The following is a 72,089-nucleotide window of genomic DNA, read 5'->3' as shown; positions in this document are numbered from 1 at the left end:
TATTCTGCCAGGCCCCGGGGACTTATCAGTCCTAATGTATTTTAACAACTCCAACACCTCCCCTCCCTTAATAGCAACATGCTCCAGTACATCAACCTCACTCATATTGTCCTCACCATCATCATGTTCCCTCTCACTGGTGAATACCGAAGAGAAGTGTTCATTGAGGACCTCACTCACTTCCACAGCCTCCAGGCACATCTTCCCACCTTTATCTCTAATCGATCCTACCTTCACTCCTGTCATCCTTTTTTTCTTCACATAATTGAAGAATGCCTTGGGGTTTTCCTTAACCCTACTCGCCAAGGCCTTCTCATGCCCCCTTCTTGCTCTTCTCAGCCCCTTCTTAAGCTCCTTTCTTGCTTCCCTATATTCCTCAATAGTCCCATCTGATCCTTGCTTCCTAAACCTCATGTATGCTGCCATCTTCCACCTGACTAGATTTTCCACCTCACTTGTCATCCATGGTTCCTTCACCCTACCATTCTTTATCTTCCTCACCGGGACAAATTTATCCCTAACATCCTGCAAGAGATCTCTAAACATCGACCACATGTCCATAGTACATTTCCCTGCAAAAACGACATCCCAATTCACACCCGCAAGTTCTAGCCTTATAGCCTCATAATTTGCCCTTCCCTGATGAAAAATTTTCCTGTCCTCTCTGATTCTATCCTTTTCCATGATAATGCTAAAGGCTAGGGAGCGGTGGTCACTGTCCCCCAGATACTCACTCACTGAGAGATCTGTGACCTGACCCGGTTCATTACCTAGTACTAGATCTAGTATGGCATTCCCCCTAGTCGGCCGGTCCACATACTGTGACAGGAATCTGTCCTGAACATACTTAACAAACTCTGCCCCATCTAAACCCTTGGAACTAATCAGGTGCCAATCAATATTAGGGAAGTTAAAGTCACCCATGATAACAACCCTGTTATTTTGTACCTTTCCAAAATCTGCCTCCCAATCTGCTCCTCAGTATCTCTGCTGCTACCAAGGGGCCTATAGAATACCCCCAATAGAGTAACTGCTTCCTTCCTGTTCCTGACTTCCACCCATACTGACTCAAAAGAGAATCCTGCTACATTACCCACCCTTTCTGTAGCTGTAATAGTATCCCTGACCAGTAATACCACCCCTCCTCCCCTTTTTCCGCCCTCTCTATCCCTTTTAAAGCACTGAAATCCAGGAGTATTGAGAATCCATTCCTGCCCTGGTGCCAGCCAAGTCTCTGTAATGGCCACTACATCATAATTCAATGTATGTATCCAAGCTCTCAGTTCACCACCTTTGTTCCTGGTGCTTCTTGCATTGAGGTACACAAATTTCAGCCCTTCTACCTTACTGTCTTTACACCGTTTATTCTGCTTCTCTTTCCTCAAAGCCTCTCTGTATGTTAGATTTGGCTTTACTCCATGCACTTCTTTCACTGCTCTATCGCTCTGGGTCCCATCCCCAGTGCAAATTAGTTTAAACCCTACCGAACCATGCTAGCAAACCTACCTGCAAGGATATTGCTCCCCCTTGAGTTCAGGTGCAACCCATCCAATCTGAACAGGTCCCACCTTCCCCAGAAGAGATCCCAATGATCCAAAAATCTAAAACCCTGCCCTCTGCACGAACTTCTCAGCCATGCATTCAACTGCCATCACTTTCAATTCTTACCGTCACTGTAATGTAGCATTGGCAATGGTTTTACCTCCTCCCCAAGATCCACAAGCCTGTCTGTCCTGGTAGACCCATAGATTCTGCCTGCTCCTGTCCCACCGAACATGTATCTGCCTACCTGGACTCCATTTTGTCATCCATAGTTCAGTCCCTCCTCACCTACATCTGGGATACATCCCATGCCCTCCACCTCTTCAATAACTTCCAGTTCCCCAGTCTCAACCGCTTCATTTTCACTATGGATGTCCAATCCCTATACACCTCCATTCCCCATCAGGAAGGCCTCAAAGCCCTCCGCTACTTTCTGGACAATAGACCTCACCAGTTCCTCACCACCACTACCCTCCTCCGGTTGGCGGAACTGGTTCCCACACTCAATAACTTCTCTTTTGGCTCTTCCCACTTTCTTCAGACTAAGGGTGTAGCTTTGGGTACTCACATGGGACCCAGCTACGCCTGCCTCTTCCTTGGTTATGTGGAACAGTCTGTGCTACAAACCTATTCTGGTACTGCTCCCCAACTTTTCCTTCAGTACATTGACGACTACATTGGTGCTGCTTCCTGCACCCATGCTGAGCTCGTCAATTTCATCAACTTTACTTCTAACTTCCACCCAGCCCTCAAATTCACTTGGTCTATCTCGGACACTTCCCTCCCCTTTCTCGATCTCCCGGTCTCCATCTCTGGAGACAGACTGTCCACTGACATCTTCTACAAGCCCACTGACTCTCATAACTACCTCGACTATACCTCTTCCCACCCCGCCACATGCAAAAATGCCATTCCCTATTCCCAGTTCCTCCGTCTCTGCCGCATCTGCTCCAAGGATGAGGTTTTCCATTCCAGGACATCTCAAATGTCCTCTTTCTTTAAGGATTGTGGTTTCCCTTCTGCTGTCATCAATGATGTCCTCACCCGCATCTCCTCCATTTCCCACACTTCGGCTCTCACCCCATCCTCCTGCCACCACAACAGGGACAGAGTTCCCCTTGTCCTCACCTACCACCCCACCAGCCTCCGGATCCAGCACATTATCCTCCGCAACTTCCGCCACCTTCAACAGGACCCCACGACTAAGCACATCGTTCCCTCTCCACCCCTCTCCGCCTTCCGCAGGGATCGGTCCCTCCGTGACTCCCTGGTCTACACGCCACTCCCCACGGATCTCCCACCTGGCACTTATCCCTGTAAGCACAAGTGCTACACCTGTCCCTATGCCTCCTCTCTTGCCACCATTCAGGGCCCCAAACAGTACTTCCAAATGAGGCAACACTTCACTTGAGAGTCTGTTGGGGTCATCTATTGCATCCGGTGCTCCCGGTGCAGCCTCCTCTACATCGGTGAAACCCGATGCAGATTGGGGGACAGCTTCATCGAGCACCTCCGCTCCGTCCGCCAAAACAGACAGGATCTCCCTTTCCCTCCCCACCTTTCTGCTTTCCGCAGGGATCGCTCCCTACGTGACTCCCTTGTCCATTCGTCCCCCCCATCCCTCCCCACTGATCTCCCTCCTGGCACTTATCCTTGTAAGCGGAACAAGTGCTACACATGCCCTTACACTTCCTCCCTTACCACCATTCAGGGCCCCAAACAGTCCTTCCAGGTGAGGCAACACTTCACCTGTGAGTCGGCTGGGGTGATATACTGCGTCCGGTGCTCCCGATGTGGCCTTCTATATATTGGCGAGACCCGACGCAGACTAGGAGACCGCTTTACTGAACACCTACACTCTGTCCGCTAGAGAAAGCAGGATCTCCCAGTGGCCACACATTTTAATTCCACATCCCATTCCCATTCTGATATGTCTATCCATGGCCTCCTCTACTGTAAAGATGAAGCCACACTCAGGTTGGAGGAACAACACCTTATATTCCGTCTGGGTAGCCTCCAACCTGATGGCATGAACATCGACTTCTCTAACTTCCACTAATGCCCCACCTCCCCCTCGTACCCCATCCGTTATTTATTTTTATACACATATTCTTTCTCTCACTCTCCTTTTTCTCCCTCTGTCCCTCTGACTATACCCCTTGCCCATCCTCTGGGTTCCCCCCCCGCCTTGTCTTTCTCCCCGGACCTCCTGTCCCATGATCCTCTCATATCCCCTTTGCCAATCACCTGTCCAGCTCTTGGCTCCATCCCTCCCCCTCCAGTCTTCTCCTATCATTTTGTAAGTCCCCCTCCCCCTCCCACTTTCCAATCTCTTACTAACTCTTCCTTCAGTTAGTCCTGACGAAGGGTCTCGGCCTGAAACGTCGACTGTACCTCTTCCTAGAGATGCTGCCTGGCCTGCTGCGTTCACCAGCAACTTTGATGGGTGTTGCTAGGATCTCCCAGTAGCCACCCACTTCAACTCTGCTTCCCACTCCCATTCAGATATGTCCATACATGGCCTCCTCTACTGCCATGATGAGGCTAAACTCAGGTTGGAGGAGCAACACCTCATATACCGTCTAGGTAGTCTCCAGCCCCTTGGTATGAACATAGAATTCTCCAACTTCCGGTAATTCCCTCCCCCTCCCTTCCCCTATCCCTAAGTCACTCTGCCCCCTCCTCCAGCTGCCTATCACCTTTCTCATGGTTCCGCCTCCTTCTACTACCCATTGTGTTTTCCCCTATTCTTTCTTCACCTTTCCTGCCTATTACCTACCTGCCTCCCTTCCACCACCCCTTTATCTTTCCTCTTATTGGTTTTTCACCTGGAACATACCAGCCTTCTCCTTCCCACCCTCCCCCCACCTTCTTTATAGGGCCTCTGCCCCTTCTCTCTACAGTCCTGATGAAGGGTTCCGGCCCGAAATGTCGACTGATCTTTTCCACGGATGCTGCCTGACCTGCTGAGTTCCTCCAGCGTGTTGTGAATCCTGAGAACGCCACCCTTGAGGTCCTGTTCTTCAGCCTTCTCCCTCGTTCCCGAAACTCACACTTCAGGACTTCATCCCTCTTCCTGCCTATCATTGGTACCAACATGTCTCACGACTTCTGGTTGCTTTCTCTCTCGTACCAGGATGTCGTGCACCTGGTCAGAGACATCCCGGACCCTGGCACCTGGGAGGCAACAAACCATGTGGGTATGGTGTATGATGAGGTGTATGGTGGGCTATGGTCCAGATGAAAATCAATGTGAACCATAGAACCATAGAACCATAGAAACTACAGCGCAGAAATAGGCCCTTTGGCCCTTCTTGGCTGTGCCAACCATTTTCTGCCTAGTCCCACTGACCTGCACACGGACCATATCCCTCCATACACCTCTCATCCATGTATCTGTCCAATTTATTCTTAAATGTTAAAAAAGAACCCACATTTACCACCTCATCTGCCAGCTCATTCCATACTCCCACCACTCTCTGTGTGAAGAAGACCCCCTAATGTTCTCTTTAAGCTTTTCCCCCCTCACCCTTAACCCATGTCCTCTGGTTTTTTTCTCCCCTTGCCTCAGTGGAAAAAGCCTGCTTGCATTCACTCTATCTATACCCATCATAATTTTATATACCTCTATCAAATCTCCCCTCATTCTTCTACGCTCCAGGGAATAAAGTCCTAACCTATTCAACCTTTCTCTGTAACTGAGTTTCTCAAGTCCTGGCAACATCCTTGTAAACCTTCTCTGCACTCTTTCAACCTTACTTATATCCTTCCTGTAATTTGGTGACCAAAACTGAACACAATACTCCTGATTCGGCCTCACCAATGCCTTATACAACCTCATCATAACATTCCAGCTCTTATACTCAATACTTTGATTAATAAAGGCCAATGTACCAAAAGCTCTCTTTACGACCCTATCTACCGGTGACGCCATTTTTAGGGAATTTTGTATCTGTATTCCCAGATCCCTCTGTTCCACTGCACTCCTCAGTGCCTTACCATTAACCCTGTATGTTCTACCTTGGTTTGTCCTTCCAACGTGCAATACCTCACACTTGTCAGTATTAAACTCCATCTGCCATTTTTCAGCCCATTTTTCCAACTGGTCCAAGTCCCTCTGCAGGCTCTGAAAACCTTCCTCACTGTCTACTACACCTCCAATCTTTGTATCATCAGCAAATTTGCTGATCCAATTTACCACATTATCATCCAGATCATTGATATAGATGACTAATAACAATGGACCCAGCACTGATCCCTGTGGCACACCACTAGTCACAGGCCTCCACTCGGAGAAGCAATTCTCTACTACCACTCTTTGGCTTCTTCCATTGAGCCAATGTCTAATCCAATTTACCACCTCTCCATGTATACTTAGCGACTGAATTTTCCTAACTAACCTCCCACGCGGGACCTTGTCAAAGGCCTTACTGAAGTCCATGTAGACAATATCCACTGCCTTCCCTTCATCCACTTTCCTGGTAACCTCCTCGAAAAACTCCAATAGATTGGTCAAACATGACCTACCACGCACAAAGCCATGTTGACTTTCCCTAATAAGTCCCTGTCTATCCAAATGCTTGTAGATTCTGTCTCTTAGTACTCCCTCCAATAACTTACCTACTACCGACGTTAAACTCACCAGCCTATAATTTCCCGGATTACTTTTCGATCCTTTTTTAAACAACGGAACAACATGAGCCACTCTCCAATCCTCCGGCACCTCACCTGTAGACAGCAACATTTTAAATATTTCTGCCAGGGCCCCCGCAATTTCAACACTAGTCTCCTTCAACGTCCGAGGGAACACTCTGTCAGGTCCCGGGGATTTATCCACTTTAATTTTCCTCAAGACAGCAAGCACCTCCTCCTTTTCAATCTGTACAGTTTCCATGGTCTCACTGCTTGATTCCCTCAATTCCATAGATTTCATGCCAGCTTCCTTAGTAAATACAGACACAAAAAACCTATTTAAGATCTCCCCCATTTCCTTTGGTTCCGCACAAAGCCGACCACTCTGATCTTCAAGAGGACCAATTTTATCTCTTACAATCCTTTTGCTCTTAATATACTTGTAAAAGCTCTTTGGATTATCCTTCACTTTGACTGCCAAGGCAACCTCATGTCTTCTTTTAGCCCTCCTGATTACTTTCTTAAGTATTTTCTTGCACTTCTTATACTCCTCAAGCACCTGATTTACTCCCTGTTTCCTATACATTTCATACAACTCCCTCTTCTTCTTTATCAGAGTTGCAATATCCCTTGAGAACCAAGGTTCCTTATTCCTTTTCAATTTGCCTTTAATCCTGACAGGAACATACAAACTCTGCACTCTCAAAATTTCCCCTTTGAAGGCTTCCCACCTACCAATCACATCTTTGCCAGAGAACAACCTGTCCCAATCCACGCTTTCTAGATCCTTTCTCATTTCTTCAAATTTGCCTTCTTCCAGTTCAGAACCTCAACCCTAGGACCAGATCTATCCTTGTCCATGATCAAATTGAAACTAATGGTGCTATGATCACTGGAACCAAAGTGCTCCCCTACACAGACTTCTGTCACTTGCCCTAATTCGTTTCCTAACAGGAGATCCAATATTGCATCCCCTCTAGTTGGTCCCTCTATATATTGATTTAGAAAACTTTCCTGAACACATTTTACAAACTCTAAACCATCTAGACCCCTAACAGTATGGGAGTCCCAATCAATGTATGGAAAATTAAAATCCCCTACCACCACAACTTTATGTTTCCTGCAGTTGCCTGCTATCTCTCTGCAGATTTGTTCTTCCAAATCTCGTTGACTATTGGGTGGTCTGTAATACAATCCCACTAATGTGGCCATACCTTTCCTGTTTCTCAGCTCCACCCATAAGGACTCAGTAGACAAGCCCTCTAATCTGTCCTGCCTGAGCACTGCTGTAATATTTTCCCTAACAAGCAATGCTACTCCCCCACCTTTCATTCCTCTGCCTCGATCACATCTGAAACATCGGAACCCCGAAATATTAAGCTGCCAGTCCTGCCCCTCCCGTAGCCAAGTTTCACTAATTGCCACAACATCATAATTCCACGTGTCAATCCACGCCCTCAACTCATCCGCCTTCCCCGCAATACTCCTAGCATTGAAATATATACACCTCAGAAGATTTTTACCACCACTCACAACATTTCCATCAGCGGATTTACTTAAACTTTCAAGATCATTTATCTTCAGCCCAGCCACACTGTCAGCTCTGGCACTCTGGTTCCCATCCCCCTGCAAATCTAGTTTAAAGCCTCCTCAATAGAAGAGGCAGATTAATAGTTTGGTACGGAGTAGATGGGCTGAAAAGCCTGTTTCTGTGCTGTTGTGTTCTCTGACCATATAAGTTATGGAAAACAGTGGCATGAACTTTCCTTGGATTAAATTAACTCCAACAGTTGAAGGTAAAATGTGAGAGATTCTGCAAATATTGGAAATCTTGAATAATATGCACAAAATGCTTAACGAACTCAGAAAGCCAAGCTACCTTGCAACTCAAGAAGCTTGACTTGCCGAGTTCCTCCAGCAGTTGAGGGTTAAACTTTTCAAGATGGAAATGTGATCATTTTAAGGTAAAGTGCTGCTATCAGATAACAACCCAGACTATAGCTCATTGACAAAAGCTAAATGAATAATAGATATCTGGACTACAATCAATTGTTCAAATTTCATTCAGGCAGAGGCATCGGGAAAACAAGATTTCCTTCTCTGACAGATCTCTATGTAACTAAAGCAAGAGGTGAAATGTTTAAAAGGGACCCAAAAGGCAAATTCATCACACAGAGTGGTGGATACGCAGAATGTGCTGCCAGAGCAGGTACTAGGACAACTTTTAAAGGATATTTGGATAAGTACATTAAAAGGAGGAGTTAAGGGTGTTATGGGCCTGACACAGGCAACTGAGTTTACCTTGGTGACACTTACAAACGGCATGGACAACTGAGCTTTCTTGGCTGTGGAATCTATGTAGTTGGACCAGGACAGGCTATTGATGATAGCACAGTCTCCAGTGCAACACCATCTTTAGTTTACTTATTTGATACTGATCTGTTGAACTGATTCAATGCCATAATGGAAGATGAAGCTTCTCCACACAAAACATCAACTGTTTATTCATTTCCAGGGTGCTGCCTGATCAGCTGAGTTCCTCCAGCATTTTGAGTGTGTTACTTTGTGTTTCTTCTCACTGCTTGCTTCATGTTCCCAAAGCTTTCCATAGTCAGTGACACAATTTATGGTCTGGCAATTTTAGAAGTGTATATTAGCCTTAGGCGCCAAGATTAAATCTCAGGAATTGTACTGCAGTAGATTTTACATCAATCAGATAAGGCTCCTGTCATTTGAAAGATAAAAACCACCAAACCCTACAACATTTTCTAATCCAATCATCTGTTACTCAAATAAACACAGATCTCACAACAGATTAGATGGGTGTTAGTGGAGGGGGGGGTATGAAGCAGTAGAGTGCAGATTTTCACAAACAAGAGAAAATCTGCAGATGCTGGAAATCCAAGTAACACAAACAAAACAAAATGCTGGAGGAACTTAGCAGGCCAAGCAACATCTATGGAAAAGAGTACAGTTGACGTTTTGGGCTGAGACCCTTCATCAGGACAGAAGAAAAAAAAGATGAGGAATATGGGTTTACACACAAAATGCTGGAAAATTCAGCAGGCCAGGTAGCGTCTATGGAAAAGAGTCAGTCGACATTTCGGGATGAGACCCTTCAGCAGGACTGGAGAAAAAAAGATGAGGTCTGTGAGGGGATCCTGGAGCACCCCTATTAACTGTGCTTTTGAAGAGAGAGAGAGAGAGAGAGAGTTATTTAACACCAACAACTTGTTTTTAAAAGAGAGAGAGAGGGAGACAAAGATTAACGGTTGGACTGTCACTTTAAGGCACTGGAAGTAACTTTGAATTTCTACTGAGTTTGAAGTTGGAGACAACACGGAGCATCTCGTAAGTTGCTATGGTGACCGAAGGCAGTGTTATTTAATGGACACTCGATGTTAAGATTTTCGGCAAGTTGTTGACATTTTCTTCAAGGTTTTGCCTGCTTGCATTTCTTACACAGACAAAGGAAGGAGGGATTATTTGAATGACAGGTGATGCTCAGTACGGTGAGATAAATAGGAGGTCAGATGATACAGACCTCAGACACGTGATCTGGACACTGAATGAGCATTGTTGTGCCCGCAGAGAAAGTGGGTTTTGGAGGATCGATCAGGCAGATCGATCCAATTGCTCTTGCAGTGGAAGGAGGAGAAGGGGTTGACTGGTGAGGAGTTGTCCATGTGTCCACCCTCGCCTGGGTGATAGCTCCACCACAGAAAATCGGTCCCCTTTGTTAAAGTCACAGTCGGTGACTTGTAAAGGATTTTGGAGGATGAGAAGATCGACAGCATCAGCTCATCTGAAGACTCAAATCTCTCCCTCTCCCTCTCTCTCTCTCTCTCTCCATCACTACTCAACTAAATACCACGAACTGAACTGAACTGAACCTTACTCATCATCGTAAGACTGTATCTTTTTACCCCTAGACTTAAAAAAGCTTGGTTTTTCATACATATATTTCCACACTTACTGATTTACTTACTTCATTGCTAACCTGTTTGATTTATCTACATTTATATTACCGTACTGCGTAGTTACTGATAAATATTATTAGTTTACAGCAATACTGGACTCCAAAGTGTTTTCCATCTCTGCTGGTGCTTTATTCCCATCACGGGGTCATGACAGGTCAGAGTAAGACAGTGGGGGGAAGGGAGGGAGAAACGCAAGGTGATAGGTGAAACCAGGAAGGGGGGGTGAAGTAAAGAGTGGGGAAGTTGATTGGTGAAAGACGTATAGGGCTGGAGAAGGGGGAATCGAATAGGAGAGGACAGAAGGCCAAGGAAGAAAGAAAAGGGAGGAGGAGCATCAGATGGAGGCAATGGACAGGCAAGGAGATAAGGTGAGAGATGGGAAAGGGGATGGGGAATAGTGACGGAGAGGGGATTGCATTACCAGAAGTTCGAGAAATCGATGTTCATGCCATCGGAATGCAACCTTCTAAGTCTAATGCCTTAGTCTTGTGGAACCTGTTGAGTTCTGTAGATCTGCTGTCCTAGACTTCCCTTAACTACTTTGCCTCCTGATTTCAAGCTCTTCAATCCCTTTCTGCGTGACAGCACTTTGACATCACCACACGGCAGCTCTGACTTTGCCACATCTGGAATCTTGCAAACCTTCTGGAATGAATAATGAATTTTCCAACATCACATAAACTGCTCTCTCATTATCATTATCACCCTGTTTCAGAATCATATTTATTATCATTGATTGATATGATGCGCAATTTGTTTCTTTAAAATACCTCGATAACAGGAAGCCCTCGTGCTCCTTTTGTTCTCATTTCCCTTCATCATTCTCTCTATAGCATTTTGTCTTACTCCTCTTTCCTCTTCTTTTTTCTCTCTGAATACTGCCTTCCATCTCTCTTTTCCTTGGTTCTGAGGGAAGGTGCCTGACCAGAGATGTTAAACCGTTCCTTCTCAAACATTGAAAGGGTGTATCACCTGGGGGTGGGGGGGGGGGGGAACGTTCACAAGAGAGGTAATGGTCCTCTGGTTTAAAGAGAAAACACTAACACTACAGATTGTGTTGACCATAGGATACAGAAATTTATAGAGCAAAATTACACAGTCACAGGCAGTCCAGTCCACGCCAACCCAAATGTGTGTGTTTGGCCCACATCCCTCTAAGCCACTCTGCTCCATGTACCTATTCAAGTGTTCCTTAAATCATACCATGTACCTGCCTCAACCGTTTCCTCTGGCAGTTTGTTCCATATACTCAACACCATCTGCATGGAAAAATAAGTTTTCATGCCCTCAGGTCAGTTTTAAATCTTTCCCCTCGTAATCTAATCCAGTGCCCCACACACAAAATGCTGGAGGAATTCAGCAAGCCAGGCAGCATCTATGGAAAAGAGTACAGTCCACATTTTGGGTTAAGACCCTCCAGCATGACTATGCCCCCTAGTTTTGATCTCCCCTATCCTGGGGAAAAGTCTGTAAACACCCACCTTATTTATGCCTCATAACTTCTATAAGTCACCCCTCATTCTCCTGCATTTCAAAGAAATAAGATCTAGTCCGGATAACCTCTCCCTATTATACAGGCCCTCTAGTGCTGCCAACACTCTTGTAAATTTTTTGTGCATTCTTTCACGTTTAACCATGTCTTTCTAATAATAGGATGATTCAAAGTTGGTCGTAGCACTCCAAGTGCAGCCTCACCAACAACTTAATAAATCTAAACCAAACACAGGGAGGGAGACAAATGCTGGAATTTGGGGCAACACACAAAAAGCACTGGAGGAACTCAATGGGTCAGGCTGCATCTATGGGAGGAAATGGACAGTTGCCATTTTGGGTCAAGATGCTTCATCAGGACTGGAAAGAATTGGGAGAAATTCAGTATAAAGAAGTGGGAGGATGGGATGGAACAAGAGCTAGGAGGTTATATTAAATCCAGGTGAGGCATTGATAGGGAGGTGAGGAAGAGGGAGAGTGTGATTGATGCAAGAAGCTGGGAGGTGATAGGCAGAAGTGACAAAGTGCTAAAGAAGAGAGAGGCTGAGAGGAGGGGACAATTGAGCATGGAATCAAGGGAGGGAGGTGTGGTGAGGAATTGGAGATAGTAATGGATGGGTGAGGGAGGGGGAAGAGATAGCGTGATGGAGCCAGTTAAACCTGAATGAGAGGAAGAAAAGAAAAATAGGGGAAAAGTAGACAGAGGGAAACAGTTACTGTAAGTTTGAGAAACTGATGTTCATATTGCCAGGTTTGAGGCTGTCCAGGCAGATTATAAGGTGCTGTTCCATTAATTTGTGTGCAAGTTCAAGTCTAATTTTCATTGAGCCATACATGAATACCCATGAATACAGCCGAATGAAACAGCAATACACTGGGACCAAGGTGCAAAACACAGTACCAACAGTTACATACAGCACAAGACACACATGATAGAGCAAGCACATATAAGGTAACAGTAAATAACAGTCACAGACCCTGAGTCCCTGAAGGTTGTGGCAGTCTGCATACAAACACAATAAAGCCTCTCTTCTGCCGAGTGAACTCTGGGGAGCAGCACCGACTCTGACGCCTCTCTCTAGGATGGCTGTAAACAGGTGACATAGCAGCTCAAGGCATAGTCCTTGCTGTGACCGAGGCAACGCAACTCCTCTGCCATCCGACTCTGCCGTCTTCCAATAAATCAGTGAATTGGACTTGCAGCAAACCAATGTTTGGCTGTGACCATGCAGTGGAAAAGGCTGTGGATAGGTATGTACCATGTGGGCTGAAAGGAACTGTACTGTGCACTACAGTTTGCAATAAATCATTTCCTCCAGCAGATGCTGTTCGACTCACTGATTTCCTCCAGCACATTGCTTGTTGCTTTAGATTCCAGAATCTGCAGTCTCCTGTGTTTCTGTGCAATTCTGGCCAGCAGCGTATCGAGCAAAGATGACTGTTTGGTGATGCGGTCATGCTATATGCCTTCAGTCTCACTGATGTAGAGGAGGCTACAAAGAGAGCCCTGTATGCAATAAATAACACAGGATGATTCATTTGTGAAAGGTTGTCTCACTGGGACTATTTCTTGCTCTGTACTTGTTTTTTTTTAAACTTCCTTCTTCCTCCTTGCTTCGACCTGTGCAGCACGTCTTCCAGCTTTGCATTTCACATCCACTGTATGTTCCATGTTCTCACTCTCTGACTGCACCCATTCACTCATTGACAGTCCATCAACAAATTGAGCAGTATTTTGAAGCCAGTGAAATAGCTGATGAAAAATAAGTGGCAATGTTGCTGAATGTAATAGGTGGAAGAGCATACTTTTTGCATAGAGGTTTAACTGCTCCAACTAAAGTAGCTGGAATGGAACTTTGCTGCTATCATGAGCATAATACAGGAACATTTAGAACTGAAACCATTATTGATTACAGAACACTTTAGGTTTCATATGTGGGAAAAAAAAGGATGGGAAGTAAATATCAGCTTATGTGGCTGAATTGAAGAAATTGTTGGTGCATTATCAGTTTAGTGATGGGTTCAATGATGCATTGAGAGATTGTTTAGCTTGTTGGATCTTACAAGAAAACATTCAAGGTACATAAGGTCATAAAGAAGGCACTTAGCATATTGGCCTTCATAAATCAAAGCACTGAATTCAGGAGACGGGGTGTTATTTTGAAATTGCGTAGGATGTTGGTGAGGCCTAATTTGGAATATTGTGTGCAGTTTTGGTCACTTACATACAGGAAAGATGTAAATAAGGTTGAGAGAGTACAGAGAAAGTTTACAAGGATGTTGCCAGGACTGGAGGATCAGAATCATAAGAAAAGATTGAATAGGTTAGGACTTTATTCCTTGGAATGTAGAAAAATGAGGGGAGGTTTGTGAGAGGTATACAAATTTATAAGGGGTAGAAATAGGGTAAATGCAAGCAGACTTTTTCCACAGAAGCTGGATGGGACTACAACAAGAGGTCAAGGGTTATGGGTGAAAGATGAAAAGTTTAAGGGGAATGTGAGGGGAAACTTCTTCATTCAGAGGATCATGAGAGGGGAGAACAAGATGCCAGCACAAGTTGTGCATGTGAGCTCGATTTCAATATTGAAATTTGTTTAGGTTTGTAGGGTTATGGAGGGCTACGGCCGTGGTGCAGGTTGAAGGGAGTAGACAGTTTAAATAGTTTGGTACAGACTGAATGAGCTGAAGGGCTTGTTTCTGTACTGTACTTTTCTATAACTCTATGAATTGCAAAACAGTTCCTAACTGAAGCAGACCTCATATTTAAAAGAGCAGTTGAAAGTGCTGTATCAATGGAAACAGCAGCCAGAGATGCAAATGAGTTGCGGTCAGGAATGAATGAGAGCAGGAACAAAATGGCACCATCTAAACACAAACCTGCCTAGCCAAACAAATTGTGTTGCTGTTGTGGCAGGAACACACATAGACCAGACCAATGCAGGTTTAAAGTCAAAACTTCCAGAAAATGCCAAAAAGTAGGATTTAATTGGTTTAGGGGGAAATATGATGCTATTAGGCGGAAACTTAGGAGCATAAATTGGGACCAAATGTTCTTGGGGGAAAAGCACAGCAGAAATATGGCAAATATTCAGTGAACATTTCCATGGCATTCTGCATAGGTATGTTCCATTGAGGCAGGGAAAGGATGGTAGGGTAAAAGAACCACAGTGTACAAATAATGTAGAAAATCTAGTTACGAAGAAAAGAAAAGCTTACGAAAGGTTAAAGAAACTAGGTACTGTTAAAGCTCTAGAAAATTACAATGTTGCCAGGAAGGAGCTTAAGAATGAAATTAGGAGAGCTAGAAGGGGCCACGAGAAGGCCTTGGTGAGCAGGATTAAGGAAATCCCCAAGGCATTCTACAAGAATGTGAAGAGCAAGAGGATGAGCTGTGTGAGAATAGGACCAATCAGGTGCAATAGTGGAAACGTATGCATGGAGTCAGAGGAGGTAGCTGAAGTACTTAATGAATACTATGCTTCAGTATTCACCAGGGAAAAGGATCTTGGTAATTGTGGGGATGACTTCCAGTGGACTGAAATGCTTGAGCATATAGACATTAAGAAAGAGGATGCGCTGGAGCTTTTGAAAAGAATTAAATTAGTTAAGTTGCTGGGTCCAGATGAGATATACCCCAGGCTACTGTGGTACGCAAGGGAAGAGATTGCTGAGGCCCTGGCAATGATCTTTGCTTCACGAATAGCGATGGGAAAGGTACCGAGGATTGGAGGTTTGCAAACTTTGTTCCCTTGTTCAAGGAAGGGAGTAGAGATAACTCAAGAAATTATAGACCAGTGAATCTTACTTCAGTGGTGGGCAGGTTGTGGGAGATGATCCTGAGAGGCAGGATTTATGAGCATTTGGAGAGGCGTAATCTGATGAGGGATAGTCAACATGACTTTGTCAAGGGCAGGTTGTGCCTTACAAACCTGATTGAATTCTTCGATGATGTTAAAAAAAAACACATTGATGAAGATAGAACAGTGGATGTAGTGCATCTGGATTTCAGTAAGGCATTTGATAAGGTTCCCCATGCAAGGCTCATTCAGATAGTAAGGAAACCTTGCATTGTGGATCCGGAATTGCCCACAGAAGGCAAAGGGTGGTTGTAGATGTTTCGTATTCTGCATGGAGGTCTGTGACCAGGGGTGTTTCACAGGGATCTGTTCTGGGACCCCTCCTCTTTGTGATTTTTATAAATGACCTGGGTGAGAAAGAAGGGTGGGTTAGTAAGTTTGCTGATGACACAAAGGTTGGGGATGTTGTGGATAGTCTGGAGGATTGTCATAGGTTATGACAACCCTCTAGACTATAGGACATTGATAGGATGCAGAACTGGGTTGAGAAGTGGCAGATGGAGCTCAACCTAGAAAAGCGTGAAGTGGTTCATTTTGGTAGGTCAAATTTGAAGACAGAATATGATATTAATGGTAAGATTCTTGGCAGTGTGGAGGGTCAGTGAGATCTTGGGGTCCGTGTCTACAGGACACTCAAAGCTGCTGCGCAGGTTGACGCTGTTGTTAAGAAGGTGTATGGTGTGTTGGCCTTCATCAACCATGGGATTCAGTTCAAGAGCCATGAGGTAATGTTACAGCTATATAAGACCTTGGTTGGACCTCACTTGGAGTACTGTGTTTAGTTCTGGTCACCTCACTACAGAAAGATGTGGATACTATGGAGAAGGTGCAGAACAGATTTAAAAGGATGTTGCCTGAATTGGAGAGTGTGCCTTATGAGAATAGGTTGAGTGAACTTGGCCTTTTCTCCTTGGAGTGAAGGAGGATGAAGGGTGACCTGATAGAAGTGTATAAGATGATGAGAATTGTTGATCGTGTGGATAGCAAGAGGCTTTTTTCCAGGGCTGAAATGGTTAACATAAGGGGGTATAGTTTTAAGTAGGTACAAGGATGATGTCAGAGGTAAGTTTTTCACACAGAGAGTGGTGGGTGTGTGGAATGACTGCTAGTAATGGTGGTAGAGGCAGGTACAATAGGGTCTTTTAAGAGACTCCTAGATAGGTCCACGGAGCTTAGAAAAATAGAGGGTCACATGCCAGGGAAATTCCAGGCAGTTTCTAGAGTAGGTTACATGGTCAACACAAAATTGTGGGCTGAAGGGTTTGTAATGTGCTGCAGATTTCTATGGTCTATGTTCTAATACCAAGTTTACTGAATTTAATTGACAATACTCCAAGTGTGGCCTGACTAGTGTCTTATTAAGCCTCAGTATTACCTTCTTGCTTTTATATTCTATTCCCCTTGAAATGAATGCCAACATTGCATTTGCCTTTTTTTTAACCACAGAGTCAACCAATAAATTAACTGACGTTTTCCCTGCCCTCTCTTGACAGTTACCCATTTATCTGTCTTCTGTAGCCTTGGGGTGACTACCTCCCTGTAACTCATGTCTTTCACCTCCTCATTTTCCCTAACAAGCCAAAGCTCATTGAGCTGCAGCTCCAGTTCCCTAACACAGTCTCTAAGGAGATGCATCTCGATGCACCTGGTGCAGTTGTGGCCACTGGGGAGACTTGAAGTCTCCTGGAAATCCCACATCTGACATCCTGAACAGACACTGGCTCTGTAGACATACCGCCTACTCTTTCAACAGTTAAATAAGAAATGAACTTAACTACTTACCTTGCCTCTGCCTGTTCTCACTGAAGCCTTACCACTCTGACTCAGACCACCCCCACAATGACTGATCTGCTGGGGCGGAGGGAGGGGGGTTCCTCTTTTTTATGGAGACTGGGTTTTCCAAGCTCTGCTCCGGACCTGCGCGGGAATACTTCTACTGCATCTGCACCGCTGTCCAATCAAAGGCTCCTGCTGAAAACTGGCTGCTGTATCAAGCTCCGTTCCAGACCTATGCAGGAACACTTCTACTGAGTCTGCTCCACTGTCCAATCAAAGGTGTCTCCCAGAATTCCCACCTCTCACACAAAGAACACAACACAACCCCTGGAGCCATTCTCGCTGCACTAACACATGAAAAGTGAGGAAGAAATTAAGAAATTATCTTGCCCAAGATTGTTGAGCCAATGCTTCCCCACTTCAACATCGGCCCACTCCAACAATGGCTGCTCCGTCTGTCCCTACCTTATTTTTATCTGCCCTCCCAATGAATCACGATATAATTAGGCCTCTGGAAAAAGCCAAACGCCCATGGTCACCACTTTTTAAATCGATTGCCCCTAACTCTTTGGAGCCTCCACTGTTGATTCTATTGGGCCGCTGGAAAAAGCCAAAAGCCCGCCAACGTTATTTTAGAAATCACTTGCCCCTAGCTATGTGGAGCCTCCTCTGTTGATTCACTTGGGCCACTGGATCTAAAGAACACACTGTGAGCAATGTCAGCAGAACACTTGCCAATTTCCTCTTTGCATATTGCAATGCAGCACACTCCATAACCAACATCTCTCCAGCTATGCTCTTCCTAGGTTGTCTCTTGCGCTCACGCTTGGATCTCCTGAAACCCAATCTCAGAATGAGTATGCAGTACAAACAGCTGAGACAAATAGACGGCTCCTCAAACAAGGGGCTTCAATATTTCTCTTCTGGACATGCAGCGGTGATAAAATGTGGGTACTTGGTTAAGATTAAGGACAAAGCTGGACCACTCTTCTACATAATGGTGATTGCGTCTGATATCACCTGGAGACAACACTTCAATCAGTTGAGGAGAGCAGAGTCAATTGTCAGAGAAGAAGGTGTCTAGAGATGTCAGAACTGCTTCCTGCAGGCTCAGCATCAATTCTTACAACTGCCACAGTGGAGATTCTTCCAGAGCCACAAGTCTCACCTGTCAAGCAGAGTGATGCCCTTCCCTCGCCCTTGTCAGCAAAGACCCTATTCCACAAGGGTAAGAAATCCTCCAAAGCCATTAAATCTTTAGTCCAGGATGGGGGCATATGCCATTAAACCACCACATTATATGTGAGCACTCACTAATTAATATAAAAACTGCAAATATTCCGGCTCCTGTGTTTTTCTTTTAATTAGTTTCTGGAGTTACCAACCATAACACCTGTGCTCCTTAAAGTTGATGAATCTTGTGGTCAGAGGTCCGAGGTCAGTTAGTCCTTGGATTGGAGGACTGAAGTCAGTTAGCAGATCCTAAGCTTGGAAGTCTGTGATTGGCAAGTGTTACGAGATGCTCACATACACGTCAGCTTCCGAGATTTAAACACTTTCATTCTCCGGAGTACGGATAGCTGGCACAGCCTCTTTAAGGGCTTAGGACATTCCCATTAATTGATAGCAATATTTTTGGCACTGATAATTGAGAATTTAAGGAACATCTGAATATAGGTTCAGTGCTCAATCATAAGCCTACCAGTGATTTCATCTAGTGTTTGTTTTGCGCTCAGTTTCTGGATCCTGTTTGAGACAATGTCTCGATCACAGCCTCAGGTACTCCAGCATTTGGGTCAAAGCCATCCTTGTTAAGTCCTGGGGTCAAATCCCAGAGGCCAGTGAGCCTGAAGATCAAAGCTCAGATGTCAAAGTCCAAAGGCTGAAGCCCGTAGGTTGAAGTCTCCTGGATGCCCGATGTCTGCAAGTCTGGGGCCACAGGTTAGAGTTTGCAGAAATGGAGGTGGCCTATCTGAGGATTAGAGGTCTGTCTCTGTGTGGGTGGTGGTGTGGGAGAGGGGTTTCTTGTTGCTTGTTTGTATCTTGGCTGTGTGTTGTTCTACTGAATATCATGGGCATGCTATGTTGGCACCAGAATGTGAGGTGGAATTCAAGTCGCAGCACTTCAATGTCAGGGGCCAATGATCACCGAAAGATGAAATCCGAAGTCTGAGGTCTGCAGGCCTCAAGAACAAGAACTGGTGATCCCTGAGGTCGATAAGTCTCCTCACCAACGGGCTGCCCCTCACACATCCTCAATTTGTATTGATTGTTAACACAAACACATTTCACTGTATGCTTTAATGTACATGTGATTAATAAATTAATCTAAATCTAAACCTAAATCCTGTAAGAAACATTCCTTCTTCCCCTCTCCTCCCCTTCAGTTTAACGAGCTTCTCCTATACAGTGGAGTGTTCTGACTGGTTCTGTCACTGACTGGTATGGAGGCTCCTGTACCCAGGACTGTAAGAGGCTGCAGAGGGCTGTAGGCTCAGTCAGGTCCATCGTGGGCACAACCCTCCTCATCATCAAGGACTTCGAGGCAGTGCCTCAATAAGGTGGCAATCATCACGAAAGACCTACACCTCCCGAGACACGCCCTCCTCCCTTTCCTACTGTTGGAGAGGAGATACAAGGGCCCGAAGACCCTCACTCAACAATATCAGCCTCTTTCAATCCACCATCAAAGTCTGGAATGGTCCATGGATCCACGAACATTGCGCTGTTAATGCTTTTGAACTATTTATTTATTAGTAGTCGTAGTCATAGTCATACTTTATTGATCCCGAGGAAAATTGGTTTTCATTACAGTTGCACCAACCAAGAATAGAGTATAAATATAGCAATATAAAACCATAAATAATTAAATAGTAATATGTAAATTATGCCAGGAAATAAGTCCAGGACCAGCCTATTGGCTCAGGGTGTCTGACCCTCCAAGGGAGGAGTTGTAAAGTTTGATGGCCACAGGCAGGAATGACTTCCTATGACGCTCCGTGTTGCATCTCGGTGGAATGAGTCTCTGGCTGAATGTACTCCTGTACCCAACCAATACATTATGTAGTGGATGGGAGACATTGTCCAAGATGGCATGCAACTTGGACAGCATCTTCTTTTCAGACATCACCGTCAGAGAGTCCAGTTCCATCCCCACAACATCACTGGCCTTACGAATGAGTTTGTTGATTCTGTTGGTGTCTGCCACCCTCAGCCTGCTGCCCCAGCTCACAACAGCAAACATGATAGCACTGGCCACCATAGACTCGTAGAACATCCTCAGCATCATCCGGCAGACGTTAAAGGACCTCAGTCTCCTCAGGAAATAGAGACGGCTCTGACCCTTCTTGTAGACAGCCTCAGTGTTCTTTGACCAGTCCAGTTTATTGTCAAATCATATCCCCAGGTATTTGTAATCCTCCACCATGTCCACACTGACTCCCTGGATGGAAACAGGGGTCACCAGTGCCTTAGCCCTCCTCAGGTCCACCACCAGCTCCTTAGTCTTTTTCACATTAAGCTGCAGATAATTCTGCTCACACCATGTGGCCCTACCGTAGCCCTGTACTCAGCCTCATCTCCCTCGCTGATGCATCCAAATATGCCATCTTCAGAAAACTGTGCAGTAGTTGAAGTCCGATGTGTAAATGGTGAAGAGAAAGGGAGAGAAGACAGTCCCCTGTGGAGCCCCAGTGCTGCCGATCACTCTGTCGGACACACAGTGTTGCAAGCACATATACTCTGGTCTGCCAGTCAGGTAATCAATAATCCATGACACCAGGAAAGCAACCACCTGCGTCGCTGTCAGCTTCTCCCCCAGCAGAGCAGGGCGGATGGTGTTGAACGCATTGGAGAAGTCAAAAAGCATGACCTTACAGTGCTTGCTGGCTTGTCCAGGTGGGCGTAGACACGGTTCAGCAGGTAGACAATGGTATCCTCAACTCCTAGTCGGGGCTGGTAGGCGAACTGGATGGGATCTAAGTGAGGCCTAACCATAGGCTGGAGCAGCTCCAGAATAAGTCTCTCCAGGGTCTTCATGATGTGGGAGGTTAATGCCACCGGTCTGTAGTCATTGAGTCATTGTAAGTTTTAGTGATTTTATGGCCTTGCACACTACTGCTGCCATAAAACAACAAATTTCATATAAGCAACGCACACAAAATGCTGGTGGAACGCAGCAGGCCGGACAGCACCCATAGGAAGAAGCACGGTCGATGTTTTGGGCCGAGACCCTTCGTCAGGACTAACTGAAAGAAGAGATAGGAAGAGATTTGAAAGTGGGATGGGGAGGGGAGATCCAAAATGATAGGAGAAGACAGGAGGTGGAGGGATGGAGCCAAGAGCTGTAAAGTTGATTGGCAAAAGGGATATAAAGCTGGAGAAGGGAGAGGATCATGGAACAGGAAGCCTGGGGAGAAAGAAAGAGGGAGGGGAGTGCCAGAGGAAGATGGAGAGCAGGCAAGGAGTTATTGTGAGAGGGACAGAGAGAGAAAAAAGAGAGAGAGGGGAAAAAAGGGAAAAGTAAATAAATAAATAAGGGATGGGGTAAGAACGGGAGGAGGGGCATTAACAGAAGTTAAATAAGTCAATTTTCATGCCATCCCGTTGGAGGCTACCCAGACGGAATATAAGGTGTTGTTCCTCCAACCTGAGTGTCTCTTCATCTTGACAGTAGAGGAGGCCGTGGATAGACATATCAGAATGGGAATGGGACATGGAATTAAAATGTATGGCCACTGGGAGATCCTGCTTTCTCTGGTGGACAGAGCGTAGGTGTTCAGCAAAACGGTCTCCCAGTCTGCGTCGGGCTTCACCAATATATAAAAGGCCGCACCGGGAGCACTGGACGCAGTATATCACCCCAGCCGACTCACAGGTGAAGTGTCGCCTCACTTGGAAGGGCTGCCTGGGGCCCTGAATGGTGGTAAGGGAGGAAGTGTAAGGGCATGTGTAGCACTTGTTCCGCTTACAAGGATAAGTGCAGGGAGGGAGATTGGTGGGAAGGGACGGATGGACAAGGGAGTCATATAGGGCGCGATCCCTGCGGAAAGCAGAGAGAGGAGGGGAGGGAAAGATGTGCTTGGCGGTGGGATCCTGTTGGAGGAGGTGGAACTTACGGAGAATTATATGTTGGACCCAGAGAATGGTGGGGTGGTAGGTGAGGACCAGGGGAACTCTACTCCTAGTGGGGTGGCGGGAGGATGGGGTGAGAGCAGATGCGTGTGAAATGGGGGAGATGCATTTGAGAGCAGAATTAGTGGTGGAGGAAGGGAAGCCCCTTTCTTTAAAAAAGGAAGACATCTCCTTTGTCCTTGAATGAAAGGCCTCATCCTTTCATGTAAATTAAATTCAATTTCATGTAAGTCAGTAACAATAAATATGACTCCATATCCTATTCCTTCTTATTTCTGAGGAAGCATCTCTGAAATGTTGACCCTGTTTCTCTCCCCCCCCACCCATGTTGCCTGACCTGCTGAGCGTTTGCCAATTTTGTCCTTGTTGTAAATAGATAAGATTAGCTCAAATATCATCGTATCCCCTCTCTTGGTTTCATTCAGACACTTCCTGAAACGTATAAGCCGGGTTTTACGTCATTGAGTTGAGTTTTTAGCACCGGACCAATCTACCTTCCATACTGATACCATGGAGATGTTTCGTTTCAACATTGCAGAGCTCCACCTAGCAGCTGACAAAGGCCTAGAGGCACCAGCAGGGTTTTGCTTACTATGCAGTTGAATGACGGTGAAGATTCAGGGTGTGGTGTCTACCCAAGTAAATGTTAGAGGGGTGGTTTGAAGGCCAGAGAGAGAGTTCAGGGTGTGGTATGAAGACGAGGTGAGTATGTCGGGTTGGGCTGGGCGGAGCATCCTCTACAATTCAAAGACTTCTGGTGGGAGCGATTAGTGCAGCAGCAGCGGGAAACCGGCTCCTTAAAGAGCAGCTGGTAGCGTGAGCAGGGCAGGTAGGACGCACTCTGAGACACACGTACAACGTACTTAGGATCTCTTTTCAACTTTTCCACGCAAAGCTTTGGCGTATTTATAGACAACAAGTGACTTTTGGGACCCGCAAGCTTCTTTTTCCCGCTTCACACAGAAACCACACACCGAGAAATTTTAAACCGAGCTTCTCCCCCACGATCGAGGGGGTTACGTTTCATAAATTCTTCCCAGACAGGCCTGAGAAAGATACGAAGTCGTTCGGCGTCTACGGGATAAAGAAACCATGCGTGGCTGTGACTATCAGGCTACTGCACTTTTTGCCTCGGTACTTCTGGTAAGACCGGAGACTAAATTATTACAATTTGATAGTGTCCTCGGAATTGAAGAGGTTGTTCCCTCTCCCGAGAGGAACCTTTAACACTCAAGACTGCCTGAGCACTTAATAATTGTATTAAATTCTAAACATTTTTAAAGCGATTATCTTCTGTTGCTGCGTTAAAGCATTGAACGTTCAATTATTATGATTATTGATTTAAGTTTTTCTATTTGTATAAACAAGGCAGTTTCGTCGGATGTGTTTGCATGAACGTTGGTCAATACGCTTAAAACGTAGGTTTACAGTTAACACCTGCATAGTTTCGAACCTTGCTGTAGGTTTACAGTTAACACCTGCATAGTTTCGAACATCGCTACATTTTTTTTGTATTTGTGTTCGGTAGGGTTTGTTCTGGAAATACCACGTAACATCCATATTTTGTTAGTGTGGCTCCAAGAAAGAGAAACTAAATTAGTTTACTTTTATTTCTTAATTCTGGTTTCAATTCTCACATATAGAATTTTTATGTTTTTTTTTAGTTGTGCTCACGTTCCCTGTGGTTTAGAATGATATGCGATAGCCGCCCCCCCCCCGTGATTGGTACTTGATTTACACCGTGTGTAAAATTTTAAATTTAATTCTACAACATTACTTGTAAAACAGTCAAAATTTATAACTTTTGCTCTTCAAGTAATTCTGCATTTCAAATGTGACCTGATCCAGGATATAAAAATGCGTTAAACTCTCAATAGTCTATTGCCTTTACGGAAATTGAGGAAAATTGAAATAGAAAATTTGATATAGATTGGAGAACTTCATTTCACTGTAGATTGTGGAATTAAGATATTTTACGATTCAAATACACGATTTTGATTAAGTTCCGGTTATCCTATTATTAGTAAGTGTTTGATATTTCGTAATCTGTGTCCATTTTAATTCACGTTTGTCTTTGCTATTCATATTATTTAATATTTTAATTAAAAGTATTTTTGTTCAACTACTAAATACACTCTTTGGGTAGCTATTTCTTTTTAAAAACTGATTTGAAGTTTGAAGGTGGGTACATTTAGTTTCCAAACAATAATTAAAGTTGTTAAATGGAGACACAAATCGATGCTAAAATCTGGAGTAAAGATAAACAAACGTCAGGGGAACTACTGCCCTGATGAAGAGTCTCCCAAAATGCTTTGAGTTCTTCTAGCTGTTTTCCGCTGTTTTAAAGTCATTAATATTTAATGGGTAAAGCACTTGGTTAATAATATGGAGTCATTAACTTAATCCTGGGTGTGTACAGAACCATGTACAGTACAGAGCTTGGTTCATAACAGCCCCATATTTCTGTTGCCTGGATTCAGTTAGCCAGTGAGGAGGTGACTCAAGTCAGACGCTTTCATAATTGAACTTGTCCTGGATTTCAGAAGTGTTACAATGGTCACCTGCCAAGGAGACTTACCAGAATGTTGCTGTGACTCCAGAGGAAGGGCAGGAAAGGAATTTATAGGGCACTTTATGGAGACATGTATAGTCATGGGGGGGGGCGGTAGATAGCATGAATGCACTCAGTCTTGTTTACAGAAAAAGGGAATAAGAAAAATGAAGGGAATAGGTTTAAGATGAGAGCAGAAAGATTTAAAAGAAACCCAGGAGGCAACATCTTCACCCGAAAAGTGGCAGGTATATGGAGTGATCTGTCAGAGGAAGTGGTTGAGGCAGGTACAATAATGGCAATTAAAAGATAGTTGGGCAGGTGTATAGATAGGAAAGTTTTGGAGGGATATGGGCCAAATGTGTGCAAATAGGACTAGCTTAGATAGGTATCATGGATGTGTTGGGCTGAAGGGACTGTTTCTGTGCTGTATTACACCATGGCCCACTAAGATTCCAATGCTTGGCTCCAGTGTTACAAGCAGCACTGCACCTCTGAGGCATTTGATTACCTGTAAGGTGAATCTTGATTCCAGTGGCAGGAAAAGCTTATGCACAATCTCTTAATGTGTGCAAGTTCATAATTTTGTAGGGGTCATGAATGTTTATTTCTTCCAGGACTCACGATTTAGCTTGGGGATAGATGTGTAGGTAGGTTTCATTTAGAGGTACAGAAATAGTGGCTGCTGCCTCAGAGACCTGGGTTCAACCCTAACCTCAAACATTGACTATGTAGTTGGTGTGTTCTCACTGTGGTTCTGTGGGGTTCCCTGGGGTGATCTTTCCCTCTCACATCTCAAAGAAATACGAGTCAGTAAGTAAATCGGCTGCTGTGGCTTGGCCCTAGTGTGTAGATGAGTGTTAAAATTGGTCGGGGTGGGGTATGGGAGAATTACATGGGATTGGTGCATATGGGTAGTTCTTGCAGACTTGGGGTGCTGAATAGCCTCTTTCCTGGCTGTGTGACTCTCTGATTCACACCTTTATGGGTTTCTGCTGGAATAAATTTTGCTTCTTGGCAAAATTACACTTATGAAATTTTCATATTAACATAACAGATTTTGTTATATCAATGAAGTCTGATTTGAATGATTTAATGTAATATTACTATATACCCACCCTTGAGATTAGAAAGAAAAATAAATTGAATTGACTTCTTTACGTCTTTTGTACCTGACCAAAGATTTAATGCCCTGTTTTTCTGCTGCACAATAAATACTGGTGAAAATAAATGTCCTCTGCTATTGATCTGGCCATACTTGGTACTGAAAGCCCATGACGCAATCTCACTGGAGTCCATGATGTTAACACAAACCACAAACCTTTAAGTACATCATCCACATTATTGTTTCACAAGGTTTACTAGGGGAGGAGGCCATCTGGCTTGTTGAGTCAGGCAGCTTTCTACAAGAGGAATCCTGTCCGTTTCATATTCCTACATTTATCCACCTGTCAAACTCCCTTTTTGATGACTGCTCTTGAGTCTTTCTCACTACCCCATAAGATCCATCATGCTTCAAGGGATTTGAGTAGAAACAGACCAGGGGAAAGATGTAATTTGGGGAATGTGGCACCCACTGACACACAGCAAGCCCGTAAAAACAACACTCGATTATGCCCAGGTAATTTCAAATTTCAAAGTGAATGTATTAAAGTACATGTATGTCATCAAATAAAACCCAGAGGTTCATTTTCTTGCAGGCATACTCAATAAATCCAATAGCCATAATAGGATCTTTGGAAGACCACATCAACTGGGTGTGCATTCAGTGTGCAGAAGACGATCTCTGCAAATACAAAAATAAATATTTAATAATAAAGCAATATAAGATAGAGTCCTTGAAAGTGAGTGCTTAGGTTGTGGGAGTATTTCAGTGATGGAGTGAGTGAAGTTATCCACTTTGGATCAAGAGCCTGATGTTTGAGGGGTAATAAGTGTTCCTGAACCTGATGGGTTCCTGTACCATCTTCCTGATCTCAGTAGTGAGAAGGGACCATGTCCTGGGTGGTGAAGGTCCCTGATGATGGATGCTGGTTTCCTGCAACAATGTTTCATGTAGATATGCTCAGTGGTGGGGAGTAATTTATCTGTGATGGACTGGGCTGTATCTACTACTCTTCATAGGATTTTCCATGCAAGGGCATTGGTGTCTCCATGCTAAGCTGTGATGCAGCCAGTCAATATACTCTCTGCTGCACATCTATAGAAGTTTGTCAAACTTGTATATCTCATACCAAAGTTTTGCAAACTCCAAAGGAAGTAGAAGCCCTGCCGTTCTTCCTTCGTAATTGCACTTATGTGCTGGGCCCAGGACAGGTCCTCCAAAATAATAGCACAGAGGAATTTAAGGTTGCTGACCTTCTCCACCTCTGGTTTCCAACACCCCTCTCTCTCTTTCTCTCCCCCCCCCATGGGGGCTGGCTCTTGGACCTCTAATTTCCTGCTCCTGACATCAATAATCAAATCCTTGGTCTTGTTGACATTTGAGAAGAGGTTGTTGTTGTTATGGCACTAGTCAGCCAGATTTTCAGAATTCTTTGGAAAGAGAGCCACTCCTTCTGTGTGCCATAGACCAAGATTCAATCCTGAGCTCAGGTGCTGTCTGTGTGGGGTTTGCATAATAGCTGTGTGAGTTGCCTGCTGGTGCTCTAGTTTCCTCCTACGTTTCAAAGAAGGGCAATTTGGTTGGTTAATTGACCAATAAATTGCCCCTAATGTGTAGGTGCAGTGTATAATCTGGGGGAAGTTGTGGGAATATGGGGAAGGTAAAATTTGGGCTAATGTAGAATTACTGTAAATGGTTGGTTGATTGTCAGTACATATCTCTGACTATCCAGCCTCTCCTTTGACCCTCCTTTGTTTATACCACTCTAAAAAATGAACAAGATAATAAACTTTTGAAAATATGATTGCAAGTGTATACTGCAGAAGAGTATGCCAGATTTCTACATTGTTTATATACTCTGCACCATAAATGAGTTTGTTTACGGTACTAAAATTGTATGTTAACATTTTAGGTGGTTGCTCGACTTGAAGAGGCATGTGTCAAAGATTCTATGGTTGTGGTTGTACGACAGAGTACAATTAAAGCAGGAGATCTAATTTCAAAAGGTAATTTGTGCTAGTATTCAACAATAGGTTTGTTTATCTTTCACATCTATGTCTTGGAATTGCTTCATTATTGACCGCGGAATCCTAAACTCTAGAAAACTAACTGATCTGGATTAAAAAGAAGTACTGTAGCTCATGCAATCTCAGATCTAATTTTCTGTGAGTTTGAGCACATCAGGTTTTGATATGGAAAAGGAAAGCAGATTAGGTTGGAATTTTTTTTGTGAGGTTGGCTAGCCTGGGTGTGGAGGTCTGTTAAATGAGTGGGAGGGTGAGTGGCTTATTTTGCTGTTGTGTTGTTCCACTGAACATTGTGAGCAGGCTACGTAGGTACCAGAATATATGATGGCATTTGTGGGCTGCGCCCAGCACATCCTTGGGTTGTGTTGGTTGTTCATGGAAATGACACATTTCTTTGTGTTTCCATGTGCGTATGATAAATAAATCAATCTCAATCTAAGCATTTTTGAAAGTAAACTTGAGCCAAAATGAAAAATCTGGCTTAATTCCATCCTCTGGGCACATTCTAAGGAAGACTGGGTATGCCTGTTTCAGTTAATAAAGAATATCTGATCAGAGGTGATCTCAAAGGCACTCAAAAGTGTTTGGGATGAGTATGGCTATCTTAATTCATCCCTCCAGATCAGACATTGGTTCCTGTTCATTCTTTTTGTCTGTACTGCCAACTTTTTAAATCACTAGAGAACTTAGAGAATTATTTTTATTTTTAGTTAATCATACCCCTGTCCTTCTGAAACTGTTAAACAAAGTTCTGATTGTTTGTTTGTACGAGTGTGATTTTTGGCAGTGGCTGAAGACAGGAAACCCACCTGCATGTACTGTATGTAGGTACTGGTATCCATTTTTCTCCCTGAGTGGTGGGATCTGGGCAAGCTAATGGGAATGTGAGGAGAATGAAATAAGATTGATTTAGGTGTGGTGTGTGTGGTTAATGATCAGCAAGACTTGGTGGATGGGTGGGCCTGTTTTTTTTAAATCAGTGTGACTCTGGATCACACTGAGTAAGAGGGAACCTAAAGAAACCACTGGACACTTTTGTTTCTTAAGGCCAATATTTATACAATAATTAATACCACAAAAGTAGATAACCAGATCATTATCTTTGTGGGAATTTGCTTATTCATAATATTTACACACTTAATAGCATAATTCCCCAAATACCTCATTGACTTACAAAGTTCTTTGGGTGTCATGAAAGGGATTGTAAGGGCACTTTAACAATATAAGCTTTTTGTACTAACCCCAGCATTTTTGTATCAAATTAATTGAGAAAAATGTTTTATGAATACATAGTTTAATGTTGGACAGGTATCCTTTTTCTTGGAAGTCCCAACCTCTAATTTCAAGATCAGGTTCAAGTTTGTATTGTCATAGGCGTACATGCACAGAGTATAAATGCCATGATGGTTATTTTTTTTTTTTTTTTTGCAGCAACAGCACAGAGGGCAAATCAGTAAACATGAAGTTAACATTTGAAGACTTTTTTTATTCAGTACTAAATAAATAAAACATATTTAAAATTAAGCCTATTTAATGGTTTCCTAGCATTTGATTAAGATACCACACCAGCACAGATGTTGTAAATCCTGATCAAGATATGGAAGTTCAAATCTTGCTATGGCATTTTGGGGAAGTTAAATTCAAGAAATTAAGTAAATCTGGAATAAGAAAAAACACATCTTGTTTGGCATGGTCAACGTAGAATGTAAAGAATATTAATTATTTAATTAACTATTTAAATTAAACTAAATCCTTCTGCGAACATAATTTCAATTTCCATATCTGCACATTTATCTTAAACCCCTCTGTCATATCGTTCTCCACCATCATCCTTTGCAGCACATTCCAGACACTTTGTGTGTGTGTGTGTGTGTGTGTCTGTGTGTGTGTGTGTGTGTGTGTGTATATATACAGTGGATTCTGGTTAATTGAGCCATTGGTTAATCGAGTCAGCCACTTATTTGGGATAACTTAAAAGAACAAAAGCAAATTGAGAAAATCACTGGGATTCCCTTTGTTTATTTGGGAGACTATGCCACTTAATTGGGGCAGGAGACTGTTGCCAAAATTTCTAATTAATGTCTGTTGCATGCATTTGTGTAGCTGTTAAACACTACACAGTGCTTGGAGCGAAACATTTTTAAATAATGTCAGTGCGTGTTTGTGTTCAAAAAGCATTGATTTTTGTCACTCTTAGCTGGCAAGAAGTGAGCAGCAAGACAAATTGGAACTGTTTTGCTCACTGCAGTTTCCAGCTTTCAGGCTTGGAGATGCCCAAATGGCCAGGAGTCAAAATGAAACAATTTCACTACTTTAACAAATTAGGAACTATGAAAAATTTGAAGGTATCGGTAACCTTCAAACAACCATCTTAAATGCTACAATGAAAATGAAGGTTTAGAGGATGAAGTTGTGGGAAGGTAGTCCATTATATGCATGAGGTGTCTGTGCTCATTTTGTTCCTTTCCAGTCAATGAAAAGAACATGGCAATGTACACTGATTTCCTCTGATAACTATGACTAACTACAGTTTTATACTACTGTAGTAGTATTGTTAGTGTTCTAATTTGTTCTGTTTCATTTAAATACTTAATTTGTTACTCATGTAAACAGTAGTTTGTCTTTATGTATTTCCATGAAACTTCAGGTAATTGCGGCAGCTGCTTAATTGGGCCAATATATACTGGTCCAATGTGTCCCAATTAGCCAAAATCCATTGTATAAAAATATTTGTCTTGCATATCTTCTTTGAACTCATCACCTCTCACCTTAAATTCATTCTCCTCTAATATTAACATTTCAGTCCGAGGAAGTGGATACTGGCTGTCAAATGTAACTACACCTATCATAATCTTATAAGCTTATCAACTCATCCTCTGCCATTCTAGAGAAAATAGCCCAAGTTTGTCCATCCTCTCCTTGTAACACAGTTTGGCACAGTATCAGTATTTTTGTAAGTGTTCAGTTTTACTGACCAGCTCATTTATCTATGTGTCTAGTGGATCTGGATAATTGCCAACATGAAACTTTGCTGATCGGCACCAATGATCCTGATGTCAGTGTGGAGTTTGATGGCTCTTTGTATGCTGTTCGTGACTTCAATGTTACTTCTGGTCAAAAGACCTTTAACATTGAGCTGCAAGATTCAGTGACTCGGATCACTTGGCCTGTACAAGTCCAGCTACATCTTTGGCATTTACAGGTGAGTGGCAACTCTTAATCCTGGCCCAGTGTTAGATCACAGCTAGACAGTGGAGACAAAGGCTTTTGCGATGTTGGCTTTAATCACTTTGTATTTCAGTGATTTGGATGATGGAATTGATGGCTTTATTGAAAAGTTTGCGGATGAAGTGAAGGTAGGTGGAGGGGCAGGTAGTTTTGAGGAAGCAGAGAGGCTGCAGAAGGACTTGGATTAGGAGAATGGGTAAAGAAGTGGCAGATGGAATACAGTGTTGGGAAGTGTATGGTCATGCACCTTGGTAGAAGAAATGAAAGGGTTGACCTTTTTTGTAAATGGAGAGAAAATACAAAAATCTGAGGTGCAAAGGGACTTCGAATCCTTGTGCGGGACTCTCTAAAGGTTAGTTTGCAGGTTGAGTCTATGGTGGGGTAGGCAAATGTGATGTTGGCATTTATTTCAAGAGGACTAGAATATAAAAGCAAGGATGTAATGTTGAGACTTTATAAAGCACTGGTGAGGCCTCACTTGGAGTACCTGTGAGCAGTTTTTAGCCTCTTAGAAAGGCTGTGCTGAAGCTGGAGAGGTTGCAAAGGAGATTCACAAAAATGATTCCAGGATTGAATGGCTTGTCATATGAAGAGCATTTGATGGCTCTGGGCCTGTGTTCACCAGAACTCAAGAGGATGAGGGGTGACCTCACTGAAGCCTGTCGAATGGTGAAAGGCCTTGATAGAGAGAATGTTTCCTATGGTGGGAGTGTCTAAGACCAAAGGACACAAAGGGTGTGCTTTTCGAATGGAGATGAGGAATTTATTTAGCCAGAGAGTGGTGAATCTGTGGAATTTGTTGCCACAGGCAGCTGTGGAAGCCAAGTCTTTATGTATATTTAAGGCAGAGGTTGATAGATTCTTGACTGGTCAGGGCATGAAGGGATACGGGGGTGGGGGGGGTGGCAGGAGATTGGAGCTGAGAGGAAAAACCCTGAGATTTGTTTTCTTGCGGACATACACAATAAATCTAAGAAACACAATAGGATCAATGAAGATTGCACACAACAGGATGAACAAGCAAAAGACGAAGTGTACACTTACAAAAGAGAAACTAATAATATAAACAATAAATATTAAGATCATGAGATGAAGAGTCCTTGAAAGTGAGTCCGTAGGTTGTGGGAACAGTTCAGCGATGGTGTCAGAGAAGAGATCTGCTCTAGCTTCAGCCTGATGGTTGAGGGGTAATAATTACTTGTGAACCTGCTGGTGTGGGTCCTGAGGCACCTCTACAACCTTCCTAATGGTAGCAGTGAGAATGAGCATGGCCTGAGTGGTGAGGATGCTACCTTCCTGCAACTGTTCTGTGTGGAGATGGGCTCAATAGTGAGGAGGGCGTTACCCCTGATGGATTGGCCTGTGTTCATTACATTTTGTAGATGTTTCTGTTCAAGGGAAATGGTGTTTCCAGTGGTGCAGCCAGTCTGTATACTCTCTAACTCTCCATCACACATCTGTAAAAGTTTTAGATGTCATGCTGAATCTTTGCAAATTTCTAAGGAAACTTTAGAGGTGCTGCTGTGGTTTCTTTGTTATTGCACTTGCATGCTGGACCCAGAACAGGACCTCTGAAATGATAACACATAGCATTTTAAAGTTGCTGACCCTCTCCACCTCTGATCCTCTCATGAGCATTGCCTCATGGATCTCTGGTTTCTTCCTCCTCAAGTCGCTAATCAACACCTTGGTCTTGCTGACATTGATTGAGAGGTAGTTGTTGTGGTACCATTCAGCCAGATTTTCAGTCTCCCTCCTGTATGCTGATTCATCACCAGCTTTGGTTTGACCAGTGACAGTGGTGTTATCTTCAAACTTGTATATGACATTGGAGCCTCACAGTCATCAGTGTAAGGTGAACAGAGCAGGGGATAAGCACACAATTCTGTGGTGTACCTGTGCTGATTGAGATTTTAGAGGAGATGTCTACATCCTGCTATTTCCCCACTTGTCCACGTGCAATGACTTCTGGCATTGCCTTAGCCTCTGGCGGACTGTACTGTAATAGTTCATCCTGTGCATGTGAAGAAGCCAGTAATCTGATGGCTGCATTCTAGCAGGGTTATCCAGGTATGTATAGCATAGCAACAGACACTTCAGCTCTGGATGTCTGTGCCAAACATAATGCCAAATTAAAAAACACTTGCCTGTTTCATTCCTCCTTCCCCCCCCCCCCACCTGAAAGCTATTCCCTCTGATATTTAATATCTCTTCTCTCTCTTCCCCCACCCAGAGAAAACAACCTAAGTTTGTCCAGCCTCTCCTTATAGTTGATGTCCTCTAATCCAGGCAATATTCTGCTGAACCTCTTCTGCACCTTTCCAAAGGCTCCGCATTCTTATTATGGAGAAAGCAGACCTGGAGATATAGCTGCAAGTGTGACTAGATCAATGTTTTCTACATCACCATTCCTGATCTGTGCTCCATACCTTTTCTATTTGGCTCCATGCTCCACCTTGCTCTTCTATCAGGTCCCACCATCTGCAGTCTTCTGTCACCCCCACCTCTCACCACCCAGCCTCTTGTTACTATTCCCACTAAGTTCCTCATCTCCATCTACCTACTACCTCTCCTCACCTGGATCCACCTATTACCTACCAGTTCCTGCCTCGCTCATTGCCCTTTCCTCTTTATACTAGCCATCTCCCTTCTGTTTCAGTCCGGATGAAGAGTTTCAACTCATTTCCCTTCATAAACCCGCTGAGTTCTTCTGTTTATCACTGGGTACTAGCATCTACTGTTTCTTTTGTCGCCAGAAGTTTACTAGTAATCCGTTCTGTTTCAGTCTGTTCTTCAAAGGCAGAAGCGGCAGGCTGTTCCACTGCGCCGTCAGAAAAGACGTTGGAGACCTCGTCCCTTCACCATCACTGAGAACGACATTGGTCCTTTCCCCAAGCATGTTCAGTTTGTAAGTTGCAATGTTTATTTTTGTGTGAATAAATCTATATGTAAATGAGAGGAAATTGGACTTGAAAGTTTAGTGTTGAGTTGAATATACAAAAATGTTCAAGTATGCCATAACACATTGGAACAGCATTTGGTCATTCAGCCCATCGACTCCCTTCATCATTCGATCATGGTGGTTTACTTTCCCTCTTAAACCCCATTCTCCTGCCTTCTCCCCATAATGTTTGACCCCCTTACTAATCAAGAACCTATCAACTTCCGCTTTAAATATATCCAACTGTCATCTACAGCAATAAATTCCACAGATTCAGCAACTGCTGGCTAAAGAAGTTCCTCCTCAGCTCTGTCCTAAAGGGACATCCTTGTATTCTGAAGCTGTGCCCTCTGGTCCTAGATGCTCTCACACCTGAAAACATCTTCACCACTTCCACTTCATCCTGCTGTTCTAAAATTCTTGGGCGGACCCGTCAGGCACCAGAGATGAACTCTTTATCTCTCAGTTTACCTTGTTGTGGCCTTTGCTCTTTATTTGCCCATCAATTATGCCCTTGGGTCTCCTGCCACCCACTTGCACCCTAGAAACAATTTACAGCAGCATTTAACCACCAACCAGCCTAGTCATAGTACACAGGAGAAAACAAGCCTGGGGGTGGTGTTGTAGGGGAAATGGGATCCACGTAGTTACAGGAAGAATATGCAAACTCTACAGTCGTGTCTGCAGAAGTTGAAGTACTACCAATTGGGTGAGACTTGAAGCTGCATTTAATGATCGTAACCCAACATTTTGGGTAAAGCAATAGTTCAGTGCCCAGATGAGTGATTGGAGACCAGGCATGAGCAAATGTAGACAGGATGGTATGAATAGCCTCCTGTAATGTGACAATTTTCTTAGTGCAACATGCCTGTAGTTTCTAAAGGTCACCTTCCCTGGGGCCTTGTTAACACTTGAGATTTTTGTGAATATGTTCTGAAGTCATAGGCCACAACTCAGTATATCATGGAAGCCACCTAACTGTTCGTGGACACTTGTCTACACCTCTCACTGCCTAAGTAAAGCAGCCAGCAGAATTAAAGATCCTGCCCACCCCAATCATTCGCTCTCCTCCCCACTCCCATCAGACAGAAGATGCCAAGGCCTGAGAGCACTTACCACCAGACTCGAGGACAGCTTCTACCCTAGTGTTATGAATACTAAATTGATGTTTTGTGTGCTGAAGATGACCTCTTGATGTTCCAGTATATGTTGTCATTGCCCTTGCACCTTATTTGTCTACCTGCACTGTCCTTTCTCTGAAACTAATACTATATTCTGTATTTTGCTTTCTTTATACTACCTCAATAGAATTATGTATGAAATGATCTGTCTGGATGGGACACAAAGAAAAAATTTTTCACAGTATCTCAAAAATGAACCTATACGAATACCTTGCAAACCTGATGGAGATGTTCTGTGCTGAACCTTCCTACTTCTATACTGCACACTCTTTTGCAAGTTGTTTTTTTTTGTATACTGCAGTCTTTGTTAATGATGTGGTCTGCTTTGCATCAGAAAAGTGATTGGGTGACCATTTTGCAGAACAGCCACAAGGGCTCTCAGTAGCCCTGTTTAATTCTCAATCCCTGTCCTATTCTGACTGCTTCCTTTGATTTGTTATGCTGTTTCAATGCAGCATGTCATAGACTCAAAGAACCTTCATGCATCTCTGAGTGGTGCATTATGTGCCTCTATCCTTAGCTTTGAGTTTATCAACTTCAGATAATCAGTAATTTCAGTCATGTATTTCAAATTACCAACATTCATTTTCTCTCCTCTGGTGACTTCTGATTTCATTCATCCCTCCCTAGTCACACTTAGTCCCAGTGTGGTTTTTCACCACCACACTTAATTGTATCATTCAGTTTGCTTCTGGTCTCGTCTCTTGGAGACGTTCCTTTCCATTCCCTCCTAGTCTGTAACCCCATGTATGCTTCCCTCTGCAACATAAAATGAAAATGTTAACTACTCTATGCCCCACAGTTGCTGCCTGACCTGAACATTTCCATTATTCTTATTTCCAACTTCCAGCATGTATTATAGTTTTTAACAAGTGCTTCATAGCAAACTATCTTGAAAACTCTTTACATTTTTTCAGATAAGATCGGAATTTGAGAAAGACTATCCCAATATCATCTATGGATTATCAGGTCAAGGAGTTGAACATCCTCCAATTGGCCTGTTATCTATAGACCCCAAAACTGGTGAAATTAAGACATTGAGGAGTGTGGATCGAGAGCAATATCCAGTTTTGAAAGTAAGTATCCTTAGAAGACTTTTTATCTTGTTCTGGAAAAGAACTAGTTAGCCAGGGAGTGACACATTTTAATGACTCCATAGAGAAATGTAAAGTTTCCAATATGACCTTGTACCTTATTGTGAACCTGCACTGTATTTTCTTTGTTTCTTTGTACATCAGTGCTCTGAAGGATCCTGCCATTTACGGTATACTTAGTCTTGCATTTGACCTGCTTAAATGCTGCACCTCTAGGATTAAAATTCATCTGCCCTTTTCTTCGCCCAAAGTTCTAACTTGTGTGCCTCCTGCTGTATCCTTTGACATCCTTCCACAGCTCCACCAATTCTCATATCATCTGCAAACTTGTTAATCAGAACCTCTACATCAGCAGCGTGGATCTGTTTACAAAACCAGCCAACTGGTTCAGCACTCGTAGTATGTTGTTACATTCAATCATGCACAGATGTGAAAGTTCAGAATGTGCTACTAAGTTCAAAGTAAATGAATTGTCAAAGCACATATGTTACCATATACTACCTTAAGATTCAGTTTCTTGTAGACATGTACAGGAAAAAATAAATACAATAGACTTATGAATAATTATTCATAAACAGACAAAAACACTGGAAATCCAGAACAGCACCTGCAGAGCACTGGAGGAACTTGGCAGACCAGGCAGCCTGTATATGGGGGAATAAACAGACTATTCCCCTTCATAGATGCTGCCTGACCTGCTGAGTTCCACAGGTGTTTTGTGCACATAAAAGGACTTGTGCACAAAGTCTGACAAAACTGACAAACAACCAATATGCAGAAGAAGACTCACTGTGTAAAATAAAAGTAATACTGAAAACGTAAGTTGTAAGGAGTCCTTGAAAGTGAGGTCGTATGAGGTAACATATTTCACTATATGATAAGGTTTTTTTTCCCTTTTTCTTTCTTTACCAAACAGCTTTGATCTTGGTAGTGGGTTTAGGTTTTTTAGTATAATAAATTATCATATTTCAATATTGTGACTTAATTTACTTTACATGAATATAGGGTATTGAGATCGCAAGTGTGATTCAAATATAATGTATTTGGTATTTTTTCTTTTTTTGACTTGTATATCCTGTACTCTGTATTCTTCTATGTAGAAATTAATTAAAAAACAATCATAAAGGGGGGGAAAAAAGGAAAGTGAGGTCATAGAATCAGTTCAGAGCAATGGTGATTTGGGTGCCTGATGGCTGTAATTGTCCCTGAATTGTTCCTTGGGTGGTGTGGGACCTAAGGCTTGTCAATCTCCAACCTGATGGTAATAGTGAAAAGAGGCATGGCCTGGGTAGTGGGGGTCTTTGATGGATGCTGCTTTCTTGTGGCAGTGTTCAATGTAAATATACCCGATGCAGTATCATCTAGCTTCTCTTTTCAATTACTCAGCTGAATGGATATGCAAGGAATTCCCCTGAGCTCTTCCTTGATCTAACTATCAAAATTCTTGATGTGAATGATAATGTGCCTAAATTTACTCAAGAGGTGTTCCAAGCAGAAGTACCTGAGTGTTCAGCAAATGGTAAGGATACATTGACTTAGAGCTTCTATAGTTCATTGCAAAAAAAAAAAAAAATCGATTTTGTAATTACCTGCTTAATTCTGTGCCGTGTCTACATTCTCACTCTGTCCCTTTATCCCTCCATAATGCGTCAGTCTCAGGAAAAATCAATTGACTTTGTGGGGGGGGTGGGGGGGAGTGCAGAGAAAATTTACAAGGATGCTGTTGGGATTTGAGGACCAGAGTTATAGGGGTGTATTGAATAGGTGATGAATTGGAGTACAGGGTTATGAGGGTTGATTTTACAGAGATGTACAGAATTAAGGGGTATAGATAGGGTAAATGCATGCAGGCTTCTTGCCCTCAAGTTGGGTGAAGTCATATGTTTAAGATGAAATATTAAGGAACACCTAAGGAGAAACTTCTACACTCTGAGGATGATGTGAGTATGGAATAAGCTGCCAACAGAGTGGTACCTCTTCCTGAAGCCCACAATGAGCTCTTTGATCTTACTGACATTGAGTGTAAGATGGCTATTGTGACACCACTCAACCAGCTGATCTGTCTCATTCCTGTATTCCTTCTTGTCACCAGCTGAAATTGTGCCAACAATAGTTGTATCCTTGCTCAGGCAGGAGCAGATTCTGGCCATGGTTAACTTCTCAAGGTATTTCATCCCAGTAGATGAGTGCAAATAGGTGACAGTCATTGAGGCAGCTCACCCTGCTCTTGGGCACTGGTATGATCGTTGCCCTCTTGAAGCGGATGGGGAAACTTCGATTGCATCAGTGAGAGAGAGGAATTGAAGATGTCCTTGAACATTCCCACCAGTTGGTTGGCACAGGGTTTTAGTGCCCTACCAGGTACACCATCAGGGCCTGAAGCCTTGTCAGGGTTCACTCCTTGAAAGATGTAAAGGTTTTCTGACGTCAGCCTCCAATTCAAAGTTCACAGATTCACCAGATGCTGCATGAATCCTCATAGCTGTAGTTTTATTCTCCCTTTCAAACATGAATAAGAGGCATTGAGCTCATCTTGGAATGGGGCATCACAGCCATTCATGATAGATTTCGCATTATAGCTGTTCTGGGACTTCTTCAAGATGGCCTAGTTGAGATCCGCCGCAATGATCAGGAAGGCATCAGAGTGCACTCTTTTATGAACTGCTAATCATGGTGCTAAACTCCTTCAGTGCCTGCCTGACATTGACAAGAGGTGGAATGTACACCACTACTCCGATGGCAGCAAAAAAACTCCCTGGGCAGATAAGATGGAGACAATTGACCACTAGATGTTCCAGGTCGGGTGAACAGGATTGAGACAGAACTGCCACATCTGTGCATCATGATGAGTTGATCATAAAGCATACCCTACCACTTCTACCTTTTTTTTAAAAAAAAGTGTTCTGTCTTTGCAGTGAATGGTGAAACTCTTCGGCTGCAGCCAATGCTGCATCCAAAATGGCAGAGGTGATTCAAATTTCCATTGAGTAAAGTACACAGCAATCCTTGATGTCCCTTTGTTAGAACAATCTTACTCTGAAGTCTTCCATTTTCTTTTCTGGAGACTATATGTTCGCCAGCAGGATAGTTGGGAGTGGGGGTGGGGTCCAAGTCCTTTACATTTCAATTGTTCCTATAGCCCAACGGGCCTCCCATGCTTCCTTTTTCTTATAGGGGATCTGAATTCGTGACCAAGTATGCAGTCTGGGGTCCTCAGATTTTATGGATTGATAGATTTTTTTTTAAAACAACCCTGCTTACCCTTGGCTTTGACTGTGGATTTCAGCTGTGGTGTCCTAAACGGGAATATTGGATGATTCCCATTGGACTGTATGGATTGGACTGTCACCACTTAATGGCTCCCTCCTGTCTGAGCAAGATGTTATTAAGCTGGTAAGAGTGTAGGAAAGATTTGCATGGATACTGTCAGGACTTGAGGGACTGTGTTATAGGGAGAGATTGACAGGTTAAGACTTTATTCCTTGGAGCATAGGAATCAGAATCAGATTTATTATCACTGATTTAAATGACATGAAATTTGTTTTGTGGCAGCAGTACAATGCAAAGACATAAGGTTACTATAAATTATAACCAGTTTTGAATGAGAGGAGTAATAACACAGTTCAAGGGTTTATGGACTGTTCAGAAATCTGACAGTGGGAGGGACAGAGAGATGATTTTGTAGAATTGTATAACATCTTGAAGGGTGTAGATAGGGTAAATGTGCATAGTCTTTTCCCTAGAGTTGAGGAATCAAAATCAAGGGAATGTAGGTTTAAGGTGAATGGGGGGGGGAGGGGCAGAGAAAGGTTTCATAGGAGTTTGAGGAAAATCTTTTTTTTCCTTACACAAATAGTATGTATATTAAATAAGCTTCCTGATGAGATGAGTGCTGGTAACATTTAAAAGACAATGTGCTGCAAGGCTCTATGAAAACTGTGCTCTTGAAATTTTAGGTACTTCAGTGCTGAACCTTACTGCCACAGACTTGGATGAACCCCAAACTCTAAATACAATGCTAAAGTATAAGATTCTGAGCCAGTTACCCCTCTCCAGATTTGGTCAAATCTTCTCTGTCAACGAAAAGACAGGTGAAATCAAAACCTACAGTGATAAGTTAAATCGAGAGGTAAGTTTTCTTCCATCCTACCTTGTATTTTGTGATTGTGGAGCAAGAGTGTATGAATTACAGGCTGAACAGCCTGGGAAAGGAAAACTTGGCTTACTCCACCAAGCTGTTGAAAGTTTAGTCTCTGTTATTACTGTTACTCAGGATGGCTTTCTCTATCAATTGTTTTGTCAATCAAAGCAGCACTGTAGCATGGTGGTTATGTAGCTAGGGTTAACACACAAAACACTGGAAGAATTCAGCAGGTCAGGGAGCACCTGGAAGAATATGAACAGTCAACATTTCTGGCTGAGATCCTTCCTCAGAAATGGGGGGGGGGGTGGAGGGAAAGGAAAGGAGATAGCTGGCATAAATTGGTTGGGAAAGGGGTGGATCAAAAGCTGCAAGGTAATGGGTGGATCCAGGTGAGGAGGGAAGAGTGTTTAGATGGGAGAGGGGGATTGAGAATGATATGCAAAGCTGATTTTGAACCATTCTATTTTTTTGTACTCATCGTTTTTTTTTTATTAACGTTCCGTGTACTTCATGAGCTCTCACGTGCACTGAACTTCATTAAACCCTGGTGTAGATGACAAGAAATGGGTCTGATGAGCTGGGATTTCTCTGCTTGGACCCTGCATAGAATTGATGTGGCCAGATGTTTGGTAATAAGAATGTGGACTATACACTAATGAGCACTTTTTAAATACGTAATGTTTAATCCATTCAGGAACATGAAACGTACAAGCTCACAGTTGAAGTCAGAGATTCGGATGGGGCACCTTATGGATTACACTCAACTGGGACCGTAGTTATCACAGTCACCGATATGAATGATCATGCACCAACATTCAAAAAGTCCGAAGTAAGTCTATCTCTGGAGTGTCATCAAAGCTTAGTTAAATAGGAAATGGTTGTCTGTATTTGGCACAGATCATGGATCAGTTCATTGGAGGAGGGTACAATTCTGCCCATTGTAGCTTCACGCTTTCTCTGTGAGAGCTCTTCTGTACGTAAACCTTGGCTTCTTTCCCCACCACCAATTGTCCCTTTTCATTTCCGATCCAATTCTGTCCTGAAACTTTTTGCTGTTTACCTCCGCAACTCCTTCAGGAAGTGAACCTCACGTCAAACAAAATTCATTTGTGCTTAAAGATAAAGTTCTCTGCCTCCTTTCTTTAACTACATAGCTTCAATCTATCTGGAGTCATACACTAATGCAGCATTGAGCCAGGCTGTTTGGCACAACTTGTCCATGCTGACCGTAGTGTGGACCAACTAATCCCATTGCCCACTAAATCCTCTTACCCAAGTACATGGTGAAATGTGATTTAATGTGGCTTTTTTGTATTATACACAGAGCAGTACATCACAGTATGAGCCCTAAATTCCATAATTTGCCAATCTGTATGAATATACCCCACGATCAATTTATTCCTTCCTTCCTTCCTACACTCCATTTTTCTTATATCCATGTAACTATCTAAGAGTCTCGTAAATGCCCCTGCTATATCAGCCTCTACCAACACTGACAGTGCATTCCAGGCACCTCCCACTCGTGTGTTTATATTTGGGGGAAAAAAATAATAACTCCAACATATGTCCTAAACTTTCCTCTACTCACCTTAAGATAAGGTATTCTAGTATTGGCCATTGCTGCCCTGGGAAAAATTCAGTGGCTGTCCACTTGATCTATGTCTCATCACATACACCTCTATCAAGTCACCTCTCATCTTCCTTCACTCAAAAGAGAGAAGCCCTAGCTCATTCAAACTTCCCTCAAGGTACATCTATAGAAGTACAAACGTTTGTAGATTACTGAAAAATATCAAATAGCAGCAGAAACATAATTTTGAGACAAACTACAGCAAATAATCCCAGTTAAAAGTTTATTCTATCCTAAAATTGCCACTGTGCAACTGACTTCCATTATCTACACTCATTACATTTACATCTTTGTTGGATTAAGGAAACATGAATTTCTATTGCATCTTTCTCAATACTCTCCCATCTGCTCCCCCCACCTCCTTATTTGGTTCCATGCTCCATCTTCCTCTCCTATCAGATTTCACTATCTGTGGCCCTTTGCTCCCTTGGCCAATGATCTCCAGTCCTCTCGTATTTCTTCCCTCCTCTATCTGCCTATCATCCCTCTTCACCTGGACCCAACTATCACTGCCAGCTCAAGCTCCACCCTTTCCCGGCACCGTTTTATAATTGCTATCTTCCTTCTATCTTTCAGTCCAGATGGAGGGCCTTGAACAAAAATATTGACTGTTTATTTTCCTCCACAGATACTATCTGACCTGTTGTCTCTCAAACATTTTGTTGCTCTAGCTTCCAAAGATGTGTGTGTGTGTGTGTGTGTGTGTGTCTCACACACACACACACACACACACACACACACACACACACACACACACACACACACACACATATATATATATCGAGGGCCAAAGGGCTATTTTTGTTCTGTTCTAAGTTCTATGAATGTTTCCCTCTGAGCATGAACACTTCCTTTGCTGCTTTCAGTATACCATTGAAGTAAAAGAGGGTGAAAGTAATATGATGGTCCTCCGAATGCCCATTGAAGACGAAGATGTACAAAACACAAGTGCAAGTAGAGCTGTGTTCACAATCGTCAAGGGGAATGAAAATAAGAATTTTAATGTATCAACTGATCACAAAACCAATGATGGCCTTTTGTACGTCGCCAAGGTAAGCTAAGCAAAGTATTTTATTTGATTTGTTTTATTTTGCTGCAGATTATCCTTGTGTAATAACATGCACTCTTGATCTCTTGCTTTTGGCTTCTGACCCCTTCCTTTACAGTCAGATGAGGGACCGTGGCCCGAAGCATCTGTTGTTTATTCCTTCCTTGAAATCTGCCTGACGCATGTTGAGATCCTTCGGCACTTTGTATGTGTTGCTCAAAATTACCAGCATCTGCAGAATCTGTTGTGTTCTTGATCTTGTATGCTACCTCATCATGGCCATTCTCAGCTCATTCCCCAACTCTTCCTGTCACCTCTCTGTCTCTCTCTTGTATTGTCTGCCTCCCCTCTCTCTCCATCCACATGAAGGGTCTTGACTTGAAATGTTAACTTAACATTATAATCTACTACTTCAGGTTGCTTGGACTTTATTGTGCACCTTCACTGTAGCTGTAACACTGTATACAGTTATTGCTTTTTGTACTACCTCAATGGTGAAATGATCTGTATAGACAGTATGCAGAACATAGTTCAGCACAGTAGGTCATGTCTCCATATCACAATGTGATGTACAGGAAGGCTGCAACAAGAACTACATAGGCCAGCCAGGACGTAGACTCTCAACTCATTTATGGGAACACAAACTGGCAGTACGGAGATATGGTCCATTGTCACTGATCTCAGTATGTGAACACCTAGGAAGACATTACGTTAACTGGGACGCCATGGATGTTCTGGCGCAGGCAAACACGAGGCAGGCATGAGAATTTTTAGAAGTGTGGTTCTCTTATAACTCTGTAAGCAAACATATTGAAATAGACGCCATCTACGAACCACTAAGAGCCAAAGAGATACGAGCCAATAGAATTCAAAGGCCAACTGAAGGGGTAGCTGATCAAGACTGAGGCATGCGAATGGTGAGGGGTGGGGCTATATAAGTACAGAGAAACACCAACAACCGTGCACTGAGGATGTCACCTTGACTGGTAATGAAATAACTGCTAGCTATTTGCCAGGTTTGGCGAACACTGCACCATCAAACGCCTCAACCCAACCTACCAATATTCACCACCGTCCTAAAGTTAGAATGCTCTGTATGGTACATCTGTAGAAACTTATGAGAGTCTTTTGTGACATACCAAGTCTCTTTAAAACCCTAATGAAATATAACTGCTGTTGTGCTACCTTGGTAATTGCAACAATATATTAGGCTTAGGGTAGCTCTTCCGAGATGTTGACACCCAGGAACTTGAAACTGCTCGTCCTTTCCATTGCTGATATAAAGGAGGCAAGATGGCAGCAGCATCCATACAACAGAACATAGCTTTGGAGATGCCGACCAAGTTGCCCACCTGAGCTAGTCCCATTTGCCCGTGTTTCGCCCATATCACTCTAAATCTTTCCTATCCATGTGCTGTCCAGATAATAGTATTTGTACCCACCTCTACCAATTCGTCTGGCAGCTCGCTCAATGTCCCCTCCACCTTCCATGTGAAAATATTGTTCCTTGTGTCCCTTTTTTAAATTTTTCATCTCTCATCTTGCTCATTGCAAATCTTACCTCAGAACCATGAGGCAGTGCTGCAGCTCTATAAGTCTCTAATTAGACCACACATAGAATATTGTGTTCAGTTCTGCTTGCCTCATTACAGGAAGGATGTAGAAGCTTTAGAGACAATGCAGAGGAGATTTGCTGGGATGCTGCCTGGATTAGAGAGCCTACTTTATGAAGATGCTGTATGCTGAACAAGCTATGGCTTTTCTCTTTGAAGCAAAGGAAGGTGATAAGAGGAGTAGGTTGAATGGAAATGGCTAATACTGGGGGTGTAATTGTAAGATGATCAAAGGGAAGTACAGGGAGGACATTGGAGGTAAGATTTTTAGACAGAATAATGAGTGCATGGATCACTCTGCCGGGGTGGTGATGCAAGCCGATACATTTGGGGCATTTAAGAAACTCTTGGGCACATAGGATGATGGAAAATTGGAGAGCTATGCAGTGGAGAAGGGTTAGTTTAATGTTAGAGTGAGTTAAGAGGTTAGTGGGCTGAAAGGCCTATAATGTGCTATAGTGTTCTATGTTCTATATTAAACCTGTGGTCTCTAATTTTAGAGTCCCCTACACCAGGGTAAAAAGTCTGTGACCATACACTTTATGGCTCTCATAAATTTAGAAACCTTGAAGGTCAACCCTCCTTTGCTCTGGGGAAAACAGTCCCAGTCTATCCATTTTCTCCTTTTAACTCAATTCCTCCAGTCCTGGCAACATCCATGTGAATCTTTTCTGCACCCTTTGCAGCTTAATCAACCTTTCTACAACATGGTAACCTAATCAAGCCTTCTCGTCCTAGTAACAGCTTTTCTGCCAACATTCTATGAGCTTTCAATATTCTGCTGTTAATCAAGCATGAGGTGTTCACTTGTGCACTCTGGGCATTTCACGGATCTCCTAGGCTCACTTGTCAACATTGGAGAATTGGTGGTGGAGTGAATTAACAGCTTTAAAGTCCTGAGCAATAACAGGTTGGGTGACTTGTCCTAAGCCCAGCACATGATACAATCACAGGGAAGGCACACCAGCATCTTTACTTTCATAGGAAAGTGATTTGGATTGCACTGAACATGCTAATAAGCTTCTACTGATTTTCTGTGAAAAGCATCATGACATTACTCTGGTATAGTATTTCAAAAGCAAACTGAATGTGCAGCCTGATACAATACTGGCACATCTCACTCCAACATTGGTTGTTCTGCATAAGGCAATATCCTTTATCAAAGATCCCTACCATCCTGGCCATGCCATCTTCTCACAGCTCTACTGGGCATGAGGTCCAATCTGAAATCCCTCACTACAGGGTTTAGGAACAGCTACTTCCTTTCAAACATTTGGTTCTTGAACCAACCAGTACAAGCCTGATCGCTACAGTTCAGCAACGCTCTTGTTACTTTGATTACTTTGCAAAAGATTGCATTTTTTTGTTAGAATTTTTATTTCTTGTGGGGGGTTGGGGGGAGTGATGTTTTACTTGGTATCTGATGTTATGTGCCTGTGACGCTGCTGCAAGTAAGGACTTCTTTGCACTTGTACATACAGATCCTTGAGCAGGTGACAAAAAACTAACTTTTGTCTTTATTGTTTAGCCTCTAGATAAAGAAGCAACCTCTTCAGTCCAGTTGGAAATTGAAGTGGAGAATGAGGCTGCCCTAGTTAGGGGCTCCACCAAGAAGGATGTTGCCATAGTAACAGTCAATGTTATAGATGTGGATGAAGGTCCAGAGTTCGTGCCCCACATCAAGGAGCTGTGGACAGAGGAGAACATCCCCATAGGGGAAGTGCTGGGATCTTACACAGCGATGGATCCTGAGACAAAGAGCAGCAGCGGCATCAGGTGTGGTCCTCCCACCTTACCGGTGTTTGTTTGGGTGGGATGTGGTTATCTAACGCTTTCCATGATCCTGTGATCTTACGAAGGGTTCTGCAACTGATGAACAACATCAGATAATTTCATTGTTTATAGGCTAGCACAGATGAGCTGGGCTGAAGGGGTGCTTCCATGCTGTGGACTCTGTGACTGGATTCCACAAAAGCCTAGTAGTACAGCACAGTAACATGCCCTTCAGCCCATCATTTTAATGCTGATCTCTTTGCCTGTCTAAGTTAATCACATTTGCCTGCATTAAGGCTACTTCCACACTACACCGGATAATTTTGAAAACAAAGCTTTTTCTCTTCGTTTTGACCCTTCGTCCGCACTAAAACACCGTTTTCATCCCCCGAAAACGGAGATTTTCAGGAACGGTCTCCAGAGTGAATAAATCTGAAAACGCCTAATATCCATTGTAGTGTGTACAGGGTAAATGGAGAGATTTAAAAACGCTGTCATGACAACACCACAACAACAATGCTTTCTCTGTTTCTGCTTGGTACTGCGCAAGCACTGCCGTACGGCTGTTAGAACGCACAGTCGTTGTGAACGGCGTGAGAGTTAAATTGTAAAGTGAGCTTTTTTGACTATTTAAAAACGCTGTCATGACATGCCGGAACAGATGGGTGCAGCGCGGCATTTCATTGTTTTCTTGAACGCAATCCCCCACGTAACCTAACAATTTCAGAACAGATGGCAACGAGACTGAAGCCAGAAGAGTTAGAAATGTACTCACCAGATACTTTGACCCATAGCTTACTGAATAAATAAGTGTACTCACTTCGCCCTGTTTTCTGTCCTTGCTTGTATGAAGGTGGTTCACCTATTTATGCAAGTACTTCTCTGACAATAGATATGTAACAGCCTAATGTAACATTGTATGAAAATACAAGATAACACTGATGCAGACATGTTTTATACATTTAACAAGGTGCTTTATTAATCCAACAGAGTTAGTCAGTTTTTCAATGTTTGTCGTCAGCTGGGTCATATTGTCCGTGAATTCCCTGTCGGTTGCCTCCATACGCTCCAGTATTTATTTTTTTAGTTTTAAGTCCTCCTGAGCGAGAACCAAGAGCAATTCCTTTAAAGTTTTTCTACCCTGTAACTGGACACCGTTTCCTCTTTGCTTGTTTTCTGTGTCCTGCGCATTCCTAGTAGGAGGAGATTCGCCCAAATATCCACCTAATGTGGACGGAGATATTTTGAAAAACGCTTAGTGTGGACGCCTGTCGTTTTTACTCGAAACCGGTGTTTTCAAAATTATCTGGCGTAGTGTAGACATAGCCTAAGACCAAACCCTTCTATGCGTTACGTACTTAAGTGTCTGTCAATTAGACACAGTGACAGTATCTGATTCCTCCTCCATCTCTGCAGTGCATTCCAGCTATCAATCAGCTTGCTCCCTAAGTCATGAAGCACTGCAGCAGAGAAACTGGTCTTTCCAGCAGACAATGCAGTCCTAGTCTTCAACTAGTTCCATCTGCCTGTACCCAGAACAAATCACTTCAAACCCCTCCTGTGCATGTACCTATCCAAACTTCTCTTAAACATTACAAATGAATCCACATCTACCACTTCTGCGAGTAGTTCATTCCACGTTCACACCACACTGAGTGGGGGGAGGGGTGCATGGATAAAACTGGAATCACGGAGAAATTCCAGTGATTTTCAAAGAAGTAGGCCTTTTGGCATGCCAGGTCATGCTGAATGCATCAGTTTACATATGTTCTACATTAGTACTATTGGTTTTTTCTCCTGACACTCCCATCAACTCGCCCCACAGTTTCTGCTACTTTGCCACACTGGGGGCAATGTACAGTGATCATCTGGTCTACCAATCTGCATATTTTTGGATGGTGGGAGGAAACCCGTGAGGTCATGGTCAACGTGCAAGATTCACACAGAGAGCGCATAAGTTCAGGATTGAGTTCAGGCCTCTGGCTCTCCAATGCAGTGGCCCCACCCAGTGCACTACTATGCCCTCAAATTCCCTTTTATTCCTCTCCCCCTCATCTTAATCCTGAACCCTCTTATTCTTCATACTGCTTCTATCAGAAAAAGATCTATGCTTGTTATAATGTTATATACCTGTCAGCTCACCCCCTCAGCTTCCTTTACTCCATGGAAAACCAAGTCCAGCCTATCCATTCTCTGCTTGTAACTGATGTAACCATGGAGAAAGTTCCCTGTACTCTCATTACAGAACCTTTAGCGAGACTGCAGAGGACATCTATCAGGATGCTGCCCGATTAGAGAGTAGTTCTTATGAGGAAAGGTTGAGTGAGCTAGGATTTATCTTTTTGGAGTGAGAGAGGATGGGGTGACTTGATAGAAGTGTATAAAGTGATAAGCGGCATTGATTGAGTGAACCGCCAGCTCCTTTTCCCTGTGGCTAATATGAGAAGGCATAATTTTAAGGTGATTGAAGTAAAGTGTAGGGTGTGATACCAGAGGTAGGTTATTCAGAGAGTGTGATGGGTGCATGGGTGCCAGTTGTGCAGATGCACTGGGGAGATTCACAGCCCACTGATGGGGGGGGGGGGGTGGTAGAGATCCTGCTCACACCCCAGCTCCTCTACTTCCTCAAAGTTTAAGGAAATGTAGCATGTCCCTGATGACTTTCACCACTTACTGCAGATGCATCATAGAAAGCATTCTGTCCGGATGCATCATGGCTTGGTATGGCAATTGCTCTGCCCAAGACAGCAAGGAATCGCAGGGGTGTGGGCACAGCCCAGCGCATCATAGAATTCATCTACACTTCCTTCTGCCTTGGGAAGTCAGCCAACATAAAAGCATAAAGACCTCTCACCTGGTCACCACTAGACCAGAGGGCAGCTTCTATGTGATGCTTGAATGGAACTGTTACACGATACATATACTTTCTTGTGGTCCTGCACTTTGTCTACCTGCACTGCATCTTCTCTGTAAATGTAATACATTATTCTGCACTCCATTATTGCTTTCCTTTTGTACTACCTCATTGTGCTCGTGTCTGGAATAATCTGTCTGCATGACACACAAAACAAAGCTTTTTCACTGTTTGTCAGTATACGTGACAATAATAAACCAATTTCCTTCTGAAATGAAGTCTCAATATTCTGAATGCATCCCCCAGTTCCAGATACTCCATTTGAGGAAAGGTCTTCTAGGCATCTACTTTTAGTACCCTGTCAGATCCAAACTAAATATTCTAAACTCTAATGCTTGCCATTTCTTTGCACATCAGTGCATTCATTCCAGAATCTTTTCTGCACTGCACAATGCAAATAAATACTTAAGTATAAAGAATAATACTCTGCAGAGAACTCTGGGTGAGGTCTCATTAGTTTCTTGTAAGTTGCATCAAAACTTTTTTTATTTTCCACATCCTTCGTGTTAATGGAAACTCCCTCAGTCACCCTAATATGTTGCTGCAGGCCAATTTTGTGTTTCATGGTCACTTTGATTAGACTCCATGTGGAGTATTGTGTGCAGTTCTGGTTACCGTGTTGCAAGAAAGATGTGGAGAGGGTGCAGAAGAGGTTTACCAGGATGCTGCCGGGATCAGAGGGTATGAGTTATATGGAAAGGTTGGACAAACTTGGGTTGTTTTTTCCCTGGAGCACTGGGGACTGAGGAGATGCCTGACAAGGGTTTTTAGAATTAAAAGAGGTACAGATTGAGTAGACAGTCAGAATCTTTTTAACCCCCGCCCCCCAGGTAAAAATGTTAAAAGATCAGTGGACATGATCTTTAAGTTTAGAGTTTAAAGGTGGGGTAAAGTGTAAATTGGAATTGGATTATTATTGTCACGTGCCAGGGTGCAGTGGAAAAACTTGTCTTCTGTACCATTCATACGGATTGGGTTATTACATGACACATTGAGGTAGAACAAGGTACACTAATAACGATGCAAAAATGGTAGCTGCCTGGAATGGGCTTCCAGGGGTATGTACTTCCTTGAGGAAGTAGATACAATAGTGCCGTTTCAGAAACATTTCGACAGGAAGATGAGCAAGTAGGGAAGTGAAGGATATGGACCATGTGCCTGGGGATGGAGTTAGTGTAAAGTGGTACCCTGGTCAGCACAGACATGTTGGACCAAGTAACCTGCTCCTGTACTCCACTGTTTGTGTTCTGAACCCCTGGATCTTTGTGCGACAACATTTGATAGGCTCACCACATTTAAATAATGGTTTGCTTTTATATTATTACTTGCAAATTGGGTGATCTCACAACTTGCCAATGTAAAGGGTTGGGGGCTGTGAGGAACCAATAACATGAAGTAAATGAGCCCAGTGGCCTGTTTCTGTTAATCATTAAAGTCAGTCACCTTGACTCACTTTGTAGGCAGATAAGCTGCACTGACTGAACAAAGTGTTGATGAATACTCAGCTAAAGTTTCTGGCTCCAACACTTCCAGTGAAGCTTGTTTATGAAGAAGCTGGTAAAGCTGATTCTAGCTGGGCCTGTCAGGAGGATGCTTTCAGAAGAGATAATCCAAGCTTTAAAAAAACATTTAAAAAAGAAAAATATGTTTGGGGTCGGTCGTTAGCTGTGTATGCATCAAAAAGGTCAAGTTATTGCATTCATAGATGTTCACTTAAACAGTAATTGTTCAGCTAAACTTCTAATGACCCTGCATTGAAATGCTGTCAATCTGGTTTGTATTCAGGTATCGTGAGTTAAGTGACCCAGCAGACTGGGTCTCCATCAATTCCCAAACTGGGGAGATCCAGACAACAGCCATACTGGACAGGGAGTCCAAATACGTAAAACACAACGAGTACAATGTGACAGTGCTGGCTATTCAAGATAGTAAGTAAAACTTCAAAGGATATCCTTAGTGTACCTGCAATTGTAATACATCTCTGGAACCAGAAAGGAAATGTAATGTGAGATAGACATGCTCTGGGATCGAGATATTGTGGTAAGGTTCAGTCCTGACCTTGGGTGCTGTCTATGTGGAATTGGCAGATTCTCCCTGCGACTGCATGGTCATCTCCTCCTCCCACCTCTGTTCCACCTCAAGCTGCAATTTCCTCCTACATCCCAAAGATAAGCACGTTATAAGGTTAATTGGCTGTTGTAAATTGGCAGAGTGTGGGTGGTAGAATCTGATTGGAGCTCATGGAAAGGATGGATTGGGTTGATGGTAGGATTAGTAATATCAATGTGGCTCAGTCACCTGAAGGACCTATATCTGTAGGCTTATTTATTTTATGGCAAATAAAAGGCAAATTAAAGCCAGATTATCTGCTTTGCATCTCCAACTCAATACTAAATTCATTTGGGCAATTGCATGGGGAAAAATAGTGCAAAACATTTGCCCTTTTTAGCCCTGACCCTGACCAAAGCAGAGATTTACTACTTGTATTTCTTGTCTAGTGTGGGCATTGCACCAACTGGGTCTGGTTTTACTCAATCAGTACCCAAGGAAGAGATGAGCCCCTTGGTCCTTTACTAGAGCACCACTTTCCAATGCTGATACCATATCTCCTGATTCCCTTCATAGCTTCATTTTATTGGGTGACTGAACTTCCACAACCTTCTTGGGTAGAGAACTCCAAACATCTGCGAGAATGTACAGTTATGGTCAAAAAGGTGCGGTTAAATCAGAGAGATCAGAGGGTATTCATGAGGATGTTGCCAGGGCTAGAAAGCCTGAATTATATGAAGAGGTTGGCCAGGTTAAGTTTTCATTCTTTGAAATGCAGGAGAATGAGGGGTGACCTTGTAGAAGGAAGATGTTAACAGTCTTTTCTCCAGGGTTGAGGGAGTCCAAAACTAGGGGGTACAGATTTGGAGTGTGAGGGGAAATTTTAAAAAGGACCTGAGGGCCAACTTTATCACACACAGGGTTGAGGCAAATGCAGCAGTACCATTTGGAGAAGCACTTGGATAGGTACATGGAAGGGTGGGGGCTTGGAGGCATAGGGGCTGAATACATCTGCCCCTTCTGCTGGCAGCTCATACCACATTTGCACTACCATCTTAGTGAAGTAGTTCCCCCTTACATTCCCCTGAAATATTTCACCTTTCACCCTAAACTTGTGTAGGTGAACCTGCCTCTACAGTTTCCTCTGGCAGTTCATTCCATATACTCACCACCCTTTGTGGGGAAAACTTGCAGCACAGAGCCCCTTTAAATCTATCCCATCTTGCCTTAAATCTATCTACATCCTCCAGCTTCAGACTTCACAACCCTGAGAGATGCACTGTGACCGTGCACCTTGTCTATGCAAATGAAGTCCAGATAAAGGCTCTTGACAAAACATCGACTGTCCATTTTCCTCTGTAGATGCTGCCTGGCCTGCTGAGTTCCTCCAGCTCCTTTGTGCGTTGCTCCAGATTTTCAGCATCTGCAGCCTTGTGTCTCCTGTGTATCCTTCCTTTGCCTCTCATACTTTTATAAACCTCTATAGGTCACCCCTCGGATTCCTGTTCAGGGAAAACAGTCCCAGCCTATCCAGTACCTCCTTCTGACTCCGCACCCACCCTAGCTTAATCATATCCCTCCCACAGTGTGGTGACCAGAACTGCACACAATAAATAGTGTAGCCTAACCAATGACCGGTATAGCTGCAGCATAATGTCCCAATTCCTGTACTCAGTTTAAAAGTTGTTGAAGTCAAGTACACCCTATGTTGCCTTCATCACCTCGTCTAACTGTATCCCCACTTTCAGGGAACTAGTGACTTGTACTTGTACATCTTCCAAACATAGTGGAATATTGTCCTATTCTGTTTAACCTCTCCTCTGACCATTTCAGGGGTGTTAGAAAGCACTCACTCAGAATTAGAGTTATTATCACTGTCTTGCAGTGATAATAATGTGAAACTTGTCTTGCAGCTACAGCACAAAGACATTACTATAAATTACAAAAATAGTGTATATTAAAAAAAAACCCAGAAATAATGAAGTAAAGTTCATGGGTCTGTAGACCATTGAGAAATCTGGGGAAAAAATTCAAAGTAAAAATTTATTATCAGCGTGCATACACGTCACCACATACAAACCTGAGATTCTTTTTTCCTCCCTGCAGGCATACTAAGCAAATCTATAGAACAGTAACTGTAAGCAGATCAATGGACAACAAACTGCAAATGAAAATATAAATAAATAGCAATAAACAACAAGAACATGAAATAACAAGATAGAGCTTGCTCAGGAGCCTGATGGTTGAGGGGTAGTAACTGACCTTGAACTTAGTGTTGCGAGTCCTGGTGCACTTGCACCGTCTACCTGATGGCAGCAGCTATTATGAGATCTGAAGATCATTGATCTCCTATGCGGTAGTGTGCTGGGTCAATGGCATCAACACAGGTGATGCTAACAAGCTCAATAAACTGATTAGAAACGATGGTTCTGTTATAGGAGTCAAACTGGACACCCTGGAGGCTCTGGTAGAACAAAGGACCCTACAGAAAATCTTGGCAATTCTGGCTAATATTCCTCGCCCTCTGCATGCCACCTTGGCTGAACAGAGGAGCACTTTTAGTAATATTTTAAGACAACTGCACTGCTCCAAAGAGCACTACATGAGGTCATTCTTGCCCTCTGCCATTAGATCCTATCATGAGTCACCCTATAGCTGAGGAAGTGATGACCCCCTGCTGTTAGACTATTTGAGGTAACTTCTTTTATTCTTTCTTGCTTCTCACCTAATATTTATATATTTGTATCTCTGTGCACTTGTACTGTGACACTGTAATTTCCTTTGGGATAAATAATGTACCTATTCATATATTTAATTATGTAGTCCTTTGTTAAGAGGAAGTTGCATGAAGCTGTCCCTGAAACATTGAATGTGGGTCTTCAGGCTCCACTTCTATCTCCCTAATAATAGCAAAATGAGAAGAGCATGTCCTTGCCAGTGAGGGTCCTTAGCGACAGATGCCATCTTCTTGAGGCTGTGCCTCTTGAAGTCCTTGATGATAGGGAGGTTGTGACTGTGATGAGGTCGGCTGAGCCAACACAACATTCTGCAGCCTCCTTTGGTCCTATGCAAAACGGGAGTGGAAATCCTCCATCGTCCTCTCCTTCTTCCTCTGACACATAGCATGAGAGAAAAAATGTTGAGATGGGAAGAACCATGAAAACCTGAGGTTTGAGAGGCATTTGGATAGGGCCCTGAATAGGAAGGGATGAAATTTGCCTAATGCAGGTAAATGGGATGAACATAGATAGGCATGGACGTAGTAAGACAAAATGACCCACCTCCAAGCTGTTTGTTTCTTTGATTCCATAAAATTTCATATTGATAATTATTTAAAGGTTATAGAATCAACAGGGCAAACTAAATCAATTTTAAAAGGGAAATTAAAATGAACACATTCAAGGTCACAGGTCTAATGAAAAGTTCACTTGTAGTAGCATCACAGATGCATAGCATCAGGCAATTAGCATTTGTAAGATAAAACATAAGTTAAACAGAATAAGAACAAGTTCAATTTGATGCTAAATGATCAAAGTGGTAATGGTGTTCCTAAACTGTAATGATTAGGGTAGTGCCAGTTGGTCCTAAAAATTGAATGGTTAGACCATAAAACATGGGAGGCTAATCAGACCATTCAGCCCATCGAGTCTGCTCCACCATTCCACCATGGCTGATCTATTATCCCCCTCAATCCTATTCTCTTGCCTTCTCCCTGTAACCTTTGACTCCCTGATTAATCAAGAACCTATCAACCTCCATTTTAAATATACTCAATGACTTGGCCTTCACAGCTGTCTGTCACAATGTATTCCACAGATTCACTATACTCTGGCTGAAGAAATTCCTCATCAGCTCTTTTCTAAATGGACATCCTTCAATTCTGAGGCTGCACCTTTTGGTCCTAGACTTCCCAACATCCACTCTCCCCAGACTTTTCGACAGGTTTCAATGAGATTGCCCTCTCCTCCCCTATTCTTCTAAACTCCGGCAAGTACAGGCCCAGATCCATCAAATGCTGCTCATATTTTAATCCTTTCATTCCTGGAATCATTCTCATGAACCTCCTCTGGACCCTCTCTGATGCCAGCACATCTTTTCTTGGGTAAGGGGTCCAAAGCTGCTCACAATATTCCATGTGGTTGAAGAGAGATAGCTGCTCTTGAACCTGGCATTATGGGACTTCTTGCTTCCACCTGTCTTTTTTATGCGAGCCTTTGAAAACTTGTCTGAAACGGTTGAAAGTTTTCATTTTATGACAATGTGGTCTTTTCATTTGTTGCATTAAAAGTCTCATCGAGAACAGGCACTGGGACCGTGGTGATAAACTTGATCGATATCAACGACAACAGTCCATTTGTCTCCAATAAAGACCTGTTCATTTGTGAGAACGGACAAGAAAAGTTTGTAAATATTTCAGCTGAGGATTATGATGCATCACCCAACACAGCTCCATTCACATTTCTCCTGCCAGATGATCCACCTGAGATTAAAAATAAGTGGATGATCTTCAGTGAAATGGGTATGGTTAAATTTGTGTCTGTATATTGCTATCTGTGACTTGTATTGCCTTTCTAGTTGTCTAAGTGATAATACTTAACTGTAAATGATCATTCTCCATTACTAAATGCAAACCTTCATGACTACCATCATAGAAGCTCATTATCTATAACGTATTCAAAATGTGAGACATGTAGCCAGTTTGGTGTTCGTGGTAAAAATACAGTGATAGGACAGTTAAATCTATGGAATAACAGTAAGAGTTCTGGGCTAGCCAGCCAGAGACAGGAGCTCGAATGCCACCATGGCAGCTGGAAATTTAAACTCTAGTAATTAAGTAAATGTAGAATTCAAAAAAAACTTGTCTCAGTAATAGTGCTATTAGTTTATTGTTATCACAGGTACTGAGATATGGTGAAAAGTTTTTGTTCATATACCAACAGAAACTGAAATTTGATGGTGAAGTTGTTTTATTATTGTCACTTGTACTGAGGTACAGTGAAACTTTGTTTTGCAAGCTGTCTATGTAGATCAATTCATGCAATGGGTCACTGAGGTTGGACAAGGAGAAACAATAACAGAATGCAGAAGGAAGTATTACAGTGCAAGCAGATAAGGTGTACAACAAGGTAGACTGTCAGGTCAAGTGTCCAAATTATGCTAGGGAGCTGTTCAATAGTCTTAAAGTAGTGGGATAGCAGCAGTCCATGAACCTGGTGGTACATGCTTTTAGGCATTTGTATCTTCTGTCCAATAGGAGAGAGGAGAAGAGAGAATAGAATGCCTGGGGTGGGTGTAGTTTTGATTATGCTTTACCGCACTACCAACAACATTTCTGACATGGACCTAGTGCTTTATTACCTTGACTCAGATTGTAGGAGGACTTGGAGTATGTCAATGCCCTGTGCGCTAATTTTGATTGACCAGCTCTAATTCCTTATCCATTGTCTTCTAGGATCCTTTGCCTATTTGAAGCCAACAGATGATGTTGTCCCTGGATACTTTCAGGTTCCCATCATTATTCAGGATCAGCAACACCGTGAGAGCACGGAAACATTGCGGATCACTGTATGTGAATGTCTTGACCAAATGCAATGCTCTGCCAGACTCGCATCGAAGAACGCAGTTCTTGGTGGTCTGGGAATCCTTACTATGTTTGTGGCTGCTTTGTTACTGCTATGTAAGTTTTAAATCACGATTGTTTAATCTTTAAAATGTTTTGCACTCTGGTTAGTGGATGCAGGGCGAAACCCTATTAAGGCAGATTGGGGAATTTAATTACCAATTAATTAAATCTTAATTTAAGAAAAAAAATCATAATTTGCATCATGTTGGCTATTAAAACAGGACAAACTGCTGGAGGAGCTCAGCAGATCAGGCAGCATTTGTGGAGGAAAATGGACAGTCAACATTTTCATGTTGAGATGAAGGGTCTCGGCCAGAAACGTCGACCGTTCATTTTTCTCCATAGACGAAGCATGATCTGCTGAGATGCTGCAGTAGTTTGTGTTACTCCAGATTCTAATATCTGCTAATTTGTTATTGTCATTATGGTAACCACAATCTTCCAGGCTAGTATGATTTCAGACCCTTCAATGTGATTGAACCAGGGTGCAGGGGAAATGCAGTAAAGAAGTGGGCCCTTCAGGCCTGCACCAATCATGGGCTGAAGGGCCTGTTCTGGTGCGGTACTGTTTCATAATAATTTTCTTTTTATTCTACTCACTTTCCCACCAACTTCCCCAGTTTCTACCACTCACCCATACACTAGGGGCAATTTAGAGCAGCCAATTAACCCACTGACCAGGAATGTCTTTAAAATGTGAGAGGAAACCCGTGCAGTCACAGGGATTGTGTGCAAATTCCACACAAGACAGCATCTGAGGTCGGGATCGAACCCAGATCTCTGCTGCTGCACAAAGGCTGATAAGAAAAAAGAATACTAACAGTGGAGAGAGAAGAAACTAGTTTCTCCCCCCTCCTCACAGTTATTAACATGTATGAACATACATCAAATTTGTGAATTTAATAATATCAAGGAGCTTGATTGTATGTCATATGTCCCCAAGTCAAGAGATCATACCCCAGAGATGATCAAAAGTCTTATACTAAATTAGTTGGGTTGCATGCTTTATGTGTTAATGAAAATGCCAGTAATCCTTTGCTATCATTCGTAATAGGCTTACTCATGGCAGCTTTCGCGATGTACTGTGGGGATGATAGAAAGAAAAAGCCTCCATTCATTCCCCCTGGTCAATATCAGCAGAGCCTTATTGTCTCCAATGAAGAAGGTGGTGGTCAGCAAGATATGGTGGGTTTCTCTCCAAGTCTGTGCATTGTACTAGACATCTTATAACCTTGGCTCATGATAGCAATCTTGTCTCTGAGCTAGAAAATCTTGGTTCAAGTCCACTGAAAGATTTTTTATGCTTTCGGTTTTCAAATGCTATTGATTGTACTTCCCAGTCAATTGCACTGTAATGTACCTCAGTACTTGTCTGAAATGGGAAATGGATAATAAACTGTCACAGCAGCATTGTGTCAATCCACGCACAGACTTCACCCGTTCAGGGTGAAGGGTGGAATTAGTTTGGCTCATAAGCTTGGGAATAAAAAAAATTGGTTATTCTCTGTTCATTTCTTCCCATCACTCTGTTCCCACGTCACCGAGTCGTAAGCAATACAACATGGATGCAGTCCTTCAGTCCCTGTGCTCAGCCATCCAGACCTAATTTGTTGCATTCAGCTCTTATCTCTCCACACTCCACCCCTCAATGTACCCAAGTGTTACTGTTGTACCTGCCTCAACTACTTCGCTGGCAGCCCCTTCCATATACTTACCACCTCCTGTGTGAAGTTTCCCTTCGGGTCCCTTTAAAACTTTCTCCTCTCACCTCAAATCTATGTTCCCTAGTTTTGGACTCCTCCTACCCTGGGATAAAGGCTGTTAACATTTATGTTTCTCAAAATTTAAAATATTTCTATAACATTTTCCACCTCCATTCTACAATGAGTTTGTACTGAAACTGGAACAAAGGACGATGCTCCCTCCCCTGTACCTTTCTTCACCCAAATCATGGCTCCATTCCTCCTTTTGGTCTCCATCTCATTCTAATCTGAACGAAGTCTTCCTTGAAGTAAAACTGTCCCTACCAAAACTGTCCAGGGCACCAGAGGCAACTATTGGCATCTATTCTAAAGGAGGAGAGTTGACATCAAAAACCATTGGAGGAAATGTCTTGGACTTGAAATACAGCTGTTTCTCATTCTGCAGATGTTGCCTGATCTACTAAGTGTTTCTATTATTTTCTAGTTTTATTACCCATCATGTAGGCAAATGACAAGAATCACAGAGGAGCAATAGAGTCAGACATCACAAGGAAAGGCCTCTTAGCTCATCCATGTCCATGCTGACCAAGATGTATGTTCAGGCTAATCCCATTTCTCAGCCCTTGGCCCATCTCCCTCTAAATTCTTTCGTTATCCCTATATCTGTACACATTTCTTAAGTGCATCCTATATACCTGCCTCAACTACTTCGTCTGGCAGCTGGTTCCATATGTCTACTTCCCATTGTATAAAATGAAGTTACCCATCAGGTTCTTATTAAACCTTTCACTTCTCACATGAAAACTATGTCTTGGTTTTTGATTCTCCATTGCTGGAAAAAAGACCCCTCATCCTGTCTGTGCCACTCATAATTTTGATATCTCTATAAGTTCTCTCCTCGGTCTCCTATGTTCTAAGGAGCATTGATTAACTTAAGAAAGTAAATTAAATGATGAGAATCAAAATGGGGATTATTAAATGTGGACAAGATGTTCTGAATAGCCTCCAATGTAGTAATACATGGGTTGTTTCCATCCACCTGAAAGAGCTGTGGAACTTTCATTTGATAGTTCATTTGAGATGTGAGCTCTCCAGTATCCTTAGCATTGACGAACTGCAGATTAAATCTAAACTGAACTACAATTACACTGGCCCAACTTTTTAAATTTCCTTCTTAAAAACATAACAAACTTTTCATGCCGGAAAAGGTATAGAGTAAAATGTCCATTGAAAAGTCAGTCAAGTTTATTGTCATGTGCACATTCACACATATGCACAGGTGCAATGAAATGCAGCATCATCACAGGCATAGAGCATGAGATGAGCAGCATTCACAAGGCGAACAGACATTGAACACAATTAGAATAAAAAGAAAACAAAATCAATTTCTGGGATAGTCTTGTAGCCATAATGTTTTTAAACATGGACACAAAGGTACAATTTGTTTACTTGTGTTTTACAGAATCTTAAAGTATTGGAATTCCCCAGGAATGATAGCAAAAATGTTGATTGCGCTGACAGGATAAATATGGGGCATGACCAAAACATGGGGAACAGCGGCAACGCAGATGTTGACATGTCACACGTCAGCGCTGGTTCACAGGTAGTGATACAAAGTACGACCAGCACTACAAATGAAATATTCTATGACCAGAATGGCGTGATGATTACGAACTTGGGAAGTTATGTGGATGGTGGGACAGGAACTTTTGGACGAAGGAAGAGTCATGGCTTGATAGAGCTCCTTCGATCTCAAGTTGACCAGGTGAATGTTAATGTGTTAAATGTTGTGCTGAGAATCATAGAATCAGTCAGCACCGAAACAAGCCAACTGGTCCATTCTGATACACATCTAATCTGGTCTCATTTTCCTGCATTGGACCATATCCCTGTAAACTTTTCCTATCCATGTACTTGTCCAATAGCTTTTAAATGACATTAATGTACCTGCCTCAACCATTCACATGATATGTAAAACTTTGACTGACTTCTATAATTGTGTATTGGAGAGTATATTGACTGGCTGCATTATAGTCTGATATGGACACGCCAATGCCCTTGAATGGAAAATCCTAAAAAAAGTAATGGACAAGGCCCTGTCCACCATTGAGCACACTTGCAAGGATTGTTACAGGAAAGCAGCATCCATCATCAGGGACCTCCACCACTTAGGACATGCTCTCTTCTCACTGCTACCATCAGGAAGAAGGTACAAGAGCCTCACATTCATTTAGGTTCAGGAACAGTTACTACCCTTCAACCATCATTTTCTTGAACCAAAGTGGATAACTTAACTCAACTTCACTTGCCACATCATTGAAATGTTCTCACAATCTATCGACTCACTTTCAAGGAACTCTTCATCTCATGTTTTCAATATTTATTGCTGCTTTATTTATTTCTTTCCCTTTGTATTTGCACAGTTTGTTGTCTTTTGCACACTAGTTGAACAAAAGACAAATGGTCCTTCATCAATTCTATTATGGTTGTTATCCTGTTATGGATTTATTGAATATGCCCACAAGAAAATCGATCTCAGGGTTATATGGTGACATGTATGTAATTTGCTTTGAGCTTCTGGCAGCTCCAAACATGGATGGAAAAAGTTGCTGCTTGGGTTTCTAATAAATCTCTCTTCTCTTAAACCTGTACCTTCCGGTTCTTTATTTCCCAACCCTGGGGGAAAAGGCTGCACAGCCACCCTATCTATAGCTCTCTTTATCTTGTACATCTCTTTAGGATCATCCCTTTATTTTCCCACACTCCAGTTGGCCGGTGGGGGGCGGGGGGGGTGCGGTGGAGGTGGAGAAAAAGTCCCAACAAACTCTACCTCCCTCATAGTCCCTTGAGTCCTGGCAACTTCCTCGTAGATCTCTGCACTCGTTCCAGCTTAATGTTATCTTTCCTATAGCAATATTACCAACACTGAATACCATACTCCAAACACAACCTCAGCAACGTCTTGTACAATCGCAGCATAGTATCCCAACTTCTAGACACAAGGCCCTGACTTACAAAGGCCAGCAAGCCAAAAGCTGGCTTCATCACCTGGTCTGCCTGCAATGCCACTTTCAGGGAGCTTGTGACTGTTAAGGGAGAAACTCCTGGATACCTCTGAAGAAACCTTGTCTCTCCCCCCCCCCCTTTATTTTGGTAAGACAAGGGGAATAGTTTGAAGTGATTTACAATAAATAATGTGATACTGGGAAGGCAGTGGACATTTGGTCAATCTGGGTCTGTGCTGGCTCATTGAAATGTTAATCTAATCAAGGATATTAATGAGGTAGTACTCGAGCCTGCCCTACTATTTCTTAGCTGTGTCTGTGGCTTTTTCCTGCTCCCTGGCCTGACCCTCAATTTTCTGATTTCCTTAATGCCCACAGCCAGAGAGTTTGGGAAGTAGGGCAGGGTACGTGCCCCCTGTGCATTTAGTGGTACTGAGTTGGAGATGGTTAACAACTTCCATGAGGAGGTAGATTGAAAGATCACGACGTCTTATCATCTTTGACAGTGATGTTTGCATATTAATTTAGTTTATTTGAATTAATATCAAAACAACTGCAAGTACACAATTTGAAACGCAAACAGGAAATTCCACAGGTCAGGCTGTTTCTGTGTAGAGATAACTGTTAACGTTTCAGAACTGGAAAGTGAGAAAACAAGTTTGTTTTTAAGTAGCAGAAGGGGTTGGGAAAGGGATGGGTGAATGTGTTCCTGTGTTTACAGAATTTTAACTGATGTTTAATTCCTGTTTCAAGGTGTACGAAGAGGAGCAGGAAGATATTGGGGTACCGTATGATTATGTACCTGAATTTAGTCATGAAAGGGTCAATTCCATTCATGGGTCCATTGCCAGTGATGTGGTCGACGCCAGAGGACTGGAATACATGAACAGTTTGGGACCCAAGTATGGGCCCATAAACAGCTTCTCATTAAAGAAATAATGGATATTTTAGATCTTTAGCCAACTCGAACCTCTTCATTTTTATAAACTCTGGCGAATGTTATTTGGGAAGTTTTGTGCAGGTGGATGCTTCTTTCAGAAGATTTACAAGCCTGGTTGCTGTCTCGCATTCCTTTGATACATTCACTGCAGTTGATCAGTTTGTCAAATTTCATGACTACCTGTAGTATGTAACAAAAAAAAATCTGCAATAAAGATGTATCCTTCAGTTTTATTCATAACCAGCAAAGGAGGAGGCATGGTACATTTTAATTTGAATTTATAATTTATATCTTAAATGTAAAGCTATTGTAAAATATCATTCTTATAGAAGGAATTTTATATTAGATGCAAGAAAATACTTATTTGGTTGTTTGTCTTCCTTGGAATGTTGGATGCTGAGGTGAGACCTCTTTAGGATGTACAAAATTTAGGGGCGTAGATAAAGTTAATAGGAAGTCACTTTACTCTATTGTAGAGATGTCTAAAAGCAGAGAGTGTTGGTTTAATGACAAAGTTAGTCAGTGATGAAAGGAAGGGTATTTTTTCACCCAGAGGATGACTTGAAGCTGGAACACTGGTCTTGGATCACAGCACAGCCTGTTGGGCTGGTGGAGGCAGAGACTCTCACAGCATTTGAAGAGCATCTTGAGTCACCAGGTGGTAGAAGGCTACAGACTAAGAACAGGTAAATAGGATGTGTTGATAGGTGATCGATGGCTAGTATAGACATGTTCGGCCTGTTCTTGTGCTTTGAATCCAGTTATTAGAATCAAGATCCTGAGAGGCCTTGAGCTCCTCTTTCCCCACTGAGTAAGATCATACTGATTGGAGCCTTATGTCAATCTTCACCTTGCTGTTTACTCCCCCAAAAAATCTGTCCATCTAAACCTTGAATATTCAACAACTGTATTTCCACAGATCTTCAGCTTCAAGCATTCTGCGGATCTAGCACCCTCAAAGAAATTCTTCTCATTATTGTCTTCATCTGAAGCTCTGGATCTGGTTCCAGTTTCACCACAGGGAGGCATGCTGTCAGCATTCATCCTGTTCAGTTCTTTTACAATCTCAAATGTTTCAAATGGATTTATCAATGTTTCAAAATGGCCAAGTGTCACTAAATTAACCTTCATTGTTGTTTACAGTATGGTGATGCTTTCAATGGGTTGATCTGGTGACTGGATTCCAGGTTCTGTGAAGGGTGGGGGCTGAGCAATTCCTCCTGATTGCTTAAAAGCAAAATGTTGGAGGAATTCAGCAGGCCAGGCAGCATCTGTAGGAAGAGGTGCAGTCGACGTTTCAGGCCGAGACCCTTCGTCAGGGTCCTGACGAAGGGTCTCGGCCTGAAATGTCGACTGCACCTCTTCCTACAGATGCTGCCTGGCCTGCTGTGTTCACCAGCAACTTTGATGTGTGTTGCTTGAATTTCCAGCATTTGCAGAATTCCTGTTGGTTTTTGTTGGAGGAATTCAGCAGGTCAGGCAGAATCCTTAGCAGGAAATGAAGAGTTGATGTTTTGGGTCAACAGAAATGTTGATCATGCATTCGCTCCCCCCCCCCCCCCAATAGATTCTGACTTCCTCCGGCATTTTGGTTGTTGCTTCAGATTCCCGCACCTGTAGTCTCTGAGTCTCCTCACTGGCATCTGTTGCTACTTACTTGGAACTCAGTGCATTGCCATTGAATGGGAAATCTGTTTGATTCATTGATGTCCCCCAGCCCTGCACTCACTTTGAGCATTGAAATGAGGGACCACTCCTATCCACAATGTAGCAGAGTTCAGGGGAAAGTTTATGATTGTCAAATGGTATTTAGTTTTTACACTTGAATGCACAACTTGTCTGTCACCTACCAATTCTCATTGTGGGTGCTGCGACCAAGCTTAATATTTCTTCCTAAGAAGGTTGGAATGAGTTGCTGTGCTGTGATCCAAGACCAGGATTATTTGTATTAGTTTCAGGGGCTCTGGGAATGTTTTTTTTTAAAAATGCGAGCTCTGATAGCTAAGTTCCTAACAGAGGTGGAACTAAATCATTACACAAGCTTCTTGATTTTAAGATACCTTTTTTAAAAAAAAACTGTCCAAGGTTTATTTCTCCCGTATGGCTCATTCTGTATGACTTCAGTCCAGTGAAGTACCTGGTAACCTTTTACCACATTAACAGTGTTGTATAAATGTAAGAGTTGAGATTAGACCAGTGTTGTAAATATGAGAACATATAGCAATACAGTTCTACAAACAGTTCATAGATCAGGGAGTAGTTTCATTAAATCACTTCAATAATTTAAAAACATAATTGCATACTTCATTGGTCTTAAAGTATTATCTGTTTTATTGGTCAAGAAACTTAATACTCCAAAGAGTTAAATGTTATCTTCCCTTTTTAAGAAACAAAATGTATTTCACTATTAAATTTTGGTCACAATGGTGCATTTCCAGATTCTACCCAAGGCAGGCATTACAGCAGAGAACCAGGCAGGACTGGCAGTTATTGCACTGAGCCATTCTTGCAGGCAGTTAAGGCATCCATTGCATTGCTGAGAGTCTGCAGTTGCATGGAGTCAGGGAGATTGTTCTTCTTGAAGGTTGGTGGCATAATAATTTTAAGGACAGAGGTCAATGATGCTGAGATGAGATTTCTGAATTTATTGACATCTCAGCAGACGTTTGAACTTGTGCCACTGCTTAGGGATGTGGGCCCAAATGTGGGCAAATGGATCCAGTGCAGATGGAAGTAACAATCAAGCTGCCGGAGGTATTCATTGGATTGAGCAGCATCTATGAGACGAAAGGAACTGACAGCGAATTTTGGGTTGAAACCCTGCATCAGGACCCAATGTCAATAGTTCATTTCCCTCTACAGGTTCTGCTTTGCTCACTGTCATTTCAGCAGATTGTCTGTTACTTCAGATCTAGCATCTCCAGTCTCTTGTGTCTCTAATTTAGGTAGGAATCTTGCTTAGCGAAAGCCAATTGGGCCAAAGAGCCTGTTTCTTTACTGTATGACACTGCATTTTTAGCAGCAATTCCCTCACTATTAGTTCCCAACATTTCCCTTGGTTTTGTCCTTCAATATGTAATTTACCTGTATAGTGCTTAAAAATAAGTTACCTAATGTAAGCAGACAATGAGTGTAGTCTCTTGTGTTTCTGATTGTAACATTAAAAGTGTTTTTTTCACTCTGAGTTCTTGAAATACAATTAGGGCTTCCATGGTTTTCTTTGCTATAAATGCTAACAGACAACTTTTAACTCAATATGAGAAACTTTTTTCTTAGACATAATGTGGTATGAATAATGTGATAAAGTGTACTATTTAAAGGATTCAAATGGCAATTGGGGGAAAATTTACAGGGCTACAGTGAACAATTTTGGGGGGGGTGAATAGAATGAGTGGACTGCATTTCAGTGAGTTGTTATGGACAATGGGCTGAATGGCCTCAAGATATTACCAAATAATCTTTCTGCAAATTTTCTATGGGAGTTTTAGCTATTAAAATGATTCGTGCCAATGCTATGTTGGTTCACAATGGTGTCATTCTTGATGTAATATATATTTTTTGTATTCTTGTAAAATAAAATTACTCTTGTACATAAAAAAAATTGGAACTCTTTGCAGCAGGCAATGTTTTTTTTAAACATTAATGTGTGTGTGAATTTATTGACCTTGAAGGTGGACAGAACTTTTGGGATTGACTGAACTATTGAAGTTGAAGGAGCTATCATTTCACAAAGAGTGCATGTTAAACTCATAATTCAGTGAGTTAATATTTAATAATTTGGAAGGGACTTCAATGCTATTTCTTCTGCTCATTAAAACAGAGAAAGTGGTGCCTAGAAAAGGAGGGGCAGATGGAAAGGTGGTGAGAAGAGACTGCTATATGTTCTAGACTGCAGGTCTGGTGAACTTTTTGAGAGTTTGCCCAAATTGCTGATAATGTGTCTTTTTTTTTAATACTTGCATGTCATGGAAATTTTGAGCAGAGGTGATCATTAATTAATGAATTAGTAATGATAGTTATGGATTTTTAAGGATAACGGATGAGTTCTGTTATATAACACTCATCTATTCATTTTTCACTATTAATAAAGGTATAACAGAGAATTTGAACCACATACTTGTGTGATCTTGCAGATGCTGGAAATCCAGAGAACCAGACACACAAAATGCCAGAGGTCAGGCAGCATCTCGGGAAAGGTTTTAAAGAGTTGATGTTTCAGGCTAAGATCCTTCATCAAAATTGGAAAGGGAGGGGGAAGAAGCTAGAATAAAAAAAAGTGGGGTGAATGGAAGGAGTAATCAAAGATGACGGAGAACAGTGAGAGAAGGACTGACTGAGCTGCTGAAGAGAAGGTTTAAACTTCAGCATACATACAGTATTCACTGTTATTATCACTGAATAATCCAGGGTTCACTTGCAAATGACAGAAGGGGAAAAATATAAGCAGAGCAAAGGCAATACCGTCTGGTAACTATCCAAATACTGATGTGTACACTAGGCCTGTGAGGATTTCAAAATGTACTATCCAGCGCACCATGCTCTTGCAACCATCCCGCTGGCGCCAAGCTGGTGAGAGATGTTTCCTGTGAAAACATCTCACTGCTCCCAGGCTGTAAAAAGTCATTCACTGCTTCATTAGGTACTAAAGATAACCAGTGCGTTTCTGTTTATTATGGGTGAGGTTTAGATAATCATTGGGTAGTACTGCATGTCGCGTGCTAACAATTTTTCTCTGTATGTATCTTGGGCATGAGTGCCATAGGTTTGGCCACACCTGTCCAGTTGTATATTCAGGGGATAAGGGGAGGATTGATAAACTTGAATTGTTTTCTCTGGGTGTTGGAGGTACAGGGGAAACCTAGCGCATACATGAAATTATTAGACATAGATTGAGTAGGTGGTTAGGGTCTTATTTCCCCAGTGTGTTGTTATCATATGTTAGTGGACATGACTTTAATATGAAATGGGTAATGTTTAAAGAAGATTTTATGAGGCAAGTGTGTGTGTATTTTTTTTTACAATGGTAAGTGCCCAGAATGTGCTGTCGGGGAAAGAGATGGAAATGCATGAAAGCAAGGTTTAAAAGGCATTTGAAGCAGACACATAAACAGACAGAATATGTAGAGTAATAGGCTTTGAGCAGGCAAGTTGCTTAGCATAGGCATTATGACACTTTTTATGCTGTGCAGTTCTGCCCTTTAAAAGAGCTCAACACCGTTCTTGCAAGCGAGGTTTAGTAGCTGATGTTTTTTAAGTTGTGTCTACTAATGGGCAGTACAGCGGTGTGACAGCTTGCATAATGCTTTACAGTGCTGGAGACCCATGCTTAATTGCACCACTATCTGTATGACGTTTTATGTGGATTTCTTCTGTATGCTCTGGTTTCTTCCTATGTTCCAAAGTCACATTGATTGGCAAGGGTGAGTGAGTTGTGGGCATGCTATGTTGAAGACAGAAGTTTGGTGACACTTTGTAGGCTGCCTCCAGTGCATAATCAGACTGTGTTAGTCATTGATGGTGACGCTTTTTCACTGCATGTTTCAACATACATATGACAAATTAAACTAATCATAATTTTCTCTATCTTAACTTTCCCACTGTTAAAATTAATATTTATTTAGTGACACCCTATGACTATGACATGGCACCGATTCAGCCATGGCCACCCTTCAAGCAGAGTCTGGTGTGGTTAGATGACATTAAATTTGCTGACTGGGCAAGCCTTAGGAATGACTCGCATGGTATGAATCACAACACAACCATGGAAACATTAATGAGAAGGAACAATGATTGACATTGGCTGCACTCAGTTCCACAGAATAAGAATTTGGAAGGAAATTGATTCTGGACCAAGATGAGAATGCTAAGAAAGCTCCCTAAGGCCCCTACTTTCTCAGGAAGGTAAAGAAATTTGACATGTCCTTGTAGACTCTTACCAGTTCTTTTTTTATCAGTGCACCATAGAAACCATTCTAGCTGGATGCATCACAGCTGGGATGGCAGCTATTCTGCACATCACCACAAAAAACTGCAGTGAGTTAGATAGCATCTGTGGAGGGAAATGTACAGTCAATATTTTGGGTTGAGACTCCGTCCTCATGAAGGATTGAGTCAAAACGGGCAGCATCTATGGATGGGAATAAACAGCCAACGTTCCTGGCTAAGACCATCAAGACTGGAAAGGAATGGAGCAGAAGCCAGAATAAGAAGGTGGGGAAGAGGAAAGATACAAGTTGCTGGATGATTGGTAAAACCAGCTGAGGGAGAAGGTGAGTATGTGAGGGGGGGGGTAGTGAATTAAGAAGCTGGGTGGTAAGAGACGGAAGACTTAAAGGGCTGAAGAAGAAGGAACCTAAAAGGAGAGGATAATGGACCATGGAATAAAAGGAAAGAGGAAGGGAACAAAAGGGAGGTGATGGGCAGGTGAGGAGAAGAGAAAGAGGTGAGAGGGTAACTAGGATGGGAAATAGAAAAAGAGAACCAGGTGAATGGAGTAATTACCAGAGGTTAGAGAAATGGATGATAATCAAGTTACATAGAAACATAGAAAATAGGTGCAGGAGTAGGCCATTCGGCCCTTCAAGCCTGCACCGCCATTTATTATGATCATGGCTGATCATCCAACTCAGAACCCCGCCCCAGCCTTCCCTCCATACCCCCGATCCCTGTAGCCACAAGGGCCATATCTAACTCCCTCTTAAATATAGCCAATGAACTGGCCTCAACAGTTTCCTGTGGCAGAGAATTCCACAGATTCACCATACTCTGTGTGAAGAAGTTTTTCCTAATCTCGGTCCTAAAAGGCTTCCCCTTTATCCTCAAACTGTGACCCCTCGTTCTGGACTTCCCCAACATTGGGAACAATCTTCCTGCATCCAGCCTGTCCAATCCCTTTAGGATTTTATACGTTTCAATCAGATCCCCCCTCAATCTTCTAAATTCCAATGAGTACAAGCCCAGTTCATCCAGTCTTTCTTCATATGAAAGTCCTGCCATCCCAGGAATCAATCTGGTGAACCTTCTTTGTACTCCCTCTATGGCAAGGATGTCTTTCCTCAGATTAGGGGACCAAAACTGCACACAATACTCCAGGTGTGGTCTCACCAAGGCCTTGTACAACTGCAGTAGTACCTCCTTGCTCCTGTACTCGAATCCTCTCGCTATAAATGCCAGCATACCATTCACCTTTTTCACCGCCTGCTGTACCTGCATGCCCACTTTCAATGACTGGTGTATAATGACACCCAGGTCTCGTTGCACCTCCCCTTTTCCTAATCGGCCACCATTCAGATAATAATCTGTTTTCCTATTTTTGCCACCAAAGTGGATAACTTCACATTTACCCACATTAAATTGCATCTGCCATGAATTTGCCCACTCACCCAACCTATCCAAGTCACTCTGCATCCTCTTAGCATCCTCCTCACAGCTAACACTGCCACCCAGCTTCGTGTCATCCGCAAACTTGGAGATGTTGCATTTAATTCCCTCATCCAAGTCATTAATATATATTGTAAACAACTGGGGTCCCAGCACTGAGCCTTGCGGTACCCCACTAGTCACCGCCTGCCATTCTGAAAAGGTCCCGTTTATTCCCACTCTTTGCTTCCTGTCTGCTAACCAATTCTCCATCCACATCAATACCTTACCCCCAATACCGTGTGTTTTAAGTTTGCACACTAATCTCCTGTGTGGGACCTTGTCAAAAGCCTTTTGAAAATCCAAATATACCACATCCACTGGTCCTCCCCTATCCACTCTACTAGTTACATCCTCAAAAAATTCTATGAGATTCGTCAGACATGATTTTCCTTTCACAAATCCATGCTGACTTTGTCCGATAATTTCACCGCTTTCCAAATGTGCTGTTATCGCATCTTTGATAACTGACTCCAGCAGTTTCCCCACCACCGACGTTAGGCTAACCGGTCTATAATTCCCCGGTTTCTCTCCCTCCTTTTTTAAAAAGTGGGGTTACTTTAGCCACCCTCCAATCCTCAGGAACTAGTCCAGAATCTAACGAGTTTTGAAAAATTATCACTAATGCATCCACTATTTCTTGGGCTACTTCCTTAAGCACTCTAGGATGCAGACCATCTGGCCCTGGGGATTTATCTGCCTTCAATCCCTTCAACTTACCTAACACCACTTCCCTACTAACATGTATTTCGCTCAGTTCCTCCATCTCATTGGACCCTCTGTCCCCTACTATTTCTGGAAGATTATTTATGTCCTCCTTAGTGAAGACAGAACCAAAGTAATTATTCAATTGGTCTGCCATGTCCTTGCTCCCCATAATCAATTCACCTGTTTCTGTCTGTAGGGGACCTACACTTGTCTTTACCAGTCTTTTCCTTTTTACATATCTATAAAAGCTTTTACAGTCAGTTTTTATGTTCCCTGCCAGTTTTCTCTCATAATCTTTTTTCCCCTTCCTAATTAAGCCCTTTGTCCTCCTCTGCTGAACTCTGAATTTCTCCCAGTCCTCAGGTGAGCCACTTTCTCTGGCTAATTTGCATGCTTCTGCTTTGGAATTGATACTACCCCTAATTTCTCTTGTCAGCCACTACCTTCCTTGATTTACTCTTTTGCCAAACTGAGATGAACAATTGTTGTAATTCATCCATGCAACCTTTAAATGCTTGCCATTGCATATCCACCGTCAATCCTTTAAGTGTCATTTGCCAGTCTATCTTAGCTAATTCACGTCTCATACCTTCAAAGTTACCCCTCTTTAAGTTCAGAACCTTTGTTTCTGAATTAACTATGTCACTCTCCATCTTAATGAAGAATTCCACCATATTGTGGTCACTCTTAGCCAAGGGGCCTCTCACGACAAGATTGCTAATTAACCCTTCCTCATTGCTCAAAACCCAGTCCAGAATAGCCTGCTCTCTAGTTGGTTCCTCGACATGTTGGTTCAAAAAACCATCCCGCTTACATTCCAAGAAATCCCCTTCCTCAGCACCTTTACCAATTTGGTTCACCCAATCTACATGTAGATTGAAGTCACCCATTATAACTGCTGTTCCTTTATTGCACACATTTCTAATTTCCTGTTTAATACCATCTCCGACCTCACTACTACTGTTAGGTGGCCTGTACA

General features: G+C 42.7%; 1 protein-coding gene across 3 annotated transcripts; it reads left to right on the top strand.

Moving 5' to 3' along the window:
- The first annotated feature begins 22,933 nt into the window (after nucleotides 1–22,933).
- Nucleotides 22,934–64,278, top strand: LOC140200533 (desmocollin-1-like). Of its 3 annotated transcripts, none has more exons than XM_072264210.1 (17): nucleotides 22,934–23,116; nucleotides 23,455–23,557; nucleotides 27,983–28,076; nucleotides 31,097–31,299; nucleotides 34,111–34,233; nucleotides 36,365–36,523; nucleotides 37,928–38,060; nucleotides 40,498–40,670; nucleotides 41,380–41,514; nucleotides 43,182–43,367; nucleotides 46,505–46,752; nucleotides 51,449–51,591; nucleotides 56,001–56,231; nucleotides 57,165–57,389; nucleotides 58,390–58,520; nucleotides 60,501–60,803; nucleotides 62,797–64,278. In XM_072264210.1, the coding sequence occupies exons 2-17, from the start codon at nucleotides 23,507–23,509 to the stop codon at nucleotides 62,980–62,982; spliced, it is 2,724 nt and encodes a 907-aa protein (XP_072120311.1). In that variant the 5' UTR covers nucleotides 22,934–23,116; nucleotides 23,455–23,506; the 3' UTR covers nucleotides 62,983–64,278. The 3 variants fall into 3 exon arrangements, with proteins under 3 accessions (XP_072120311.1, XP_072120236.1, XP_072120154.1); XM_072264135.1 differs by having other exon boundaries at nucleotides 22,934–23,243; XM_072264053.1 differs by having other exon boundaries at nucleotides 22,934–23,557.
- Nucleotides 64,279–72,089: the final 7,811 nt, after the last annotated feature.

The sequence above is a fragment of the Mobula birostris genome, chromosome 1 (assembly GCF_030028105.1).
Source record: "Mobula birostris isolate sMobBir1 chromosome 1, sMobBir1.hap1, whole genome shotgun sequence".
Classification (NCBI taxonomy): Eukaryota; Metazoa; Chordata; class Chondrichthyes; order Myliobatiformes; family Myliobatidae; genus Mobula; species Mobula birostris.
This window is presented reverse-complemented; position numbering and strand designations above follow the sequence as displayed.

Coding starts and splice junctions, on each gene's coding strand:
- LOC140200533 (XM_072264210.1), top strand. CDS start 23,507: ATGCGTGGCTGTGACTATCAGGCTACTGCACTTTTTGCCTCGGTACTT. Junction 23,558..27,982: donor TTTTTGCCTCGGTACTTCTG/GTAAGACCGGAG, acceptor TTAACATTTTAG/GTGGTTGCTCGACTTGAAGA. Junction 56,232..57,164: donor GATGATCTTCAGTGAAATGG/GTATGGTTAAAT, acceptor ATTGTCTTCTAG/GATCCTTTGCCTATTTGAAG.